Source organism: Nymphalis io, chromosome 12, assembly GCF_905147045.1.
Source record: "Nymphalis io chromosome 12, ilAglIoxx1.1, whole genome shotgun sequence".
Lineage (NCBI taxonomy): Eukaryota > Metazoa > Arthropoda > Insecta > Lepidoptera > Nymphalidae > Nymphalis > Nymphalis io.
Genome location: NC_065899.1, coordinates 7,147,501 through 7,201,655, shown reverse-complemented (window position 1 = coordinate 7,201,655; position 54,155 = coordinate 7,147,501). Strand labels below are relative to the sequence as shown.

The window sequence follows — 54,155 nt, the reverse complement described above, 5'->3', positions numbered from 1 at the left end:
ATTATAAGAGAAAACTAAAATAAAATAAAAACAAACTATACATTATAAATTTATAAAAAAGCACGCCGTCTAAAAGATTGTCCTGTTATTGACATGGATATAATATACATATCGAACTATACACGGATACCTATATTCCACCTATCTTACTTCAGATAAAATTTGAGAAATTGAAAAATTTTAGCAATTCCGCGTTATTTTATTATAATAAAACACAAGTTTATTCCTTTCGTTTAAATAAAATAACAGTTATTCTATTTCTTCTATCATTTCTTATTAATTAGTTGAGCTATTCCGCTATTGATGGTTCTCGTTTAGTTTTAAACAACACTATAAGTTTATGCCGATATTTATTTTTATCACATTAAGCATCTAGTCTCGATTATGTTTTACATATTTGTAGATATGCTGTCCCATATGGGAGGATATAATTATGGGAGAGCTTCTGTATTTGCGCACATACTTGTGCTCTATAATATGTCGCGTAGAAAATAACTATCTTTATAATTTCAGTAATACGCTTAATAAATATAAAGAAAAATATATATATTATCAAAAAACTGCATCCCCTGAACAAAGGTTCCTATTTATGTTGTTAGCGCTTAAAGACATTCACATTTAAAGGCGCGGTGCAAACTAATATTTTTTTTAAAGAAAAACTACTCTGACAAAACACTTAAGTAAAAAGTGACAAAATTATAAGCATTTGTTTTATACAAAAACTTGTAAGTATCTATATTACTTTTTGTGCATTGTACCTCTATAAAAAGTCATAACTAAGGTAGCTTGCATCTATATAAACAATATACATATACTCTAGTAGGTATAATATGTTTAAGAGTGGATAAAGTTTCGTTTACTCACTGAACTATATAGTACTTACTTTTCAAAACCTTGTAAATGTAAGTAAAAATTAAAAGAAAACTTGTTATGTAAGATTATACTGGCAGTTGAATTAAAAAAAAAACCTTTGACTCAGGTTTGTTGCACCCGTAATCGTAACATTAATGTCGCAGTTATGTTGTTATTTTTAAATTAAAATGTTATGGTGCCATTTATCATATTGATTTAGTACCTGGGCGCCCGAGCTTTTCTAGGTTTTATTTCGTGATTTTTATGAAAAATTACGTTTGTTCATAAAGACAAATATGTAGAAAAATCTTAAGAGCAAAATTTTACACTAAAAAAATTAAAAAAAAATTGAGACAAATCGTTAAGAGCCTTTTTCGAGATACACGAAATACATATATATGTACATATAAATACAAGAATTTCTCAATTAATATAAGATGAAACCTTTAATATGCGTTACATATACACTATATTTTTAATGACCCTTTTATCTGGAAAGTTTGGCTAAAACTTAAAAAGAAAAATGAATCTTTTTAGAAAAACTCGGCGGTAAAGGAATTACAGAAAGGGTAATCAGGATTATTTTTAAACTTACAAGTTTATTCATTATGAATCATTATTAACACGCTTGTTTTTATAATTAAAATATCGTATGTGAAATTAACCCGTGACTACTTTTGATGATAATTTCTGCCCGACCAACTAAGCTCGTGTGTATTTAAGTTAAATTATCTACCTAAATATATATACCTATCTAATTAAGATGTTTTTGCTAATTTAGCAATATGTTAGTAAATTCATTCGATTCTGATCTGTTATTAAACTGATTAATTTGGGTTTATTATCGTTTTAATATTAACCCTCACAGCCTTACACATATTTATAAGTAATCCAAAAATATATGACAATACATGTAACATTATATATAAATGTTAAATAATCGCTAGACATTTCTTAAGATAAAAGCTTTATAATGTAATATCGAATAACATGTAGGTATTTCTAATGAAATCCACCTCGCAAACGGCCCACATATTAATATGTATAAAATGTGAGCCGTTCGAGGATAAGACACGAGAATACTTTCTATATATCCTTTCAACTTTGCTTTGTTAATCAATAAGCTTGACCTATTTTTTATCGAATTTATATTTAGGATGAACATTTTAAAACTAATAAGCCATTATAATCACAAAGAAATGGGTAACGTAGCATTATTATCGATATGCCATTAGCTTTATATTACGTATTGTAATTATAAAACATTAAGAATGCAGTTTGATTACCTATTTGAAGAAAATAAATGAAAACTGATTTGTAGTCCAAGGCAATAAACATACCAAAACATAATTATTAACAATATTGTCTGTCTAGTCGATGTGTCGTCTGATGCGAAAACTATAGATGGATTATAAGGAAAATTGACTGAGTGGTTCAACAATGTCAACATTACAACAATCGAATAGTCAAAAAAAGAAAATTAAATTAAATAATTTGGTTCTTCATCTAAAAGATCAATACGTAAGGCATTCATTCATCGAAAATTTAATCTATAATTGTATATCGTATTGTCATAACAATAAATTGATATCTGAATAGATATATAGAATATCAATGTTCCACCTACCCAAAAATCTTCCGCCAAACGGCAGTGAACCCAACGGTAGTGTAAAATAAACAAATTGAGAACCTCGTCCTTTATTGAAGTCTATTAAAAAGAACCATATTAACAGCCAATAGCTCCATAGATCGCCTTGTCATTTAAGGCAAGGTGGATGGCACCAGACCACGTGGAAGGACTGTTGGCGGTCCTTTGCATGAGTGCACCAGTCTCACCGCTAATAGAGACATATGGTGAAGGCTCGTGAGGCGAATAACATCTGCGCCGAACAATTCATAATACTACATGGCGACCTTGACCGTTCTGACAAGAGTGTCACGTGAAGAAGAAGAACAGCAAATAAGGGACATCTTAGATCCCGTGATCGTCAGCGCATTGAAAGCGATACAAGTGGTTGTATATTTTTTAAGATACCATTGTTTACGGGATATTGACTATTTATCAACACATAACCCATTTGTTCGTCTGGCGAAAAAAAAATCTATAACGTTTCGTGTTGTGTTTTGGACTTTATTTATATTGTGTTTTTATCAGTCTAACTATTGTCGCCCTATTTATTTTTTTGTCTAATTTATATTGAATACGTCTGTATCAAAATAATGTATCAAAAAAAAAAAGTAATCTTATATTTATAATACAATGAATCAGTTTACCGGCCGAGATTATTTACAAATAAACAATAATTATTAAAATACAATAATGTATTATTACGTTGTATTGTCATTGATATAGATTAAAAAACACATCTTAAATATGTTAAGGTATGAAAAAATATAAAGAGCGTTGAAAAACTAAAGTTACTACAAACAAAAACTTTCAATAAAATGTTCGCAAAACGAAAACAGGTGGTTAAAATTCAAAATATATTTTAAATGAAACAAACTTACCTATTTCAGACTATCCTTGAATAAATGACCTTTTTTACCGTTTAAAAGTTACTTATTTATTACAGCGTTTAGAAAAAAAGATAACTGTCGAATGTATGTGTTCAATTTATAATAAAGTAGACGTGCGACTGGTAGCGCACTGAAACTCCGTCTGCGCCCTCTTGGCTATTTTATTGTAGCGTATACAGAAAGAGGCTGCTCTCATGAAAGCCTCTTTACCCTCTACGACTCTACGTTGCTACGATGTCACTACGAGTTTTGATTTAGTCTGTCGTAGGAAATATAAGTGACTAGCGTCCCAGTTTTCACACAGGTACAAAGGGGGCCTGTGGTCTATTCCAACCAATACAGGAGTAAACAAATAATAACATCTTTGATATTGAATTGACGCGATAGCATTGGTCGAGATCAAGAATATAATCTATTACATTCATTATGGATTCGCGAAAAAATGGTGTTTTGAATGTCGGTGAAGTTTTTTTTTTTCCATTAAAATCAAAGTGAATATAAGTAGTTGAGTGGAATAGTGTTGTATCATAAATATTTATATATAATCAAAAATTGTTTGCAATTTAGCAAAATGCATCTAATATGTAAAACTAAGGTTTGTTTATCTTCGCTCCTTCTTCGATTGAATTAGAATATACTTAAAACGTTTATATCTCAATATATATATGTAACTTTATTGGTTTACGATCATGATTTGTTACGATATTTTCAACAATCAACGTAATATTTCAGCCAATTTACACACTGAAACCTTCATGAATCACTATATCTATTGATGAGAACTGTTAGAAAATCCATTCGGTAGTTTTTGAGTCTATATAGGATTACGAGAGACAGACAGGCGCAAAATTATGTTTTATAATATGTAGTGATAATTTAACAAGTAAAATCGTTAAAGATCTCATCATGCATAATAATGTAGTATTTTATTTTCTTAAGTGTGTATATTACTGTAAATGAACTTATTTATTAGATACAAAGTATAAAAAAAACTTTGGTTGGTTAGGTGTTTTTATATTGGCACTAATTGACACTAATTATATTTTATTTTTTTTATTTTTAAATGCTACCATTTAGAACGTAAATCCTTTAAATTGTCAGGAATGTGCAAATTCTATAGAAGCGTCACAAATGTAAAAGATTGTATGACGTAATAAACTAATACAGCAGATAGATTATATATGATTTTAATGAAAGTATATAAGTTATGACAAAAAATAATCGTTTTCTATAAAACACCCCGACACTATCTATCAATGGATGTATAGATGGGCATGCGCGCTTCATCGCCCGCCATGACGCTTTATCAATGAGCCAGCCATCTTGTTGACGTCAGAGCCATGGCCGTCGTTTACTGGATGTTTGTTTTCCTTCGACCAATTTAGGGTAGAAGCCGGCTATTTCAAAGGTTTTGGAGTTTGTTTATGTTTGGTAACTGTAATTATTTGTTTTGTTTCGTGTTTGATTTCTACTCTGTGAATAGTTGTTTGACTTAAATTATTGTTAATCAAAAATAAATAATATTGTCATGTCTCTAAAAGCACTTTATTTAAAGTAATTTAACTACCGTTGAAATATATAATATCGATGTTTTGTTAATGTTAAATTAACTTTACTTCGTTTAGTATAGTCCTATGATTCTATAAGTTTTTTTACTAACCATTATATTTTTAACAAAATTTATGAAATTTATACGAAATGATTGTTTGCTTAGATTTGTTTATAAAACTTACTTAAAAAGTACATGAGTTCAAGGACTAAAGCAAACGACCAGTGACATCAAACTTTTATTAATATTGAAAATAAAGGCGTCCAATTTTTTTCTTTGAATTATAGAAAAGCATTTTTCACTTTTATATATAAATTTATTTCCTTTTTTTTCTATTATATTATTTTTTCATAGATAACATAGCGATTTAGTGTCGTGATTTCGTCGTACTTTTCACGTTTATTTTTTGTGGACAACATTTGGTTTTCTAATCTAATTTCCATGTTTTTTATTGATAACACGAAAGGTCGCCTGTCTAATTGTATTGAATATTGGTTTATACAATAGAATAAACCAATAGATAGAAACCAAACAAAAAAAATCGATGACAGGTAGAGAAAAGTTCTGAACTGTTTTGTCTATTTAATATATATATATGAAAATTTTATATGTTAACGGAATATAGTACAGGGGAGACGGTATTTATAACAAATATACCACTTACTTCCAATAATTTTCCGTTTCATTTGATAATTAACAAATCTCAGATGGAAATGCCGGTAATGTTGATCTAAGATCTAATTGTTTCTCGGACGTTCAACAATACTTCGCTTATTCTCGCAACACACCTGAAGTTATATATTTAAGCTAAAGAAGGAAAAACATCAATTATTGCTTAAAAAAAATTGTAGTGGTTTTTGCATGCTTTTTTTATGTTTTCACCACGCGGACAAATTTTTATCTGTAAATCTTTTTTATTTTTTTACAGAATAGGAAGGCGGATGAGCATATGAGCCACCTGATGGTAAGTGGTCACCAACGCCCATAGACATTGGCATTGTAAGAAATGTTAACCATCGCTTACATCACCAATGCGCCACCAACCTTGGGAGCTAAGATGTTATGTCCCTTGTGCCTGTACAACAATACCAAGTACTGTTGTTTTGCGGTAGAATATCTGATGAGTGGGTTGTACCTACCCAGACGAGCTTGCACAAAGCTTTACCTCCAGTATCTGTTCAAATTACATCCTACGTCACAGATGCTATCGTAGGCTTTAACCTTAATAAAAACGCAATGCTTGGAAATTGATTATGCACAACCAATTAGCAAGAAAGCGATCAGTATAAAAAATATTTATGGATTAAATCTGAAGAGGTACGGACGTACGTGTATGGTACACCGTCCGTCTCTGGTTTATTTCTTATTAGTAATCGCCCGTAGCATCTCTCGCGTATTACTTCAGGTCTTAGTTAATACAACAGCCTATGTCCTTCCTTGGGATTCAAACTAGCTTCATATAAAATTTAATATTTATAGGTTCAGTGGTTTAGCTGGAAAAGCATAACAGACAGATAGAGTTACTGTTCCATTTATAATATCAGTATAAATAGTTTATCGTTGAGATGATTAGATTCATACTCATGTCACATAAGCTTTGTGACAGATCATGCCACCTGCGAGTTGAATAACTTGAATATACGAGTATACTCATACTAAGTTATATTTAAATTTGACTCTTCTATGAGCTCCAGCCGCAAGCTATCCGTACAAAAAAGTGCCACTAAGTTTCTTTCATCAGTTTTTCTCAGGTCTGAGGTATTTATTTCCAAACCTGTGGTAGGTTTCTTGACGTCCAATAACTAAGTGTTATGTGTAAATGCATTTATTGCACTCGACGCTCTTACAAGAAGTAAACTTAATGAAAAAAAACAAAACGTGTGCAAAAGCGGAGTTATCCCAATAAGAGATCTCTTCCTGCCAACCTTTGAGGTACTGAGAGAAGAACATAACCTTATGGTAGATAAAAATAGTATGTAAGTGTAATGATTCTATATTAAAAAGATTTTGACTTTCACTTTGACGATAAAATTGTAACAATTATAAAATGAAAACGATTTTTATGTTATTAAAGATTCAATTTAATTTATTATTCAAGTCGTTACAGATTGTCTTCTTTTAGATACTCTTACTTACTTTTTCTCTATTCATCTTTAATTCTATTTAAGCCAGTTTTGTATGTACTATATTGATATTGACAAAATTTAAGATCCATTACGCAATCAATGCGTGGTTACTCTTCTTAAATTGTCAATTACATTAATGTTCCCATTTAATATGAAATATACTTTGTTTCTTTTCAACTCAAAAGCAACCCCTCGTGGGCGGAAAATATATTAGCTAACGACAGGTCTTCATATAATTACGAAATGAGTATAATAATATTGTATTTTTATATAATTTCATTAAATCAATTTCTCAACGTTAATTACGCTAGGTAAAAAGGAAATTTCGGAGATTTTACGTAATAACCCAAAAGAAAAAAAAACAAATATAACCACACATCTACAATTATTATCATACATAACTCTAATAAATCTAAAGTAATCCAATTGAGAGTTCGAAAGTCACTGGAAAGTAGAGTAGAAAATGCATTTCCTTTATGAAAAAGCCTTCACAAATGCGAGATGAAAGACGCGCAGACCTGCATAATGTTACAGAGGAAGCCTTACTTAATTAAATTCCTTTTAGCTGTATCTATTATTCTGGTTGTAGGACTTTTCATAATAATAGACAAAAATAACAAACGGAATTCATGGACTGTACTTATTTAAAGATTGCCTTTGAGACGAAAAAACATTAATGTATTCCGAGACAAAATAATAAAAGTAATACCAAAATATAAATGACATAAATAATGTTTAAAGGCCTATATTTTTAAAATAAGATATGTACTTCCATGAGAACACACTTATGTCTAAAAATCAAATATTATATGGAAATAATAAGCAAAATTAATTAAGTAAAAAGTTTAAAGTTTTTGTGCAAAAACACATGAAATAGATTATTTTTCATAATGGAAATACCAAATTTTACATATTTTGTACCAACTTTAATATTATTATCATTTTTACTTCATTATTATTATATAGTTAGGAAATTTCAACACAAGGCCGCTAAAAAAAATCGCGCTAATTTAAAACCGCCGTTTTGTTGCTGGACAGCGAGGTAAAGTTTTTAATTCATTATTGACGCGACTTGTTATTTGTCGAATGTGTAATTTGGATTTTTAAGAATAATTGAGTGCGTAATTTACATCAATTAATTAATAAAAATATGATTTGGTGATCTATTTTAAAAAAGAAATGATCAAGGTTTTTATAAATTAGTTTTCACTTTTGAATTCTAAATATATTTTATATTGCAATCAATGCATGACTGCACTGGGCCCTTTATCCATCTAGCTAAGCTACTGCCTAAAAGATACTAACGTGTAACTATATCTTATCAATTTAGAGTTATATTAAAAACTTTTATACTTATAATAAAAAAATATAGTGTGTGACTGATTACCAACCAATATCCTTCGCGTAACACTTAAACAAAACTATAATATAAATGTACTTACTCTATTTAACGTCGTTGCATAATATTATCTAACGCTTATGTAAAAAAGTAATTAATAAATAGTGATATTTTAATGTCACCTCTAATGAGGTCTGATAACGAAAGTGTGGTTAATGATAAACTATTTTAATAATTAATTATAGTTATAAATCAGTCCTATCAAAGCATAAACTATGTGATGATTTAACGTGTGTTTATATACATATAATTTTGCATTATAAAGTGTATATATATTTGAGGACAACACCTCAAAAAACCAAATGTTCGTTGTCTATGCTAGAAAAAAATAGAAACGCCTTCATGTTCTGAGTGCGAGCCATGTTTGGTATTGAATTATGAAGGATAAGTGTCTATATAGCACAAGGATAATAAAAACCATTTGTTTTTCATGGTTGCCATGGTTGCTGGGCAGCAGTGCTGACACTGGAGTAGAACAAAAGGAGCAGTCACACAAAGCCAGATCCAGCCAGAGGCGTCAAAATAGTAATGACAATTTCAAGCGAAAAATAAAATAGTGTAGACATGTATTAAGAATTACAGATATTTTAATGAGACTATAATGGCAGGACCATTGAATTATGAGTTTATTCTAGATAAGGTGATAAAAATACATGATTTTGACACATATGTTTGCTAGGGTCAAGGTTCTAATAATGGCCAAATTCGTACCATATTAGTGGCGCCCAAAAACCATATCACTTTATCCTGATGAAGGTCCGGTGCAGCTTGAAAATATATTTCAAATATAAAAAATGATATATTTAAGTTAACGTTCCTAATTTTCAATAATTATTAGTGACTTCAAACTTTATGCCATATTCTATATTTTGATTAGACATACGATGAATATTTAAACATAGGACTACATATACGTAGATTCTAATTCCTGTAACGTCGTTATCAAATCATTATAATATCTCAGCCCATATAAGAGAGTGCTGTGACATTACTTTGTATTCACATTAAACAACGTTATACGACAATTTACTAAATCGATGTAACCCTCTCTCAACTGTAGTATTTAAGAGCAATGAAAAGAGATGACAATAGTTACTTAACTCTTACTTCAAACCAATACATACCCCCTAGTATAAGGGTCGCAAAATCTGTTCCCGCGCTTGCGCGAATCAATAACTCGGACTATTCAATTCTATCACATGATAGTTAATACATTGCACACTGTACATTACCTCGTCCAGTAACTGCCTTAAAAATAGCGAATATTAAAAACCAGTAATGTATATCATCTTTATTTTAAAAGCCGTCATTGGATGTCTTATGTTTTTAGAGTAGAGGTTTAACTTTGCGCCTGCGTTTTACATCCATGGACCATTTTGGAAAAGTTTTACTAAATAACGACGATAGTGGTGCTTTTTTGAGAAAATCCTGAGAAAAGTCGAATGTAAGTTATTTTAATTATTCTAGTTACATAGTGTTCATTAAATTGACTTTTAATCGTATAAATATTTGATGATAGAAAATTCTACTTCCCCTTTTTATACATTTGCTTGACTTTGTTAGAGTTATCGATTCTTGTCCGACATTTTTTGTTAAGCGCGGTTTTTCAAGTTATATCAAAATTATTAATCAATATTTACCAAAAATCAACACAAACATATTTATGAAATACTTTAAAAGGTTTTTAAAGTATTGTATATACTTTCTTGATTTTTTTAAATGTTAACTATTCTTAATCTTACCTGAGACATTTTTGAGGTATATTAATTAATATTTTAAAAAAAAAAGTCATATTACCTAGACATAATTTTTTTCCTGCGAAAAGCGCCTGGAGAAAGGTTTTTTCGTTCCGTATATACGTACAGGTACTTACCACTTTTTTTCGAAATTAAATTTATCTTAACTATGATTATATATTTATAGTATAAGTATAAAGTTGCATTTCAATTAGAATATTCAATTTTGAATGAAACATTTATACAATAATTACTACCAATTTTATATGAACTTTATGTTTTATTTCCTCAAAAATTATTATTAATATTCATAAGAAGACGACACTTTATGTATAGTTGTAATTAAATTTTCGATAAATATAAAAAAAATACCAAACACCATATAATTACAAAGATAACTTTTATTGAAAACATCTTACTCTATCATATACGCGTACAGTAGCGTAACCTATACTACAGAAGTATCATAGTATATATGTAATGAGCATAAACTGACCGGCGTTTAATGCTGTTTCCAAATTAAAAAATGCGTATAAAATAAATAGTAATATATTTACCATTACTTTTGATCTTAATTTCCTTATTTGTTGGGTACCAATTAGTAATATGGATTGCTATCAGCTAATAAAAATAAATGATATGCTCTACAAAAATTTTAACATTTTAATTTCATTTAATAATAATAAATTCATTTAAAAAAATTAAGTGTTTTTGTTACATCATACTTAAAGTACTCAATAAAGTAACACATCGTAAATGTCCCACAACTTCCACTCCTCTTAAGGATGATCTGCAGATGATTCTACTGAAGCCTGTAACACCTGTAACATTTATTTTTTTTCGATACTTTGACCTACAGTCTCAGTCAGAATGTCGTGTGGGGCAGAATGTCTGTCCCTTGGTCCGCCGCCAGACTCCATCGTGCACATGCCACCGCCACCTTTACCAGCATTTCTGGCCAACATTGCTAACTTGACCCCGCCATGCCGAGCCTCCAAGTGCCCTCCATTTCAAAACCATGAAGACAACGCATTGTTTCCCGGAGTTGAATACCACGAATTGCCCCGACACGGTGAGTACCGTTGAGTACGTAGTAATGATTAGACTAAATCTTACTATTAATATAGGATTATAGGTTTTAATAGGATTATAAATCAATATAGGATTGATTCATTAAGTATACCTTCACTAAGCAGCAATTGCAAGACGCGGACAGAAAGACAAGATTATAAAAATTTAAAAGTAATTTATTTAAGAAGGCTTTTACAAGCAATTTTGAATCAACATTTCACAAGATTAAAGTAAATGTAAAGCTCCTTGAACAAGAGATTTAGCAAAAAAAATCAAGTGCAGGAGTGAGGACTCACTCACTCCTGCACTTGATTTTTTTTCATATTTCATTTACCTATGTATATATATATATATATATATATATATATATATATATATATATATATATATATATATAGGTATTGGTGTATATATGTGTATTTTTGCGTTATGCATTTAAATTAAAAATATTGTTATTTTCTATCTACAGAACCAGCTGGGACCGACGACACGTGGTTCCTGGTTCTCATCACCTGTTGTATTGCGGTCCTCTGCATTGCGGCATTGTTGGCGTTGTTTTTGCTCAAATGCCGAGAGTATATATCCATATACTTTATTACTATTATTATTTTATCCCTCTTAATACAAATATTGTTCATATTTTAATTTGACTAATTTAATTAAAATTAGATTAATAGTAATAACCAAATTTATGTACAATTTTGCAGAGCTCGTGGTGGAAGCAAATCTGGCACTGGTAAGGCAGGCGGCTCCAATGCCCTGTACGGAAGTGCAGCGCTGGACTCGCGCGTGCTGTGGGCCGCGCTCACCCCGCGCGGCACGCGACACTTCGTCGCGGACACCTATCCACACGACGAGACGGAGGACCACCACTACGAGTGCGTCGAGCCACCCCTCTACAAGCTCGGCCCACCTGAAGATTTAACCATAACGCGACACTTCAATGTTGAATACGAGGACCCAGCACCGTTAATCGAGAGCTACTCCGATAGAACAGAGGAGTACTTCAGAAGCGGAATGGAGACCCTCCGTCGTGGAAACCGACCTCTAGTCTCCTCTCCGACTAGAATCGAGAGACCTAACCTTCCACCGTTGAATCTGCAACCGAGAACTCTTAGACGTGCTCCTCATTCCCGCCGAGTGAGTGATGCGAACAATCCGGAAAAATCGGCCATCTGAACCGAAAATGGCGCGGTTTTTTCCGTCGCCGATTCAGCAGATATCGATTACGAATGGTCGATTACCGATTCCAATGTGGACCGACTCGTTTGAGGACCATTTCTTAAACAAAAATACAACCATTACGAAAAGATCTGTTTAAATATGAAGATATAAAGAAAAAGTTCATAATATTTGTGATGACTGTTAATGTGTTTTTTTTATTTAAGTTATTTATATTTATTTTAAGACAACATAGAAATAAAATTTTCATATTATAGGTACATAGAAAAATTGTTTAAAACGAATTAAATTTTCGTGATTTATATATGTATTACAAAGAATTATTTTCTGTAAATACAAACTAATATTATTATATTAAGAAATGTGCAATGTAAATGCTTATAACCGCCTAGCCATAGATCTAGTTCATAAAAATCACATTTTTTAACTAATCACAAAGCATAACTTAAATTAACTATTAACGTCTTAGCTATAACTACAATTTAAATCTATTTTAATTGTCGTTATCATTAGATTTTCCAAAACAATAGTCATAATAATATAACGAATAGTTCATGAAATAAACTATTTTGTACTAATAATAATAAAATAATATAACAAACTAGTATTTTATATATATTTAAAATGTTTACAATACAACACTATCTAAGCATAACATAAGTTATATGGTATAAAATTAGGTACAATAAAACTGGCTTCAAATTACATCTTTACTGACTTTTAAGCCTTTTGTATTTAGTATTTCTTTTTTAATTTTAAAGTAATTGATACAATGCTTGGCTTATAATACATAAGACGATTTTCGATGGTGTAACATAAAATAAAAGCCTATAAGCTTATCTTAAAACCCTTTACATTTTTAATAGGAGTGTTCAATTTTACAGTAAATAAAAAAACTATGGAATAAGTTGATTTATATTTTTTTATATTTAGCTAAGCTTGGTATAATAATTAATATAATATTAACATAAGCATGTTACTGCGCAATAGTAGTATCGTTTTTTTAAATTAAAGTATGCTTAAATAAAAAAAACAAAGTACTTAGCAGATTTTACTATTCACCAAAATTAATTTATGTGAGTAACTACGTAATTTTACAATTATATTTTCTTCTTTTCTAGTTTTTAAGATATATAAATATAACTTTAAAATTTATACGAAATGGTCACGACTATAACAGTCGTGGTCATAGTCGCAACCTTGGTCGTAGGAGTTGCAGTCAAGTTAATGGCCATCTAATACTAGAAGTTCCTAAATCGTACCTACAAAGTCTAGAAACCCACTCACTACCACATATTATCCCACCTACAGAAATAAGAGTAAAAAGAAAAAAAATCCAGCGTAACCATAATTAATCAATTTTTCTAGCGTAAACATAATTAATCTGTGCAAGTTTGCAATTGACAATTTGGTATATGACAGCTGACAAACAAGTAACTAACAACTAAAGTATCTAGATGAATGATGAGACGTGACGCCGTTTGAGCTTATTAATTCTTATATTTTTTAATTAAGTAAAGTTTAGAAATAAATTGAACATTATACTCATTGGTTTCAATACTATGAAATAGAGCAATTTAAAAAATCTTCAAAATGGCTGACGAGGTTATAAAACATTCAGTGCATACGCTTGTATTTAGATCTCTAAAGAGATCGCATGATATGTTTCTTTCTAACCAAAGTATGTTGCCGCCTATAGATGAAAAAGCGTAAGTATTATTGAACTTTACATTAAATAATGCTTATCATAAAATATGCTACTTACCATAGAGCTATAATTTTTATAATAAACAAATTTTCCCTCCAAATTTACCAAATATAAAAAAGTTAAATCGTTCGTAAATGTAACTATAATATAACAAATAACAAACTTTTTATTTTGTTATGAAGTAAAACTCTCCTATTCTAATTCTTGACATACATTTTCATTTATAGAAGTTGCAAGATACCTTTATATGATATGAGTAATATCACAGAATGTTTTTTTTAAATAATTATAGAGAGAAAATATTAAGATCTGTTAAGGCAAGAGATAGTTATGGACAAGTGATGTCTGCAGTACAGAAAGCACAAGCCATCAAGCAACAGGAAGCATTGAACAGACCAGATACTCCACATGATACTGGTAATTATATCACATTGTGTTGACATTACTTTAATATGAAGAAAATTAAATTTTCAATGTAGATTATTTAACCTAATCAAATAAATAATTGTTATGTTATTTCTAACACATTTTTTATAAAATTAATAATAAAAACTTTTTTAAAACAAGGTTTTTTTTATGCAAATAATATTTCTTTTCTATGCTGTTGACCAAGAAGAGTTTCTTCATCTGGAGCCAATCCTGGGTAATGTCCATTAATAAGGTCATGCTTACCATAAAAATGTTATGTCATTTGAACGAAACCAACATGTAAAATTTGAACTCTAGGATAAACAAATCAAGTTAAATAAAAGCTTAGAATAAATATGTAGAACATTTTTATACAAAAAAGTAGCTCATGCCTTAGTTTGTTTATTATTTATCAATGAACAGTATTATCATAGATCGACAATAAATAATAATTAACAAAAATAAAATCTATAATTTAATATAAATACTAAATAATTTTGTATGATTAATAGATATGGCAGAATCAGCAGCTTTAGGTTCAGACGGTGCTATGCTTCCATATAGCGCTCCCACAAATCCAGCCCCCACAGCCATCATCTCAGCACCCCGGAAAGCACCGACAATGCCACGACCCAAATGGCATGCACCCTGGAAACTGTTTAGAGTTATATCTGGACATCTTGGATGGGTGCGCTGTGTTGCAGTTGAACCTGGCAATGAGTGGTTTGCTACAGGTATTTGCTCCTACCTACTTACCTACTTGTTCATAAATTTATGCAATTAATGACTATTTAATATTCTTTTATGCTGAATGCTTTGAAGGTAATTTTCTTGTTCTCTTACAGGTGCTGCAGATAGAGTTATAAAAATATGGGACTTGGCAACGGGGAAATTAAAAGTGTCTCTCACGGGACATGTGAGCACCGTTAGAGGTATATTTAAGAAAAATTTATAAATGTATTACATAAAATTTTATGCAATATACTTCAAAATATGCATCATTATATGTCAGATAAGGCAGTAAATTTAAATACATTTTTATACATTTTTCATAGGTCTGGAAGTATCTTCTAGACATCCCTATTTATTCAGTTGCGGTGAAGATAGACAAGTAAAATGCTGGGATCTCGAATATAACAAGGTAAGCAAATAATACACCTGGAGATAGGGAAAGATGTCACTAGTCGGATAAGTTTAATGTTTTAAAGAATTTGTTATAAGTACAAAGATTATTGTATTTTTCATTAGTTAGTAAAAATAAACTCTTCTTTTCAACTCAAATAAATATAGCATTACACTAGTCAAATGCAATAATCGTCAAGGAGATCTATACATTATGGATTAAATAATAAATCATACTTTATTCAGGTTTCTGACATTTGCTTTAAATATTCGTAATAGCACAATGACTTGGAAACTTTCTTTACATGTATCAACTACTATATTCCCTACTAAAGTTGATCTGAATAAAGTTAATATATATAGTATAATTTAAATATATAATCCAATTAAAAATATAATGAAGTGAAGATTTCCCGTATATTAAAATAATAACGTTTCAGGTGATCCGGCACTACCACGGGCACCTGTCGGCGGTGTACACGCTGGCGCTGCACCCCACCATTGACGTGCTGGTGACGGCGGGGCGCGACGCCACGGCGCGCGTGTGGGACCTGCGCAGCAAGGCCAACGTGCACACGCTGGCCGGACACACCGACACCGTGGCCTCGCTGGCGTGCCAGTCGGCCGAGCCGCAGGTATTCTCAACGCATGTTGCTTTGCACTCACAAATTGTGGTAATTGACAACTCAAGTACCATCTCATAAAGTTGCAAAAATTGGTAAATGAAGAGTGAGAAGATTGGAAAAACCAATTTTTCCAATGAAATCACAAAATTATATTTCATATGTTCTGATTAGAAAAAGTTTGTAACTTAACTAAACTGTGGTTGGTAGTGATTGTTAGTAGTAAGCACTCCGAAAGAAAATAAAAATATTTTTAAACTTTGTAGATCATAACTGGCTCTCATGACTCCACTATCCGACTCTGGGATTTAGCAGCTGGCAAGTCAATGTGCACGCTCACCAATCATAAAAAGTCCGTTCGAAGCATCGTCATCCACCCATCACTCTACACCTTCGCGTCAGCTTCCCCTGACAACATCAAGCAGTGGAAATGTCCAGAAGGGAAATTTATCCAGAACCTATCAGGTCATAATGCTATAGTCAACTGTATGGCAGTCAACCCGGAGGGAGTGCTCGTTAGTGGAGGTGATAATGGAACCATGTACTGCTGGGATTGGAGGACAGGATACAACTTCCAAAGACTACAAGTAAGTATTTATAAATATGAATAGTGTAATGTGTGTATATACATCATACATATATTATACTAATATTATAAATGTAAAAGTACTTTGTCTGTCTGTTAAGATTTTCATGAAATTCGGTATGAAGAAAACTTGAACCTTGAGGATGGACATAGGCTACTTTTTTATACTTACTAATTTGTTTTGCTAAAGGATGATAAAATTGTCTACGAGGTGTAATTCTAATACTGTAAGAAACATTTCATACGTTTCAAAGTCACCTATATCGGCTAAAGTTCATATATGTATAACTTACATATATTCATATATGTAAGTTATACATATACTTTAGCCTTGTTACTCTTAACTCAAAAACTATCGGTTCCACTTGTTTTGTTCAAATTAGTTATTAACTTTATAATAAACGGCCTTAATTATAAAAGATGTTTAGTTATATTAGTAACAATGCTCTGTCTTCTTCTTTCAAATGTATGTCAATAATAACAGAAATAGATAAATCGGTGTTTAAACTAAAAATTTGTGGCCACATCCACAATTTAAATATTTTTTGTACTTAACCTGTGTCGCATTAAAATCGACACACCACATAAGGATCACGATTTACGAAGATTAAGTCTCATAAATGTTTTTGCTCTAGTCTGCAGTCCAGCCCGGCTCCATGGACAGCGAGGCCGGCATCTTCGCGATGACGTTCGACCACTCTGGCTCCAGGCTCATCACGGCGGAAGCCGACAAGACCATCAAGATCTATCGTGAAGACGACTCCGCCTCCGAGGAGACGCATCCAATCAACTGGCGACCAGAGATATTAAAGAGACGAAAATTCTAGACTGATTAAATAAATATTTTTGACAGCATTAATTTTTTTATTTAAAAATACGAAACTATATTTATATTGTAAAACTAATCTCAGGAAATATTAGACCACACATCATGTTATTATATACTGCGCGCAACAATACAAGTCGTACACGAACGCTGCGGTACATTCGAATAAAAATGAATTGTGTGCGGCTGTTTCCGAGGACAAAAGTATAAATTTTACATTTTTGCCGAAATTTGACAGCGACAAGGTCTTAATTTCTTTAAAAGACTTGAAGGATCAATTATTTATAAGTAGGGTTTATTTTGTTAAATTAAACAATAGATTTATATTTTTGTTATTTATTGTAAATTACAGAGTACTTTATAATTTCATTTTAATGAACAAAGTCTATTGAAATTTCGTTATAATCCTGTCACCTGTGGAATGTTAATTTGTTATGGCGTTATACACTCAATTAAAACGTTAACAGTCACATACAAGCGTTCCGAAACACGATATTTGTCCATGCGTGATTATATATTTTTTGGCCATTATTCGATGTCAACTTATCGTATATCTTTGTAAAGTATTGAGATATTTAAAAGTCGGGCCAGAGATATAGGAACCAGTAGAAAATATTGTTAGAGGTTCACCAAAGAAGCGTTCCAGATCAGGCCCAGATCATCAAATAGTCTTATTCGTGTCCATCTCGATGTACTCAAATGGAGGGTCAAAAGAGATGTTTGTTCCCAAAACTCAAGCCTCATATGATCCTAAGTAAAAAATAGCAACCTCCTATTCGAAAAACAATAACATGATATAAAAGGATTGCAACAGACTTACTAACGATAGCTGTAGTGAACTCTACGATAATATATATTGAGATGCATCCACATGCACATGAAGCTATTGTGAAAAAATTGTTACAGCCCGAATTTGCACACCGATCAAGTGAAATACGCTCTTTCTGCACAGTAAGAACACCGCAATCACATGCAGAGTTATAAAGGTCATTAGTATCAGGATTACCAGGGCCATCATCAGGAAGACTGCCTTCAAGTTCAAGTACACCGCTGAGAAACGCACATTGTTTGGAGTCTTTAGGCAAGAAAAGATTTCGTTCCATCCGAAGACGAGGCGTGGGCTACCAAAACCTAAAGGTGATGAAGATCGACTTGCTCCATACGCACAGGCCCAAGCCAGAAAGGTTTCAATGCAATGTAAAATTTGCAAAAAGCATACTGTATTGTTTATTTTTCTAAAGTCCCAGTTCACCAATAAAACCTCGTTTATTTTATATTAAGTTGTTTTATTTTGTGTAATTACAGCAACAGTAAAAAAAATTGACATGATTTTGAAATTTTCTATTTATAAGATCTTTGGCCACAAGTCCACAAAGAAAACGCTAACTATTTTGACAAGTCTCTGGTCCGAGGGCCTGTAGTAAACCACGGCTCGTGTGCCTCATAAGACACACGACCTCGGCGAAACCGCAGCCCGTGTACCAAAAACATTACACCGGAATGTGTTAAAATTATCGATATTTTAATTTTAGCAAATAAAAATATAATTTTGAAAACATGATTATGAAATATATAAGTAATGTTACCTCAAATTAAGCAGTAAAGTCATAATTATAATGAAAATTAGAAAAAAGCTTAATTTAGACGATAATTATACATTAACTAAATTTATGATTATGTTTAAGCACCTAGATAAATATTTTATAAAAATAATTGCATTTGATCAGTAGCATTGTAGACCAAAACTATTCACCAACATTTATCGTGATTTTGTGTATCCAATTATACATTATGTAATATTTAATTTTTATTAAATATGAAATATTAAAAAACAAAATGGTAAAATAATGTTACATAAATTACTTAAAAAACTTAGTAAAATGATTGGACACAAAAATCTAATTTTAAAATATTACATTACAAAATTCAATAAGAACTCATTTACATACTCAAGTCGATTTAAAGAATATTATTTTGAATGTATTAACCTTGATGCCACTGTTAAATAATTTAAAGCATTATCCTCTTTTCTTGATACACCTTGGTCAGTGTTCATATTTCATCTTCCAAATCAAACTCCTCCACTGGAAAGTCACCTACAGTGACATACATTGGTTTTACAAAACCTCCATATTTAGGTGGACATGTGAAATATCTTTTGCCATTGACCCTGAAATGAAGTTACTATATAATAAGTCAGTAAGTATAAGTCATGTAAATGTGGGATTTATTATGTATTCTTGTTCAAGAATTCACATAAGCTTTGACTTTTAATTTTATTTTTTTGATGGCAGATTAAAAATGAATTACTCGTTATACAAAAAAAAAAGCAAATAAAAGGGTCACATGACCCAAACAAGGTTAAAAACATTTTGTAAACTTTTTAGAGATTGTTTGGTATTGTTAATTTTATCTTTGGTTGTAATAATGTCGTAAGAAATATAAAATATGAAAAGGTGAACTATTGCTGAAATAACAATTTGTATAAAATATATTTTTTAGCAAATTCCGCTAAAATTTCACAAGGTCTGGTTCTATCTAGTCCCGATTAGTGAGACAATAGTGTATTCTGAAGCTTTTTTTTTATAGAATAGTAAGGCGGATGAGCATATGGGCCACGTCATGGTAAGTGGTCACCAACGCCCCTAGACATTGGCATTGTAAGAAATATTAACCATCGCTTACATCACCAATGCGCCACCAACCTTGGGAACTAAGATGTCCCTTGTGCCTGTAATTACACTGGCTCACTCACCCTTCAAACCGGAACACAACAATACCAAGTACTGCTATTTTTCAGTAGAATATCTGATGAGTGGGTGGTACCTACCCAGAGGAGCTTGCACAAAGCTCTACCACCAGTAAAATACTAAGCTATATATATAGCTAGTAGCAAAGCATGTTATACTCACGAGCCGTCGTTCTTCCCGCGCGGCTCATCATACTGCACGCCGATCCACAGTCCGCGCGCGTTGTCCAGCGGACCGTTGTACCGCACGGTGGCGCGGCGCGTACCCTGCGCCGGCACTCGCACCTCGCACCGCGCCCCCACCAGCACCGCTTCCGCTAGTCTGAGTTATAATTAAAAACACTGCTTTATAAAAATACAATTGCTTCGGTCTAGTAGCTAGCTAGCAAATCTTGAAATTTTGGTGTGGAATGGATGGGTCATGGGACAAATAAAACTTGTAGTTAGGAAAGTATCATTAACAGCCAGAGTAAGAAAGTTTTACATTCCTTCCCCAACAGCAGGCACATAAAGCAGCTGGCTTTCCACTTCTTAAGAGACAAGCCTTGCCTGGGGTATGGAGTGATATTTGATTAAGCACACATATAATAAAAAGTATAAAAGTTACATACTTAGCTTCTTCCTCAACTTCCTTTTGCTGTTGCTCTTTCATCTTGATCATTTCTTCTTCATTATATTTGCCAAGTTTGTTACGTTGGAGAAATGAACGTAGAGTATCACCTTTTTTTTCATATTCTTCTTCAGACAATCGAAATCTTCAAACAAAATGCATATATATTTATTTAACAAAAGTAGTTTGAGTTAGGATTGATATTAAATGCAAGTAGGGATAACTGATAATATAACGACAAAAAAATAAATAGAAGACAAAAATGCACTATGCAATAAAGGACAAGTGATTCTATATTACTTAATATTTGTAAAGTATTTACCTTTCTGCACTGTCAGCATCTGCAAAGTCTTTAAACAAAGTGAAATTATCTATTACATGTATCCGCATACCATCATCAATAGGGTAAGAACCAAGTAAGGCATCATCATTGTTTATGTCACACACAAAATTATTTTTGTTGTCAAAAACTTTTAGTTTCATTGTTGAAGCTGAGCCACCAGTTACGAGCTCCAATTTAGTCTAAAAACAGTTTGTGGTTTGTAATGAAAACAATTTATACTAAATGTTATTGTTATTACAGTGATAAGTTTATTTAATAACATACTTTAGTTGATTTTTATCAATATTACTATGTGTTATTGCTATCTCTGTTGTTAATCACTTATTGGTAGTATAGAAAGCTGTAGCTCCCAAAAGAAACGAAATAAATTGACTTATTTATAAATAAACGACCAATATATTTCTTAATGTAGTCCACACGATAGTCTCATGTTACATCGTAATTATGTTATTCAAGTACAAAATACTTTTAATCAAAATATTGTGAATCATAGTAACCTTAAATTCATGGATAGTAATTCCCTTTTTAAATCTACGTTCAACCGGAGCTGCATCTTCGCTATCAGACTTCGTTATATGTACATTTAAAAAATCTTGAGTTATAACCTGAATTCCTTCCATAATTTAAGAAAAATACTGATACCGACAAAACGATCTCTTTGTTCCGATACAATTTCAATAATTACAAAATGTCAAAAGGTACAGAAGACAAATAAATGACAATGACTTATGTCAGACACTGACACTATAGTTCCAAGAGATTTAAGAATAGGTACCCATTTATTAATAATAGCTACGTTTTAGCCAAAACTGTGAGTTGGTTTATTCGTAAGACGTATTCCATAGTGATCAGGGTCAATATAAATGATTATAACGAATAGAATAAAACAAAAGAGAAAAAATAAACAAGTAAATTACAATGTAAATTCTGCAAAGGAGGAGGGTTGATAAGGGTAATGTTGGTTCGGCACGGTAGCATGCGCAAACGATCCCGTGCCGCTCCTCGTTTCGACGGGAAGGGTACCGCTGGTTTTTAGCGGGTATTCCGATGTTCGAGGCGCACTCGGCGCCTAGGACACCGGCGAGCCCCACATACCCCCCCCCGCCACACTGTTCAAGTGGGTAATGCTTCAGTGGGTTTTTTCAAGACGCGTAATGCTTTTTTCCAGCGTTGAAAAAAGGTATTTTTCCGCCCACTGGCTACTTAATGTGATATCAACTTTATTTAGTAGCAGACATCAAAACATATGTGAAAAATAATTAATAAAAGCAAAAAGTCGGCAATTGAAGGAATTAATTTTATGAACATTTCTTCACTTAAACACTGTTGTAATTTGTTTTAGCACAAAAATCAATTATGATTAGTATTCTAAATGCAAGTTTAAGGTTAATAAAAAAATTTATTATGACTAAATTGAATGTTCCAAGAATTGGAAATAATCAACAATCGAAAATAATGAGTAAGTTTGAGATACTTTATAATATACTTGGTCTATCACCAACAAGTATATTAGGGTATTGGCAGTGTTGTCGCCAGTACTTGTTGAAGCAAAAATTCTGTTCAGGGAAGACGAGGCAGGAGTATTTTGATTTTGAGGCCGAGCAATACGAAATGCACATGATCTACATTTAGAACCACTCTGTGTCACAGTTCTTAGAACTTCTAAGTAGGTATCTATAAAATGTTTCTATTCGAACAGATGCGAAAATCACTATCTGTTATTCGGCATGATATTAATTATTAGGAATTTATAGATACGTGTTAAAATGGCGTTTAGAATGTTGGCAAAGTTGATGTCAAAATTTTGGAAGTAAAATTAAAGCAGATATAATAATGTTAATATAAATCAAATAATACTTTATTTTATATCTTTTATATATCTCCTTAATTCAAGTTCATAAGGGCACTTTTGAATCGACATGTTACAGTATTGAATTAAATATGCCTTTTATTTTAGAGTTTTAAACTCAGTAGTTACTCTTTTACATCCTTTTAATTATATACTCAATCGAATAATTTATGCATAACCTGCTTGGAAATTGACTAATTCTACCTACGATTTTTTTTATTTCATTATAATATGTCTTACTTATTAAATTTTTGCGACAAGAAATTTAAATTTATTGATAGGCAATGTTAAGAATAACTCTGGAATCTTATTATAGAAACGAATAAATTAACTTTGCACAGTCGGAAAGTAGAAGTTTTAAGTTTATTCCTTGTATTTATAGTTATTGTCAGTTTTCTTCAAAATAATCTATATTATTTTGAATTTTAATTACTGCCTCGTTGGTCTAGTGGCTTGATGTAAGGCCAGACTAGGTGGTGCTGGGTTCAATTCTCAGGTCGGGCCAATAAAAAGTTATTGGGTTTTTCTGTCAGAAAATTCTCAGTAGCAGTCCGGAGTCTGTACATTCCCGTGCCTCGGAAAGCACGATAAGCATTTGGTCCTGCACCTGAGCTCTTTCCGGTCGTGTCGGATTGCCGTCCCATCGGATTATGAGAGTAAGGGAATATAGAGTGCACCTGTGTTTGCGCATACACTTGTGTACAAAAAGTCGAGATGGCCCTGTGGTAAGAACGCGTGAATCTTAACCGATGATCGTGGGTTCAAACCCGGGCAAGCACCACTGAATTTTCATGTGCTTAATTTGTGATTATAATTCATCTCGTGCTTTACGGTGAAGGAAAACATCGTGAGGAAACCTGCATGTGTTTAATTTCACTGAAATTCTGCCACATGTGAATTCTACCAACCCGCATTGGAGCAGCGTGGTGGAATAAGCTCCAAACCTTCTCCTCAAAAAGAGGAGAGGAGGCCTTTAGCCCAGCAGTGGGACATTCACAGGCTGTTACGGTTACGGTTGTGCACTATAATATCTCAAGTGAGATATTATAGTGCGCAGGAGACTGCGCAGCTGGCTAATCTCACTTGAGATTGGCTGCCGTGGCCGAAATTGGTCTAGAGGACATTATAACATATCTATACTTTTTAAAATCATTGGCATATAAGTAGTTACGTGGAATAGTTTTTCATGATAAATAAATATATATTTTAATTAAGAACTATATGTAGAATATAATATAGCAAAGCTATTATCAAATAGCCTGGAATATGTAAATCTGAGGTATGCTTATACTCTACTCTTTTATTTAAAATTGGCTGTGAAGTCGATTATTGTTAATAACTCTCTAGGATTCTACCTTTTTTGTCTTAGTAAAATAATTCAGATGTAAATGCGAAAGATGTTATAGTATTAAAAAAAGATCATCATCAAATATAAGTTTAAAGTTGTAAATCAGCATGTACAGCATTAAGTAGGTCTACTGCTATAAAATACAGGCCAAATAGTTTTTTTAATTATAATTTTTCACTGCAAATTATACTAGTATTCAAATAATGCACTTATTTAATTGCTATCTTTAAAAAACTTAAATATTCGTTGATTTATAATTAAAAATACTACTTATATTATGATGTCATCTATAAATTAACTGTTGTAGTATTTCCACAGAAAATGTTTACATTTTATAGATTCCTTTTTTATAAGGATCCGCTAGATGTCAGTTTTTCATCTGTCGTTGTCGATACACCAACACATTTAATTATTTTAAAATGCTTATCACGAAATACAAATCCTTTTATTATTTGAATGTAATTGGGATATAAATAGCATAATATTTAAACATGGAGATTTTAAATGCTTTATGAAGGTAGGTACTGGTAATTGATTATTTCATATCTTAAGATACATTATTTAAAAATTAGTCAGGAATACCATTACTAATACAAAATTTACCCTTGATGTTATGGATATTTAAGAGATGGTAAAGGGCTTTTTTCGTGCTGTGCGATAAACTTTAATAAAGGTAATCTAATGGAATAAGTATTTAAAATTATGTAGTTAAAAGTAGAATCATTTAAAAAAAATGTAATATGTTTCGAATAACGCGTGATTACTATTTTTAAATTAGCTTTAAGATTTAGATATACTGTGGGACTAAAATTTAAACGTATCCGAGCAAAGGATTTATAAATAAACATTTCTATCTAACCTCATTACCTAACTACTAAAAGTTATTTTTAAGTATGAAATTCTAGCTTTGTGGTAATTTTATAAATAATGTTGCAAAACGGAGACATCTGTATATTTCGCTTCTAGTGCCTTTGTTGATTTCGTTATTGTAGATTTCACAGTCCCATACTGGACAAAGTGACGTGGTTCCACGAGCAGCTATATGCTGAAACTCAAACTAGAAAAACAAAAACAACTATACAATGCGTGCAAAATTGACCCCGACGAGATTATTAATTGTACGTGATCTCCGCAAATGTGTCCGTTAACAAAAATCCGCGATGAATTTTATAATTTTTTTTATTCAAGCACAAGTATGACAAACATTTAGCATGCATTATATTTGCACAAGTATATAATAAGCTACGATATTTAATGTGATTTCTCATATATTTTATTAAATCTTCTATGACCCCTATAAAACTATAATTAAAATATATACTTTACATATAATATAAACAGCTGAATGATATCAATTTAAAATGTAAAATATTGTTATATAAACACTCCCTAGTCTACAAAATATTCATTGCGAATATTAATAAAGATACATCTATAAATTTATTAAGTTGTTAGTTATCTACGATTTAGCTTATTAGACGAAAACTATCTTCCAATCGGGTCTACCTTCACCAAATAAGGAAATAAACATTAAAATAATTAAAATATTAATATCAATTCTTTGATATCATTGAATAAAAATAACCTAAGATATGTCGCTCTTCACATATAGAACGGTACAAGTTTGAAACTAAAAATAAAATCTACTTCACAGTGTCAAAATATACAAGTTATTTTTTGTTTATAGTATGCAGCGAAGAATAAAATGATTTAATAGGTTGTTCTGTTAAATCGCTCGTTATAATCTTCAATTCTTCTTTGTTTTTGTTCATGCGACGATTTCCAGATATTTCCAGTTGATTCGGGCGACGCGAACGTCATCGTCGAGGCCTTTGCACACATTGCTAGCGATATCAGTATCATGTCGGAATGAAAAATCGGAATAAGTATAGTTTAATCGCTAATTAATGAAATTGTTAGATATCAATTATTATAGAACTTCATTCCGACACAATGAAGTAAATATAAAAATGAGACGCCCGCCGAGTACAACAGTGCCAAGATTTAATCAATTTTATCAGAAAATGTTGCCATCTCAATAAAATATTATTGAATTTATTAAAATTGTAACAATTAATTTTGGTATTACAACATTTTCTGTACCCCTTTTCTGGTTTGATTTTTATTTTTAAAACATCTTAGAAAAGGAGTTCAACTCATATTCGATAATGCATCACATTGGGAATATAGTTTTAATATTCGCACAATGAGTTAAAGTATTACAAAAGTAGGATGCATTGTCAAAGAGAGGCTGTCAGTGCACTTGTTCTAGACGCGCGTACGTACCTGGCCCGGGTCGCTCCACTTGAGCGCCGAGGCGGGTTCCTCTTCCGCCGCCCGCCAACAAACAAAACACCTCGTAACAAGTAAGGCACTCGTATATTTCAACTTTGTATAAAATAAATCTTTGGCGTTATACGTCGGCGCGACGCGTCGGCTCGTCGCGTCTCCCGAATCATTTCCACTGGAAATATCGGCGCAGCCATTGCCGGGATCAAGCGGAGTCGTCCTTTGCGTCTTCAGTCTTCTCGGCCTCTTCCGTCCCATTGCGCGATGGACTCGCTTTTGGTTCTTGAACGAAAATATCTTCGGATTTCCTCGCATCCGCGTGTTCGTGATTTGATTTTTCATCAGAGTTTGGCTGCGGTGAGTTAATTTGTGGCGTCGTTATCCCGAAACTTGTGTCTATCGCTTCGTTCGCGTCATATAAATCTGTCGAAGCCTGATTTGTTTCGCTTTCCGCTTCTGGCTCATTTGGTACATCTAAACTGTTTTCTTCCATCTCCTTTTGACTCATTTCTTGTTCATTCTGATCCGACGTCCGATCCGATGATTCTGTTTCGATTTCCGCCGGATCATATTTATCGTTACTTTCAACATCCGGTTCCGGCACTTCATTATTACTTTCACTAGCTCTATTATCTTTTAAATTTTGTTCATCTTGACTAGGATTAATTCTATCATTAACTTCATTGTTCTGTGGTTGGTTACTATCACTAGATGGCTCGATAACTTTTTCCTCTGATACATGTTCTCTTTGCTCGTCACTCTGGGTTGGGCCTTCATCAGCCGCGCCCCATCTAGATTTTCTATCCTTGTCTCTTCTAGGATTTTTTTCAGGTTCTCGTGATTGTCTCGGTCTTTCTTCAAAGTTTCTTCTTCTTTCATTGCGGTCTCTAAACCTATCTTCGTGCTCCCTACTTCTGCGGTCTCGTCTTCTATCATCCCATTCATTTCTTCTATCCCAGTCCCTATCTCTGTCTCCAGTCCAACCTCTATCGTTATACTGATCCCTCTCATCAAATCTCCTATTGCCTCTTTCGTAATATTCCGGAGGACCTTCAAACCTTGGGCCGTCAAAGGATCTATCTCCATCAAAACCGTCATATTGCCTCGGTCCATCAAACGGTGGACGAGAACCATCAAACGGTGGTCGAGGTCCATCAAAGGGTGGTCTCGGCCCGTCGAAAGGTGGCCTGGGTCCGTCAAAGGGAGGCCTTGGGCCATCAAATGGCGGCCGTGATCCTTCGAACGGCGGTCGCGGTCCATCAAATGGAGGTCTCGGTCCATCAAACGGCGGCCTGGGCCCATCAAACGGTCTCGGACCATCAAAAGGCGGTCGAGGTCCATCAAATGGTGGACGGGGACCATCGAACGGTGGTCGATTACCATCAAACGGCATACGATTAAATGGCGGTCTCTCGAAGATATGCGGACCTCCTTCGAAGGGTGGTCTTTCAAATGGTGGTCGGTTGAATGGTGGTCCCATTCCATTAAATCTAAGTCCAAACGGCCCGGGTCCTGGACCTTGAACTTCCATCCAAGGACCTGGAAATTTTCCTTAATTTTAAAACAAATTTAGACAAAATTATGGAGAGTAGTAGATAAAATCATACCTCTCATTGGTTGCCTAGCTGGTGGCCCTCTCATTCTTAATTCTGTAAATTTAAAGATGTAATTTCAATTCGCAATTTTAAAAGTTTAAAAAGAGTCTTTTCGATTAAGACATCGATTTCTCTTTGATATGTATGTAAGGGATCTCAATGATATGTTAAGAATGTTCTTGGTTTTGGAACATTATTGCAAAATGTCTTTATATTGTAATTTATCAACAAAAAATTCTAAAATTTAACGACTTAACGCTGTTATCGAGTATGTAGTGTATATTCTTACCTGGAGCGAAAGGCGGTCGCGGCGTCGGCGATACTCCGACCGCGCCATCTGCGAAATAAATTCATACTATATTTGCCAAAAGTTGTTTGTTAAATGAAAATTTGTTATTATTTTTTTATCAAATAACACGATCTTTTCGATAGTCCTTTCATGTCCAATCAAACTTGAACCTCGTGCTAGAAGTGAATATATGCAGAACAGAGACGTCAAGACTTTTACTGCTTGGCCTATTATTAAATTGAACTATTAGTTGTTACCGGCTATGTAACTCACTGGCATCCAAAGGCACGCCGTCGAGACGTGGCGGGCGCTCCAGCAGCGCAGGCCTCTCCCGCACGTCGGGCTCCGGCGGTGGTTCGTCGGACACGTCCCCGGGCTTTCCATTGGCCATCTCCCACAACCGCTCCTGTAGACTCTTCTCTGGATTTTGGTCGTTTGTTTGGCTACGGGGTGATTTATCTCTACTTATTTCCCTGTTAAAAAATGTTTTCATTTTATTGGGATTGATTACAGCGTTTGACATCCGTTTACACCACTATATCTACACCAATGTTTCGTATTACAAACAAAAATATTCAAAAATCGTTTAAAAAACACAACATGGGTTTTTAAATGTTAGTATTTTTTTATAATCCATGAAACTCGGATTTAAGCTGTTTTGGCCGTCGGGAAATCTAGCGCCGCGCGCACTCCTCCTGCATAAATATTACTTTATTTTATTCGTTCTATAATCCTTTCCATGCTGGATCATTTTTTGATGTAGCCGAGAGACTTTTTATGAGGTAAATTCTGTAGTACAATTGACGAAATATTACGTCCCAACAAAGATGCTTCTTCAGTGCAGAGAGCGTATTATTACGCCTAATTAAACTCTGTCGCCAGACGCGGTTGTTTGTCTTCACCTGACTTACGTACAAGCGTCCTTCTAATAGATCGGTGATATATATAAATAATCTCCCTATTTCATTAAAATAAATTAGGTAACATAAATAGGTAAAATAATTTTATAAGACGTTCATAAGAAAAGCTTTTAAAATTTTCTTTTATTGTCATCACTTTAATTATTACTTTAATGCCTTCTTACACACGATTCCCAAAACCCAAACGAAATACGAATCGCAGGCTGATTAGGTTATAGGGATGGGACAGGAATGCGGCAGAGGAACGGGAGCATGTTCGGAAGAATAAGAGATATTGCGTCAATAAGTTATATGATAACTTTCATGCTTTCATTATGAGCGATATATAATATTTTTCTTAGTAATTAGTGTTATATAAATTATTGAAATAAGAAATTTCAGCTTTTTCATTGAAGTAAACGAAAAATCTGTCCGCAGATTTACTATGCCCTAGAGGGGATGGCTGTTTTAGTTATAAAGTCGTTTGTTGCTTTGTAAGTTTTGGTGTTTATTAAAATTTCATGTAAATGAATTTCTTATCTCTTCTACATAGCAGTTTTTATTATTTTGTTTGTGTATAAATAGTGTAAGTAAATTGCACACCTTTTAAGCATAAAAAGAACCGAAATATATACTAAAATTAAATGACTTATTAATCATAGTAGCCGTACAAACGCGATCAAATCTATTTTACTAGTTTTACTACCGAAACATTTAGAACATTACTTGAAATATGAATCACGAAGATAAAGTATAGCATATACTTATTTATATTCTTTAGTTAATTAATTTAATGCTATTTCGGAAAAAAAGACTGAGCAACCAAAAAAAAATATTATCGTCAACAATGAAATAGCTCACCGGTTGCCGTCCCGGGAGCCGAACCGGTCCCGCTCGCGGTCCCGGTCCCGGTCGCGGCGTTCCCGACCGCGGTCTCTGTCCCGGTCTCTGCGATCGTCCTTTTCCCTGATTGACAAAGTAATTCCGTGTATAACTATTTTTACTTGTTAAATTGATATCGGCCAAGACAAAATTAAAAAAAAAAAATTAACGTTTAACAATTCGTGTAGCATATTATGTTTAATTAATTCACAGTAATGCGAAAGTAACGAAATCAATATAAATTTATTTTTATGACTCTCCCTCAATCTTTAGAAATATGTATATTTAATTATTGATACCTGATTAGGTTTATTTTTCAATTTGAAAATTTATTTATGATTTTTTGCTTTTAATTTGAACCTGAAAGTACTATGTAAACTTGTAATGATATGCATATTAGATATATTTCTATTGTTTTATAAGTTCATTAGTAAATGCTTTGTATGTATGTTGTAAGCGTGCTTTTACAATTAAATAAATGACTGCAATATATTATTTTTGTTTTTAAATTGACCACTTTTTATTTGTATTTAAAATTATTTGCATAGATAAATTGTATTACTTCCAAAATCTTCAATTATAGGAAAATATAAGTACCTAATTATCATCGTGTGAGAAAACTTGTATCATATTACAAATAAAAAGTAAAAAAAAAAAATAAGACTTTCCGCACGTGCGAAAATTAAAAAAAAAATATAAAGAAACAAAAATTCTTCCTTTCATTATATCTTATCTGGATTTTTTAAAGCTATATTGATAGATTGTACGTGTGGTTGTCTTGTGTATATCGGTATACAGGCAAATAGATCATTCGAGAATTGATGGATAGGATTCATGGGTAGATTAGGTGATATGTGGACAATAGATAGTAATGGGAAAGCGTGGCATAAATGGTAGATCAATGCAAATTCATTATTATAGTTTTGTTTATTTAAAGTTAAATTTATTTAATATTCTTTTTTTAAGTATTTACGTATTTATTTAATTGTAATAACATAACGCTATGATGATTTATATGTTTATCGCAAGTGCTATTATAAACTTAGGATTGGCTGAATGTTTCGAACAAATTGCGGTTTATTTTATTAGGAAATAATATATATGAATTTTTATAGATATTTTTTCATTAAGAGTGTATCATTTGAGAATCTTGAATAATAATAATAATTTCAAAACCTTCTCCTCAAAAATAGGAGAGGAGGCCTTTAGCCGAGCAGTGGGACACTCACAGGCTGTTACGGACTACGGATTACGGATTTGAGAATCTCAAAAAATACGATTTTATTTTTCGGATAAACGCCATATTTATCGATCATTCAATTATAAGATAGAAGATCAATTGCGTTTAATTGCGTGTAAAAAAAACCAAGCACGTTTATTGAAACTATTATATCCCTTATATAATAAATTAATAGTCGGTCAGTTAATTAGGGGTTTCTTATTGTTTTGGAAACAATATAATAAATCTTACTAATATTATAAATAAGAAAATGATGTTTATTTGTTACGCTTTCACTTCTTATCTACTTAACCGATCATTTTGAAATTATGTACACATGTTCTGGAGTGCAGAAACTACGCACTAGCGGAAACTAATATATTAAAACAAACGCTCTTTTATTTAATACGAAAGCTTATACAATTAAACAATCGTTTTTAGAAATTTCGTCAGGCACGTATTTTTAAAGTTTACGCCGTGGGAAAATGTTTTTTACGCCTAATTACCGATCTAAGAATATAAAAATTCGATAATGGTAGATCCATTATTTCATCCATTGTAGACATAGACATAGTATATAGCTTATAATACAATACGTGACTATTATATATGGGCTGTATGGGTAACAATACATAGCATAAGCATTATTCTCGTATCTTACCCACGCATCTTATCTAAACAACGATACAATAATATATGCCTTAACTCTTATTGCTATAATTTCAATATAAAAAGGTTGATATTGTAAGCACAAATTCTCAACTAACCTGTCTCTATCCCGTCCTCGGTCTCGATCCCTCCTGTCCCGTTCGCGCGTGTCTCTTCTGTCTCTATCTCTCCTGTCCCGATCTCTATCTCTATCGCGGTCACGCCTTTCCTTCCCATCCCGATCTCGTCTATCGTCTTCCCGTTTTTCGTCTGGGGGAGGTTGTGTCGTGTCAAACGTTGGCTGCTCTTGAGGATTGAATCCAGGCGGCGGTTCCGATGAGTTGAACGTTGGTGGCGGTTTGGACAGCAATGCTTGTAGCTGAAAAAAAAATATCAAAATTATTTAAAAAACAAATACTTTGGAAGGGTTTGGTAGACTAGTTTTTGCATAAGTATATAAAATATCTGTATGATAAATATCTGGGTGGTAGTATGGTGGTGCGAATACCTGGTCCATGGCCAGCGGCTCGTCGTGCTCGTCGGGGTCGAGGTCCATGGCGTCGTCAGGCGCCGCCTGTGGAGTGAAAAATTACGATATTACATTAACATCAGGGCAACGTACCCGTCAACATACTTTCGGGTTTTCTTTTAATACGAAAGTAACTCTCTATTCGAGTCTTTTTTTTATAGTATAGGTAGGTGAATTAGCATATGGGCCACCTGATAGTGAGTGGTCACCAACGCCTATAGACATTGGCATTGTAAGAAATGTTAACCATGCCCTAAATCGCCAATGCGCCACCAACCTTGGGAACTAAGATGTTATGTCCCTTGTGCCTGTAATTACACTGCCTCACTCACCCTTCAACCTGGAACACAACAATACTGAGTACTGTTGTTTTGGGTGGGGGTGTACGTGGAGGTGTGGACCCGACTGTGTCGACAATAGCGTGTGCAGGTGTATACTCACAAATGTGTGCGACAGCGGGGCAGGCGGCACGTGCGTGTGTATACTCACGAATAGGTGTTAAAATAACTTGGCAGTGTGGGCGTGGAGGTGTGTGCCAGGCTGTGTGTAACGACAGTAGCACGTGCGGGTGTGTACTCACAATTGTGTGCGACAGCGGGGCAGGCGGCGCGTGCGTGTGTGTGTGTATACTCACGAATAGGTGTTAAAATAACTTGGCGGTGTGGGCGTGGAGGTCTGTGCCAGGCTGTGTGTAACGACAGTAGCACGTGCGGGTGTGTACTCACAATTGTGTGCGACAGCGGGGCAGGCGGCGCGTGCGTGTGTGTGTATATACTCACGAATAGGTGTTAAAATAACTTGGCGGTGTGGGCGTGGAGGTCTGTGCCAGGCTGTGTGTAACGACAGTAGCACGTGCGGGTGTGTACTCACAATTGTGTGCGACAGCGGGGCAGGCGGCGCGTGCGTGTGTGTGTGTATACTCACGAATAGGTGTTAAAATAACTTGGCAGTGTGGGCGTGGAGGTGTGTGCCAGGCTGTGTGTAACGACAGTAGCACGTGCGGGTGTGTACTCACAATTGTGTGCGACAGCGGGGCAGGCGGCGCGTGCGTGTGTGTGTGTATACTCACGAATAGGTGTTAAAATAACTTGGCGGTGTGGGCGTGGAGGTCTGTGCCAGGCTGTGTGTAACGACAGTAGCACGTGCGGGTGTGTACTCACAATTGTGTGCGACAGCGGGGCAGGCGGCGCGTGCGTGTGTGTGTGTATACTCACGAATAGGTGTTAAAATAACTTGGCGGTGTGGGCGTGGAGGTCTGTGCCAGGCTGTGTGTAACGACAGTAGCACGTGCGGGTGTGTACTCACAATTGTGTGCGACAGCGGGGCAGGCGGCGCGTGCGTGTGTGTGTGTATACTCACGAATAGGTGTTAAAATAACTTGGCGGTGTGGGCGTGGAGGTCTGTGCCAGGCTGTGTGTAACGACAGTAGCACGTGCGGGTGTCTACTCACAATTGTGTGCGACAGCGGGGCAGGCGGCGCGTGCGTGTGTGCGTGCAGTGGCAATACGAGCCCTCCCACGTTCATGCCAACTCCCATCAGACCGCTCAGAAACCCACCCACCATGCCTAAAGGGCAAAAAAATGATATATTTCATTTTACCGATATACATAAAATCGTAATTTTATCATATGTATCATAATTTTCAAAAAAATCAGAACCAATATTTGTACCATGGCGTAGTTTTACCGACCGTTTCGGGTTGTTCGAGAGAAAACCTTCCGCACTACCCTCAAAAATCGGTTAAAACAAACGGTCTGTGAATGGTTTATTTTCATCATTTTACCTTGCATTTACAAAGTAGCCTACATTATTGACCACAGTTCAGTAACTCTGATTCAATTAACATTTCAATTAGAACTATCGTATGTTTAATTAATTTTCTATAACACCATGAAATCTTTACTTTATATACTATATTAAGAAAAAGTCAAGTACCCATGTACATAGTCATATAGATATATAGAAGATAACAACTAAATCTTAATCAACAATGTAAGTATGCACTATGCTAATCACCTGTCTGCGGCGGGAAGCCTAGTAGCGCGCCAGCCGGCGGCAATCCACCCTCTCGCTGAAGCCCTACAGAGGAGAGCGGTTTAGTACTCAGAGTAAAAGCAATCATAATCTTATATATAAATACGGATGTTGGATAATCTGTTTGAGATTAATAGCTTGACTCCGTTAGATCAATTACAATGAAAGTTGATTAAGAGACATGAGTATACACAGACAAGTTTTATATCTTGTTTTAATTCCCCACCAGATAAATGGTCGCATCAATACCATTGCAACATTTTTTTTATCGTAATTTATATGCCTGTGCATGTTATCCATGTTTTAGGCTATCTAATAGTTTAAATTTTATTAAAGAGATTTAAAATATTATTGCGAAAATTTGACAACAGCATTAATGGAGGCAATAACAACTGCGTTTTAATTAAATTTATATCATTTGGTTAGTGTTGGACGCAATTTTTTTTAATTTGTTATGAGAGACTATGTGCTTACCTGGTACCGGCGGCCTGATCGATGGTACTCCCGCCGCTAGCCCCGGAGGAAGGCCACCCGTCATCCTGCGAAAAAAAAGACAATTAGGAAACTTTTGACATATTTTAAAACGTTTTATTCGTCTCCTCAAACTGAGAAAGAAAAACATTGGACTCACTCGTTCGGTCATTTAGCCAGGTTTTATATATAGGCGCTACAAATACTGACTGTCGCAACTTACCCTGGCGGCGGCATTCGCGGCACCGGCATCGGAAGACCGGCCGGCAGCGCGGGCGGCAGGGCCGGTGGCAGGGTTGGCGCAGACATCGGCATGCCGGCCGGCGGCGGCAGACCAGGCGGCAGGCCGGCCAGCATTGCACCCGGTCCGCCTGGCATCATCGCCATGCCATCCGGCAGCGCTTTCGGGATAATCTGCGTGCCAAGAAACGTTAGAGCGTGTGGAGAGCACTCGAATCGAATGAGGGTGGTGCTGATTGCGGCGGGGTACTCACCCGCGGTGGCAACCAAGGCGGCAACGTGTCCTCGTCGACGGCGCCGCCGTCCTCCAGCGCGTCGAGCGACAGCGCGCCCAGCAGCCAGCGCGCGTGCAGCGCCGCCCACGGCAGGTACGCCACGCCCAGCTCGGCTTCCCAGTGGTCCTTCCATTCGCGGCCCTTCACGCCCTTGCCGGCCGCCCACGCCACCTGCAGCGAGCGATCGGCGTTACTATTCATGGCCTTGCAAAGAGTACGGTCGTACCGCGCATGATGCGTGTAATACTCACCGTGATCTCCTTGGAGTGTAGCTTGTGCTTGTTGAGCTTGGCGAGGGCCTTGGCTGCGTCTCGTCGTCGCTCCATGACGACGAAGGCGCACCCGCGCGGCGCGACCACGTCGATCGAGACGACGCCCCCGAAGGCTCCGAACAGGTCCGACAGCTCCTCCTGCGTCGCCAGCTTGGACAGGTGTCCGACCCACAGCGTCGTACTGCACACTGAAAAATATGCAACAGTTCATGATTATACACATAAAACGCTATTTTTGTTCAAAGATAGACCAGTAGAGTTAATTAAACGGCACCGTGCTCCTACAAGAAGAAAAACCAGGTCAAGAAAAGCTGATCACGTAGCGATGCGGAATGGATAGGAGAAACTGGATGCACTAAATTTTATAAATAAAAAGTGAATAGGTATTGTTTTTTATGCCATGTGTATGTGTATATAGTATATAAGATCGTCCAGACCGATTTCGGCTACGGCGGCTAAACTCAAGAGAGATTAGCCAACTGCGCAGATATTATAGTGCATAAGTGTGTGCGCAAACACAGGTTCACTCTCTATTCCCTATCTCTCATAATCCGGTGGGACGGCAATCCGACACGATCGGAAGGAGTTCAAGCGCAGGACCAACGGCTTTACGTGCTTTGCGAGGCATACTACATATTATATTTAGGCATGATACCTAAATATAATATGTAGTAAGATAATGTTTATTTTATTCAAGATTATCAATTCATAATAAGCAAATATATTAAATTACTATGCTTTTAATAAGAAATAAATGTGGCAAATAGTTTTAGGTGCCTTTTTTTTCACGTAGTTTATAGGCGTATAGTATATGAATACTAAACAAGGTCCACAAACTCCTTCGTAACATACTACATAAGAACGAGAAAGTATACTGATTAAAATTCTTAGTAATATTGTTTTTTAATTTAATATTAGATATATCAATATACTATGTAAATTTTTCTTATTTCAGAACTAATTTTATTGACACTGACCACTAAGATTCTCCTTTTTAATAGGCGGGAGGCCTTTCTTCTCTCTTTCCCTTTGTTTTTCTTTTTCCGCCTCTCGTTCCTTGTAACTCTTCTCCCGGTCTCGATCCCTATCCCTGTCTCTGCAATGAACAATTATGCATATTAACTGAATCGCATGCTCAGACATTCATGCAAATTTTTTGTTCATAAAATGAGACTAATGAATCGCACAGACAACGGTGATAAAATGTAGGTGTAGGTGAGTGGGGACGGTACCTGTCGCGGTCGCGGTCGCGCCGTCGCCGCGGGGAGCGGCTGCGGCTGCGGCGGCGCCGGCGCGGCGACTTGGAGCGCGAGCGGTGCCGGCGCCGGGGCGACGGGCTCCTGCGCACACGGGACGGTACAGCGAGCGCGGCCAGGGGGATTCCACATGCATCATCGATCGTTTAGACTTTATCCCGTTTACCATGTGAGTGGGGAGTTAGCGGGAAGGATTTGGTAGACTTTTACGGACCTGCTTGCCGCGAAGCCCGAGGAACGTATTTATTGTTTTTGTTTATTTTGATTAGGTATGAAAGTTTATTTTATTGTCGAATAAGAGGAGGCGAGTCTAATGACAGTTTTTAAGAAGTATGTGCACTTTAATTGAGTCTTACTAAAAGAAACACAATAGACGCAGAGACCGACAGGGAAGAAGCAGAAAATTCAAGGCTGATAGCTCTTAAAATAATAGATTTGCTTCGATATTTCAGACTGTTTCGATTGTTTTATTTTTATTTTAGAAGCAATATAACGTAAATATGAGATAGAGAGAGACAGACTATAGTTCTTATCTGTTCTATGAAAGTATTTATACAGAAGGATAGTGCTGGTTCATACATTTTTAATTTATAAATGAGTATTAGGCAATAACCTTAAACGTAAACCAATCTGATAACTGTAGGTAAGGTGAATGTTCTAATGGTGTGTGAAACAGGCATTTATTATGAAAATTTGACGCAGACGAAACCGTGCGAAGGTTACAGCAAGCAATTAATTTAAAATAATCATCTAAAATGTATTAACTGATCTTTACCTGGAGTCATTAGCATCTGGTATTTCAATAACTTGTGGACCCGTTTCGACAAACTCTATATCGGATTCATTGGCCATGTCATCTTTTGATTCGTTTTGTTTCTGCTGTTCAGGTTGAGGATTCTAAAACATAGTTTGTATTTTATATTTTTTCTTACATAAGTTATTATTCGATTTTATAAAAATCAATTATCTTACTAAAAATGGAAGATTTTGGTTTTGATTTTGTTGCAATTGCATATCTGACATCATTGGCATTAAATTCTGAAACAAAACGTAAGTAACTAAAACAGACTGTGGATTAAATGGTAGATAATATTATAAATAACAACAAAAAAAACAATTGAGTATTTTTCTATTATAATTTTATAAAAAATGTTATAGCAATTGTTTTATAACATGCAGACACTTTGATATAAAACACTTTATACAAAGATATTCAAAATCTTAAGAGTTAGTTTAGTCACAACACACTCAAATACCTTCTAAATATAATATTAAAATACACTTCCAAATATTTTTTTTTTTTTTATAATCTAAAACAGATAACTTACAGGTATTTGCATTCCAGTCATTAGTTGCATCTGTGCTTGTAAACTTTGCAATTGTCTCATTATTTCTGGGTTTGTTAATATACTGAAACAAATCAATTTATAATAAAATTATTATTACTTTATAATCATATAAGTATATAATAAGTTAAGCAAGTAATAATTTGGATAGCTTAATACAAAATGAGTATGTAATGTGATAATACAAATTAACTTTGTAATCCACTTTGTTTACAAAGTATTAAAATGTAAGGTCTTTTTATTTTATAACTATAATAAAAATAAATAGTATTTTCTATGTAATTCAATCAATTGGCATCTCAAAAGTTTAGTAAAGTGTAATATGTGGCTCCTTGCTCCCAAATGTTATTCTTGTGCAGACAGAGAATCTGTTTACTCCTATAGATTTAATATTAAAAGTCAAGGTATTGTTTATGTTTAAAATTAATTATTGTATTACTAGTTTTACAATTATTTTAAAAAGTTGCCATTAACTATATAATGGAGTTATTACACTCTAGTGCATTAGATATGAGTAGATTTATCTAAATGTTCTTTTTATATTAATATAAATTTATAACATATATACCTGCCGAGGGCATCTGTGGGGTTATTATGAGTATTTTGGGAAGTGTGAGTGGTGTGCGTGGAGTGTGTGCTGTGCGTAGAATGAGCTGGATGAGGGTTGTGCTGCGGAGGAGGCTCTGATGTTTGTTCATCTTCACTCTCATATTCAAAGTCATTGAGCAATTTACGGTTAAACTTCGCCGGGGGCGGATTGGACGAGTCATCCTGGAACTGAGAAGGAAATACTATAAATATTGATATTAGAAGTGTTCATTATTTTTGACCAGCTTAAAAAAGGAAGAGGTCTCAATTCATTACTATAAATTTATTATATGTTTAAGCAAAACTTTTGTTTCAGAACTGATTTTTCTATTGGGGTTTAGTTTCAGTTCATTAATAAGCTTTAACTTTAATCATACATTTAGGCTAATATTTGAATTCTTTGTATTAGTGTTTATACTAATCATAAAAGATACAAAAGTAAATTTACCGCATCACCCATGGGAGAAGATGTGTGTGGTGAATCTTGACGAGGCATAGGTGACATTTTGCTGTCTGATGTATTGTGAGTTACATTTAAACTACTTCCTGTAAAATACAAAAGTAGCACTTTAACAACATAGTCTTTGAATTGAAATTTCCATGTTTTATTTCATACTACATACAACTGAATACAAGATCAGTTTTGATTTGACTGCAGTCATATAATACAGCAAAGTATACAAAGATAAGATAAAAAGTGCATTTTGCATGATTTTTGGAGTCATGTATGTGTTATCATTTTTACTTTTGTTATATATTTAAAAAAATTGTCTTTGACTTAAAACTAATATTAAATTATTGATAAATGTTGTATATACCATTGGCAGTGTTATTTTGTTGCTGCATAATTTCCAAGTGGAGTGGATGGTTGGGATCAGCCATATCTAGCAATGGTTGGATCACTTCTGGGCTGAATACATTGTTCTTTTGCCACAGATTTAAAACTCTTATTATATTACGCTGAAAAATGTAAAGAAGGATTTGACAGAAGACGTTTTTTAAAATTATTACATTTACAGATTAAAAATACTAAGAAAATTATTTAGTAATTGTATAGATTATTAATAATTAAATATTGAAGTGAATGTACTATTTAATTGTAGGAATTATTTTGGAGTTATAATGAATTTGGCTAATAAAAATGTAGTCTGCCAGTTCCAAAATATAAACAGCATTTAAAAGATTATAATTATGTTGTTCTAGATAAACAGAAAAACAATAAATGAGTGCAAAAGGTTATTGTTTACTTTTAAATTCTTTATTCTTAGACCAAGATTTTTGTTATATGTTTACAATCTCTAATTTTTCGTGAAAAACAAGAATTATTAACGTAAGTTTTATCATAGATATAACTTGAAGAGGATCAGGGTATAACCTAAAAGTAACTTTATATAATATACCTTATCATCATCAGGACATCTGAAGAGGTTGGCAAAAGTTTGTTGCATGTTTTTAGCAAACCTTGGCGCGAACACATCCTTGTCCTGTCCGAATTGGTGTCTGGACTGCCTTACTATAGAATCTATCACGTATAAACCAGGCACTTTGTATTCTGGTTTGCACTTTTGTATGAATTTTTCCACACTATGTACAACATGTTTATAGAATTTTATGGCCTTTATAGCACCTCTCGTTATAGCACTCATCTTCGCCTTAGAAATAGGAGGCCTGTTTTCGTACAACCCGGATAACTGAAAGTTAAACATTAGTTAGTACGATGCCACGGTTAACATAAACCGATACAATTATTTAACGGAAATACCTCCGCGTTGAACGATTTTACTTCCAGCATATCCATTTTGTTAATTACTTTACTAAAGCTTAAATACTAACAGACTACACTATTAAAAATAATTATTTGCGTTAAGAAAATCATCTTCGTGAGAGCAGATCAACATGCTCAGAATTACAAAATGGCGTGCTTGTAAAAGGGTTGCCAGTTCCCACTTGCTAGTTGCCAACTTGCCACTTGCATGAACTTAGTCTAGTGCACAGAACATTTATACTAGTCTAGTGTCCGATACATGAATTTAATTGCTTTAAAATTATTGTCAACAAGTGCTCAAGCTGAAAAAATATTGTCATTTAGAGAATTCGGAAATTGTTGTTTTATTTTATCAAAAATAAATATTTTGTAATTTGAAGCTATCTTTTGTGATTTTAGTAATAAGCGGAAAATTAATTAACTTGGATTTTGGAAATAAAAAAATAATATTATTAATCATCAGATTTTGTAATTGTCCACAAATTTAAATGGCAAAAAAGAATGTGACTTTAAATTAAAAAAATAATAAAATTTCATTTATTATAAATTTACTTTATAAACATTTAATTTACTCCTATGATATTGAAAGTAAAATAACATAGGAGTAAAAAAATGGTGAAAAACACTTAGTTGGTTACACTGATTTAGGTCATAGCCAAATGAATTAGTTTAATTTTTTATTCATTACTTACATTTACCATAGAGGAAGAAAGTATTATGTTTTTGCACTTCATACAATCATAGATAAACGGTTTGAGTTTCCGGCATTTACTACTTAATGCTTACAGAAATAAAGAAAAATGTATTTAAATTTATTTACGGCGTTTGTTTTGTATCTTCTAAAAATTTTGTGACAACATAATAATGAAATTCTCAATTTTTATTGTCTGTGACTTACGCTACTCTGTCTCTGAATAAGTATTCTGTGCTGACGGCTGTCAATGTTAGGAAGAAGTTTACATTCATTAAAAACACACAAATTACAATACACACATTGTAATTTGTAATATTGAATTAAATATGACTGATGAATATGCTGCTGTTAAACGTGGAAAGCTAATTCTTAAAGGTGATAAACCGAAGTAAGTATTTATTAAAATTTAAAAATTTAGTTTTTAGGTTCGTATCTATTTTTTATATAATAATAATTATATAGGTAGTTTTGGTTTTGACCTGGTGTGTTCATACTAATTAAAATAGTTGGTTTTATTTTAATGTAATATCTTTTTTTGCTTAAATCAGAATAAAAATTACTTACATACATCCATTTTATTTCGATTTTAGAATATTATTTAATCTCATTAATATAACAATACTTACAGAGCAAAGAAACGGAAACATAAAAAAAAGGAAAAATCAGAAGGTGATGGAATTGATGAAGATGCTGTAAAACACGCTGGTTGGTGGAAAGTAGAAAAAATTGATGACATTTCCGGATCAATCGCTATCGAGTTTGGAAATAACTCCTACGTATCAGCATTAGATAATGGCCTTTTTACGATAGGAGCCCCTCATGGCGACGGCGAAGGGCCATCGCCAGAAGAAATATTCACTGCTTTTCCAGCTGGTGAAAATAAGTTTGCTCTGAAATCAGGATATGGAAAATATCTTGGTGTGTCAAAAGTGGGTGTTGTTATTGGACGATCAGATGCTGTTGGACCAATGGAACAATGGGAGCCAGTTTGGCAAGATGGCAAGATAATTTTTTTACTTTTTTCGTTTTATAATAACAAATAACAAATACTTACAGCTAGAGTTAATATTGTATAACAGTTTTGTAAGAAAATTACGATTTTTAAAGACTTCCATATTTATATTGTTGTTAATTTAAAGTTATGAGAAAAAGTAGCTTTTTCTGTAATGTTGATCTGTTGGCATATTTAAATTAATTTCACAATATAAATATTATTGATGTATTGCCAGTTTTTATTTTGAATAGATATAGTAAAATATTTCTTAATCGGCACTAGTGCCCTTCTAGTTTTTATTTAAATCTCGGTAAAACATTGGTACCGTGAACATAAATTATAAATTCAATAAAATCCTCAGCTTACCTGTTTTAAATAGTACCATTAAGTTCTAAACAATTTACCTCATGAGTCTATTGTAAACCACCAGCGTTGTCAATTGTGCATGCTCTGACTTAAAATTTGTTAATTCTGGTGTTCCACAAAGCTGCATACTATCATTATAGTATAATATATGATGTTGTAAGATAAGAATATTATGAATTTCAAAAAAAGTTATTTTGATAATCACACAAGGTGGAAGTAGTTACTTCCCAAAAAAATCAATTGGAATCTAATAATTAATTTTTTCACAACTTCATGGACATAGAAAATGCCATTTCCTATTTTTTTATTTATACATAGTGAATATCATAGATTATTCAAGATTTCAACCAATTATATTACATCAATTGATATAGGTGACCAATGATATCGGCGTCAAAGTTGTTTATTTGGGTTTACTCTTCTTGTGGTTGGAATAAGCTATAGATCATGTAATTGTCTACATATATAAAAAATGTGTATTGCTTATAACTAAGTAAAATAAAATATAATGATTAAAATTCCAGGTAAAACAGCCATCTTAAGTTCACTAAATAAGTTTATGTCAGTTGATGAAGATGATTCAGTAGTTGCTCAAAGTCCTACAGCAAATGAAAATGTAATCTGTAACATACGCAGCAATAAAAGTCGGGAGATCAGCAAGTCTGTGGTGGTTGAGGAAGAGGGGGATCTCAACGAAGTAGAAGTCAATTATGTGTAAGTAAAATATAATAATTTCTGTTATGTGGAAGTTATTTTTTATAGTTTCATTGCTAATTTATGTATATACAGATAATTCTCCAGCTAGTTTAAAAAGAAATCACACTCCCTATTAAGACAAACCAAATTTTATTTAAACTTATACTATATTTTTTAAAATTAGTAAATGTAACATAACATAATTTCAAGACATTTTAAGTCAATAAAGTAAGTAAATAACTAATATAAGAGAACCCTGTTAATAGATGTTTCAATAGTAGTCTAAGATGTTTACGACTGCCTCATTGATTTAGTGGCTAGATGTAAGGCCGCAGACCCTGGTCCTGCTTTCAACTCCCAGGGTGGGCCAATAGATATTGCGTGTTTCTGTCAGAAAATTCTCAGTAGCAGCCCGGAATGTAGAAGTTGGAAGTGTGTACACTCCCATGCCTCGGAAAGCATGTAAAGCCTGTGTGCAAAGCAGCACCCAAACTTTATAAATGCTCTATATAATTTTCTTTAAATTAATTATATTACATATTCAAAACAAATAAACAAAATAATTTATTCATATATAATTTGATAGACAACCCGGCAGAACAAATTACATATATTATATACTTATTAATAGACTATTTCTTTATTATTAAATGTTATCAGATTAATGTTTAAGGGTTACTGTGTAATGAAAGTAATCAATAATGGAAAGTGGGCGACTGTGTCAAGTAAGAGCATTGGCGCGCGTTCTGTTCAGATTCAAATTTAATTTGTAATTGTGATTGATGATTACATGTTATGTTCATAATCATTAATCTGATTACATATCCAAGTCTGTCTTAGGCTATTTGCTAATTGACACTTAATCTTTATGTTATAAATATTCTAAAATCTTACCTGGACTATTTTATACCCTTGGTCTTTTGAATTAAACTTAATTTTTGTTTTGCCATAGAAAAAAGTTCCAGAAATTTCAAGATAAAAAATTACGACTCAATGACGGCGGTGTTGTAGAACTGAAACGTGCTAAAACTGAGGGAAATCTACATGAAACACTTTTGGATCGTAGAAGTAAAATGAAAGCGGATAGATATTGTAAATAATTTAAAATAAAATTAACTTTAAATCGCGATTTTCTTTAATTTGCCTTTAATTATTTAAGTAATTAAAAGGTATGCTAAGCGATATTTATTTATTTTTTCTTTTTTATTTAGTCCACAAAACTGACTACAATTATACAATCAACAATGACATATAATAATACATTTAACTGAAAATATTTACAATTGAGTCTTCTCGATGTGGACATTACATGCTTATATGAGGGCTTAAAAGCAAAATAAAAAAAATTACATTATTAAAGTACTTTTTTTTTTCAATTTTTGTTCGATTTATGGAAAAAAGCTCCTAGCGAAACAATTTGATAAGTCTTCACTAGCCGACTATGGAATTTTGATATCGAGTACGAAAGCCACATCCTTATGAAGAATCGAAACCAACCACCAGCAAAAGCAGTTAAGGAGGTATCTTGTCCACGCAGGCGGCCAGTCGTGTGTTGGATTATGTTGTAGGGTGAGGTTAATTAAAACACAGACAATTTTTGAATTATTTATTTCTCTTGCAATGACATTCGGTACAAGGGGCCTAAACGTTTGAGATAATTTTTGTATACACCGCTTTCTTACAGAAACACCGTATTCGTTACAATCATAAAGAATTTGAAAAATACTACCTACATGTCTTATAAAAAAACCATATCTACACCTAAACCTATGGTATTAGACTAGATGTTCTAGTCCATCGGAACTTGATTTAGAGCATTGTTTTATCTTTGAATAGTTCAGAAGCCTGTTATATCGCTTAAATTTGTTAAACACTATAATGAGTACAATTTTCTATAATTAATTTAACGTTGAAATTACAGTACCGTAGTTGAACGCCTTTTAAGAATGGCGCCAAAAATATTTTTTTACAGATAAATTCAACTGTCGCTCATAAAACAGGCTTTCGAACTAGACGAAATACAAAAATGCAAATTAGTCTCCGAAGTAAGCGACACTTAAAATAGAAAGCTTTCAGTCGAGTTCATATCGATCACATATCGATTACCTACAATTAATATTTTGATTATACTGGCATTTAATCTTTGACAACTTGACTTGTAACATTTATCCTTTACTATATTATAAGTGGAATGAGGTGAGAATTTATTATTGCTTTGTATATATAAAAACTATTATTATTACACATTCAGAATATTAATATTTGTTATTTCATTATAAAAATATTAAGGCGTGTATGGTGGGTATTTACAAAGCAAGTTGTCAAAATATGTAATATAATCCGGCACTTATGTTGACCAGTGCGCGTCGAGACTTGGCATAATGCAAAATTATCAATGTCCCATCATTCTTCCTTCATAAGTTAGAATTCATAGCTGTTAATATATCTCTGATCTTCTCAAAGTATATCTGTAATTGTTTAATTCGATAGATTCAATAATTTGAGAATGATATTGCAGAAAATTAAAAACTAGCATCAGTTAAAATAGAATATAAATATGGTGACAAATATATATATTTTAAATGTTTAGTCTAATTTTGAAGGTTATACATATAAGGGCAGGACCACACATATTAATAATTTGATTTATTTCTGTATATTAAGTACTACAACCCCTTTTTCTACTGCATATTTGGCCTACAATTGATGTTAACATATTTGTTCAGGTTGTCATAGTACTATTACTATAATATTTTGACACAATAAAATTATGAAAATGTTAATTAATTAATTATATTTTTCTCATAAATTTGCAATTTTGTTCATCTGTATCAAAGTCTTTGAAATCAATAGCATATATTTTTTAAAACAGCCTAAAATTAGTAAATCGGTTTTTAAATAACAGAGTCTACGCTTGCCACTTAAAAATTATACTCATTAATGCTTGTACTATTTTTTTATTGAAATAACATAACTGATTCGGTGGGAGAAAAAAAAATTAAATAAATTATCTTATACAAATATTTTCTCAACAGATATGAAATATATTTCAGAGTATTTGAGATTGCATACAATTTAAATGATAGCGACACAATAAAATATTGGAATACAATGGTGTGTATTAAGCAAATTATCTCTGAATCAGACAAATTACACTACAAAATCACATCAACTTTCTGCTATTATCGTTGATAACAATTAAAAGATTTTTTAAACCGACATAGCATATTACATGCAACTATACACATTACACATATTAATGTTTATAACAACAAATTTTACACAATGGTTTACTAAAGAAAATTGCAAAAATTATAACAAAACATATATGCACATGTCAAAACTTTTATTCACACAAGCTCACGTGTAATTCATTAGATCCAGAATTTATGAAGCGTGAATTAACGCTGAAATCATAATATACATAAATACAAATAAAATGAATCGTAACATTAATAATATACATGAGGACTTACAATTAAAGTGTAACGTGGCCACGTCGCCGGTCGAGCCGTCGGCAGACCGACCCTTTTGAGGCTGATGACAAATTGTGTGAATATATTTATCACATTGGATTTGTAACCACTTACATTTGTCAATTAAAGCTGACACAAGAAACATCGATGATTTATAACAAAAAAACATATTCAGAAGTTACTTTCTCACTGACTCAGTGTAGAGGTAAGAAGTGTAATTTATATCTTTCCAAAAAAAAAAAAAATTACCACCGAAATGTATGCAAATCGGGTTTCATATAACATATTTGCGCGTTACCTTAAATTTCACCCTCTAACTCGGTCAGTGCCACTGAATTTCATACACTTCGATGGAAACTTCTTACACAAAGAAAATTCTCCTTATCTCTACACTATGACTGTGTTAAATGATGAGTTTCATGTTAAATGTATGATGGAGCCCAAAATGATATTTTTTATTTGTCTATTATCTTTAAAAGGGATATTTGAATGGCAATTGGTAAACGCAGCACATGTTCTATTTATGATTTGAAATAAATTACATTATGATCTTCGAAATTTGACATTTTCTTGGAGAATGTTAGTTGATTTTGATTAGGTAATCCCCAGTTCATCTATGACCTTTTAACCACATATTTAATAAATGTGTGACATTGCCTGTAAAGACCAAATAAAAATAATTTATCAATATTACACTTGTTTTCATACAGTTATACCAATAAATTATTATTATTTATAAACGATTTTACCATTTTTTTTTGAGATGGTGTACAATGTACATGGTCTATTTTAAAATATACACATGTAATAAAATGTGGCTACTACAATAGTGCCCTTACACTATTGTTGTATGTCAGGATTGAAGCTGTAACTTCACATAACTATCGCATTGCATATACCTTATAGGTTCTAATAGCGAGAAAGCTGTAGTATTAATAATAATTCAAATATAATTAAACTAAATTTTGAATTTTGCAATATTATTTATGATATTATAACACTATGTGCTATGTTATTGATATTAATGATTAATATGCTATATTCAAACAATATTCACAGATAACACTCATAATAGTCTCCCATTTACAATATCAATTTAAATATATATTTTTTACCTTTGACAGGTGGACAGTCTCAGCTGGCCAGCATTGAGGACTCCCCGCCTCGCTCAGCTCGAAGCCATTCTACAAATTCGTCTAGCATTACTGGCCCTGTTAACAAAAATAAAAGATCTTTTTAAAATTTGATTTTAACAGAAATTTCAAATACATAATTGTTATGTGATATTTATACTAAGCATGTTCATTACAATTCTTACCAGATTCATGGAATGTTCATTCATATTGAAGGCACACTTTCTTTTAGAATGTATACTATTATACTATTGAACAGAGAAAGGCTGGTCAAGTGGCTATCAAATGTCTGAGGATCCCGATATTCCAGGTTCTTATATCAAGTCTGACCTCAAGAATTTATTGATTTTTTTCTATGAATCAAATAATTTTCAAGCTGTCTAGAGTAAGCAGTTATTTGTATTTCACTCCAAAGTGAGATTATAACTTTTAAAAACATTTTCTATCAATAAAACTAGGCGAACCTATGAATTTCTGAATGTGGTATAATAGAAATATATAATATAATACAAAATATTCTTGTGCGCCAATGAAATTATAAATATAAGAGAGAAATAGAATAGAAGATATGGCCTCAGGTATGTTGCCTCTCTCTAGTTACATAAATCATAACCGCCATGCGAAGAAACTCATGATTATTATAATATATAGCCTATTCCAATCATAGGAGTAAAGATAAACAATTCTTAGAATATAGAAATAGATTAACATAATCCATGTAATTAGCTCTGTTATTACTGTGCACTACAAACAGTTCCTTATTATATAATAATGCAAAACTATTCCACTAAACTACTTATATCGACTTTAATTGTGCTTCCGATAACAATTTTGTCAACCTTCAAAACGCATTTTTTCTTCAATCCATATTGAAACATCACATGATCATTCAAGATCTCGTCCAATGATATCGCGTCAATTGAAAATCAAAGTCGATTATTTTTCTTCTCTCAAGGATGGAACAGACTAACCCATTGATTAAATCTTTCGAGGTCAACTTTTCTAGGAGGCTATTTCTCACCAATTCGATCTATAATATTACTGTACTTGTTTCTATTGAACATACAGATTCGAAGTAAGCACAAATTGGTGTCGAAAGAATCGTCGTAACGTAATATTTGGTACAGATTATCTTATAGACCAGCGTTTGACCATTGACTTGGCTGATGTAAAGCATCGACATGGTCTAAGATGTAGCATGCTTGCTTCGAAGAAACCTTTTTACACTGGATTTGAAAAAACCAACGTTGTACCTATCAGGAAATACAGACCTAAGCAAAGTTGAAAACATTTGCAACTCACATGCTCCGTCCGCGTCGTAGGTGGTGAGCTGCGCGTCGACGGTGCGGCTGAACTCAAGGATGTTGCACCACTGGTCGCGGTTGACGACGCGGTAGCGACGCTCGCGCGCCAGGAAGTCGCCCAGCGCCGCCCGCAGCGCCCAGCGCGGCAGCAGCACGCCCAGCAGCGCGCGCGCCGTGCTCGTGTCCAACGAGCGCTGGTCCTTGTCCTGCAACGCGCACCGTTCACATTACAGTCCCCACAACACAGGACGAGCATCAGTTTTGTTACAATAGATTTGATCATTTGTACTCACTCTTGCGAAATCATATGAATATCTATATACTGCCTTAAATATGTAGGGGTCATTGAGTAAATTGCGTAAATATTCTAATTTGTTTTGTAGTTTGTGCACATTATCGCATTGAAGTTCTGTTAAACCTGAAAAGAGAATGTTTTTTTAATAAATTTTTTTTTGTATTTTATTTTACAGGCACTTATAAATTTTGACATTTACAAATGTAATTTTATCTTTCCACATACCAAAGTATTACAAAAGTGTGACCGGCAGAAAATTTATGTCTGCCTATCACCTTACTCACACCTTTTGTTAGTTGTTTCATTTAGTCAGTAGTTTAAATAATAAGTTCTACCAACCCGCATTGGAGCAGCGTGGTGGAATAAGCTCCACAACCTTCTCCTCAAAAGGGAGAGGAGGCCTTAGCCCAGCAGTGGGACATTAACAGGCTGTTACTTCTTAAATAATAAATATACTTTGTGTACTCATTTAAATGGGCTTCATATATACATAGCAAATGATAGTGGTTGACTGATCAGCTGACTACATAGTCACTTTACAGTTTTGACCTTTACCATTATAAAATGTATTATTAGAAATGTGAATGATATAATATTTGAACTTCATTACATACAAGCATGCCTGAGCTATGCTATTTTGGAATTTGTTTTACCTAATTCATGTCAAACTCTCTTTGCATTGCAATAAAACAAACAGATTATTTATTTTTATATTTTCATAAGCTACCCGTCCAAGCTTTATACAGATAAAATGTTTTCATGTTTCTAAATTCAAAAACTTACTTAGAAAGTTACCATTTCCTCCAATTTCCCTCGCCTAAAAGTTGAAATTTGAAAGATTTTTTTTATTGACCTTGAAATACTTTTATTTAATGGATGCTCATTATAAATAAACCTATGTTCCAGATTTCAGCTTTTTAAACACAGAATATTTTTGGCGGTATGATGATATAGAGTCAGGACAAGAAAATATAACCTTACCTTTTATCCATTCCTCCTGTGTGAAATAACCCATTTGTTTGGCACCCATTTTATATGCAATGACTAGCATCACAACATTCTCTGGATCAACACCCAGATCTTCACAAAATTTTTCCATGCCTTCTGGTCCTAAAAATAGTATGCAATTATATTATTTAAAAAAATAATTTTGTAAAGTATTCTGAAATAAATTACAAAACATTTTACCATAAAATAGAAATTTAATAAATAATCTCACCTAAAACATCTGGTTCTGAAACTGTTGTGTATTCTTTAAACCAAGTTAAGCATTTTTTTACACTGAAACTTGTGTCTTCTGATTTGGAATGTCTTCTGGAACTAATGTTTAAAATAAAAATTAAATAAGTGAATTTATAATTTACTTTAATGAAAATAAGAATGAAAAAAATAATGTCGAAATAAAAATAGGGCTAGCATTGTAATACGTTTTTATAAAATACTAGTAAATACTATTACTTTATAATAGTATACAAGAGAAACAAAGAAATAATTTTTTTTTTAACTTGGAGGTAGGATTTTGTGTAAGATTGCCTGGGTAAGTACCATCAAAGTTAGAAGGGTAAGATTCCAGTATAATTACAGGCACAAAAGACGTCTTAGTTTCCAAGCCAGGTAGACAACATTGTTGAAGCATTGAACGATTAATATTTTTTACATTTCCAATGTCTATGGGAAGTCATAGCCATTAACCATCCAGTGACCCATTTGCCAGTCTGTCTACTTATTTTAACCAAAAACTCATGACACAAAAATCTATTTATTTGGACAATGAGTTTAGAAACTCATTACGTCTAATATTATTATTTAAGGACTCATTTCTAATATTACCTAGTATTTCTGGAACGTTTGTGGTGATGGTGATCTTCAAGGGAGGTAGTGCCAGGTAATAGATCTGCAGCAGGAGCGCCGCTGCGCGTACGCTTGCTGCACCGCGGCATTGTTCTACCACCCTAATAATAATAGAGGAAAAATTATTAAATGTATATATAAAAAAATAATATTACAGATCATAACAGATTCTGTCTACTCTATTTTAAGTATATACAACTAAAGTATAAAGGTGTTAATAATTTAGAAATGTGAATCTAATACACATTAAACATAACATCAATTTTGCTAAAAGATTTCAAATAAACAAAGTTTATACAGTGGTAAAACATACCTCTTATTTTTATATTGTAAAGTGCACACTGACAAAACTAATACTGCTATATTGTTACAAATACCAATTAAATAACCTACATTTAATTATTAAATGCTGATACTTTAAACCTACTTAATGTGTAGAGAAAATTAACTTTATTCTGCATAATCCATAGAAGTTAAATGTTTATATTAATTCAATGAGTATATTCACTATCATGTTTTATATATTATAACTGTCATTTCAATTTATATTACTTTTTTACTTTGTGTAAATTAGTTGCCTGGTCTAATATAAAAAAAATATTAAGTACAATTCCTTACCTGTAACACAATCGCTTTTTTTACAATATTTAGCTCTCTGTCTCTATTATTTTATAAACAAATATTCTATACTTTTCTGTAGGTTATATCGAGCATGATCGTAAGTTTATACCCTCACACCTACGCGAGCAAAGTCACGAACAGTCGTTAGTTATATTTTTTCAAATTCATTCAAATAATTGACAAAGAACTATTTGTAATTTAACAATGTGAATTTTAAATGATTCATACTTACTATAGGTGGCAGATTCGTTATAAAACTAGAGAACTTGAAAGGATTTTCGTCTCCTATTTTGCGAATTTGCGGAGACAGCTTGACGAAAAAATGTCTACTTGACAGGTCGATAATAACCTGAAATAAAAAATCAATGTGAAGAAAATGGGAGAAGAGAACACATATAACAATCACATTACAAGGGCATTAAACAAGTACCTGAGATTAATATAACAAAAATATCATAAAAAAACATGCAGCGAAGTGATTTACAATCATAAGCAGTATTGATGTCTTGGATATAATTCGATGATAAAACTAATAATATCGAGATTATATGAAATAAAAGGATACAACCGATATTTTTAGTGCCCTAATATCACATAAAACATACCGTTCATAACAAATAATAATATTTTTTTACAAAATTAAAGTGCAAACACAGCGGCGGAGAGGAGAAAAACTCAAAACGAAACTTTTAGACAACAGATTATAACAAAATAAAACCTTGCGCCACGTTTAGATATTGCATAGTTATTGTGTGATAAGAAAATGTTGTCTAAATAGTTCTAAATTTAAGTATATCGTTAGCTTATATAACCTTAGCTTAATTATGCACTTAATAAACAAATGTAATACTGGGTGGAGGATTACACTGTGCTAGAGAAGATCAGACCAGTGGTCTAGTAACTGAATCTAGCAGCATCACATCGACAGCACGCTCGCATAAAAATAATCTTTGTGATTATTTTTATAACTAATTGAAGCCTGCTTTGTGGTAACTCAAGTATAGACTGCGAAATTTTATTAAATATGCGTATACCTAGTCCTAAAAACGATTGATTAACTTTATTAAGACGGAAGTTTCGAATGATTATTTTATTTTTATTTCTAGACTTAAATTGATGCACTGTCACTTTTCTTTGTGTAATGATTAATATTGTTACATCTATATAAAATATTTGCATAAATATACTGTGATGCAAATGTCATAATACCGATATTCCTAAACTCATCTCTGAGGGAAGCTCTAGCTCCTAAATTATAAATAGTCCGCATGGCCCTTAATACTGTGGAAGTAACTGAAATAAATGATCCTGGCAATTTCAGTATCTGTCAATTGCCTAACCTTCCTTATAGCATACTAACTGCTGAGCTGAGCCTATTTGCTAAAGATGACAAATGGGGGCTGCACTGGAGCTTTGAGTCTAAGATATGGTGGAGTCCAAGAATATGGTGAAGTTAACAATTTCAAGACCAATATTTCATTCATAAAAGCAAGCAATTATTTTTTACATTTGACATTGTAAAT

At 33.2% G+C, this 54,155-nt stretch overlaps 6 protein-coding genes across 11 annotated transcripts; 3 read left to right on the top strand and 3 right to left on the bottom strand.

Annotated features, from left to right (window-relative positions):
• Positions 1–9,828: 9,828 nt before the first annotated feature.
• On the top strand, positions 9,829–12,771 carry LOC126772393 (uncharacterized). Its single transcript, XM_050492756.1, has 4 exons — positions 9,829–9,887; positions 11,039–11,251; positions 11,720–11,825; positions 11,958–12,771. Exons 2-4 carry the CDS (start codon positions 11,050–11,052, stop codon positions 12,427–12,429), a joined length of 780 nt encoding a protein of 259 aa, XP_050348713.1. The 5' UTR covers positions 9,829–9,887; positions 11,039–11,049; the 3' UTR covers positions 12,430–12,771.
• A 1,100-nt stretch (positions 12,772–13,871) lies between these two features.
• On the top strand, positions 13,872–17,734 carry LOC126772358 (pleiotropic regulator 1). Its single transcript, XM_050492697.1, has 8 exons — positions 13,872–14,141; positions 14,433–14,557; positions 15,061–15,282; positions 15,394–15,480; positions 15,604–15,689; positions 16,111–16,305; positions 16,560–16,880; positions 17,515–17,734. Exons 1-8 carry the CDS (start codon positions 14,026–14,028, stop codon positions 17,704–17,706), a joined length of 1,344 nt encoding a protein of 447 aa, XP_050348654.1. The 5' UTR covers positions 13,872–14,025; the 3' UTR covers positions 17,707–17,734.
• Positions 17,735–18,052: 318 nt separating this feature from the next.
• LOC126772401 (tubulin-folding cofactor B) lies at positions 18,053–22,105 on the bottom strand. The gene is made up of 5 exons (XM_050492769.1): positions 21,905–22,105; positions 21,387–21,586; positions 21,066–21,209; positions 20,618–20,776; positions 18,053–19,875 (listed from the first exon to the last, which is right to left on the bottom strand). Exons 1-5 carry the CDS (start codon positions 22,025–22,027, stop codon positions 19,758–19,760), a joined length of 744 nt encoding a protein of 247 aa, XP_050348726.1. The 5' UTR covers positions 22,028–22,105; the 3' UTR covers positions 18,053–19,757.
• Positions 22,106–25,773: 3,668 nt separating this feature from the next.
• LOC126772305 (SR-related and CTD-associated factor 4) lies at positions 25,774–41,367 on the bottom strand. 3 transcript variants are annotated; one of them, XM_050492599.1, is made up of 23 exons: positions 41,200–41,366; positions 40,838–41,128; positions 40,256–40,397; positions 39,886–39,983; positions 39,418–39,626; positions 38,832–38,913; positions 38,476–38,541; positions 38,279–38,400; positions 37,480–37,587; positions 37,225–37,343; positions 36,227–36,435; positions 35,955–36,146; positions 35,684–35,874; positions 35,464–35,528; positions 34,972–35,034; positions 34,405–34,520; positions 32,934–32,999; positions 32,545–32,804; positions 30,538–30,642; positions 29,051–29,250; positions 28,778–28,825; positions 28,501–28,542; positions 25,774–28,432 (listed from the first exon to the last, which is right to left on the bottom strand). In XM_050492599.1, exons 1-23 carry the CDS (start codon positions 41,233–41,235, stop codon positions 27,099–27,101), a joined length of 4,164 nt encoding a protein of 1,387 aa, XP_050348556.1. In that variant the 5' UTR covers positions 41,236–41,366; the 3' UTR covers positions 25,774–27,098. The 3 variants fall into 3 exon arrangements, with proteins under 3 accessions (XP_050348556.1, XP_050348557.1, XP_050348558.1); XM_050492600.1 differs by lacking the exon at positions 30,538–30,642 and having other exon boundaries at positions 41,200–41,367; XM_050492601.1 differs by lacking the exon at positions 37,480–37,587.
• A 768-nt stretch (positions 41,368–42,135) lies between these two features.
• LOC126772394 (protein FRG1 homolog) lies at positions 42,136–45,079 on the top strand. Its single transcript, XM_050492757.1, has 4 exons — positions 42,136–42,284; positions 42,525–42,895; positions 43,781–43,970; positions 44,905–45,079. The coding sequence occupies exons 1-4, from the start codon at positions 42,223–42,225 to the stop codon at positions 45,050–45,052; spliced, it is 771 nt and encodes a 256-aa protein (XP_050348714.1). The 5' UTR covers positions 42,136–42,222; the 3' UTR covers positions 45,053–45,079.
• A 465-nt stretch (positions 45,080–45,544) lies between these two features.
• LOC126772398 (DCN1-like protein 5) lies at positions 45,545–53,332 on the bottom strand. Of its 4 annotated transcripts, XR_007669652.1 has the most exons (10): positions 53,063–53,303; positions 52,865–52,981; positions 51,991–52,112; positions 51,380–51,480; positions 51,142–51,270; positions 50,159–50,283; positions 49,864–50,071; positions 48,544–48,639; positions 47,429–47,489; positions 45,545–46,420 (listed from the first exon to the last, which is right to left on the bottom strand). XR_007669652.1 is itself a non-coding variant. In XM_050492762.1 (9 exons), the coding sequence occupies exons 3-8, from the start codon at positions 52,098–52,100 to the stop codon at positions 48,563–48,565; spliced, it is 750 nt and encodes a 249-aa protein (XP_050348719.1). In that variant the 5' UTR covers positions 52,101–52,112; positions 52,865–52,981; positions 53,238–53,332; the 3' UTR covers positions 45,545–47,489; positions 48,544–48,562. The 4 variants fall into 4 exon arrangements, 3 of the variants coding, with proteins under 3 accessions (XP_050348719.1, XP_050348720.1, XP_050348718.1); XM_050492762.1 differs by having other exon boundaries at positions 45,545–47,489; positions 53,238–53,332; XM_050492763.1 differs by having other exon boundaries at positions 45,545–48,085.
• Positions 53,333–54,155: the final 823 nt, after the last annotated feature.

What these genes read in the sequence shown, in the direction of transcription:
- LOC126772305 (XM_050492599.1), bottom strand. Translation starts at nt 41,235, where the DNA reads ATGGATATGCTGGAAGTAAAATCGTTCAACGCGGAG. An exon ending in AGGCTTCCCGCCGCAGACAG is followed by an intron (nt 34,521 to 34,971) that starts GTGATTAGCATA and finishes TTTGCCCTTTAG; the next exon opens with GCATGGTGGGTGGGTTTCTG. An exon ending in CCCCGCTGTCGCACACAATT is followed by an intron (nt 33,000 to 34,404) that starts GTGAGTAGACAC and finishes TTCACTCCACAG; the next exon opens with GCGGCGCCTGACGACGCCAT.
- LOC126772394 (XM_050492757.1), top strand. Translation starts at nt 42,223, where the DNA reads ATGACTGATGAATATGCTGCTGTTAAACGTGGAAAGCTAATTCTTAAA. An exon ending in GGAGCCAGTTTGGCAAGATG is followed by an intron (nt 42,896 to 43,780) that starts GCAAGATAATTT and finishes TTAAAATTCCAG; the next exon opens with GTAAAACAGCCATCTTAAGT. An exon ending in GAAGTAGAAGTCAATTATGT is followed by an intron (nt 43,971 to 44,904) that starts GTAAGTAAAATA and finishes GTTTTGCCATAG; the next exon opens with AAAAAAGTTCCAGAAATTTC.
- LOC126772401 (XM_050492769.1), bottom strand. Translation starts at nt 22,027, where the DNA reads ATGGAAGGAATTCAGGTTATAACTCAAGATTTTTTAAATGTACATATA. An exon ending in GATGCTGACAGTGCAGAAAG is followed by an intron (nt 21,210 to 21,386) that starts GTAAATACTTTA and finishes TTTTGTTTGAAG; the next exon opens with ATTTCGATTGTCTGAAGAAG. An exon ending in GAAGTTGAGGAAGAAGCTAA is followed by an intron (nt 20,777 to 21,065) that starts GTATGTAACTTT and finishes ATTATAACTCAG; the next exon opens with ACTAGCGGAAGCGGTGCTGG.
- LOC126772398 (XM_050492762.1), bottom strand. Translation starts at nt 52,100, where the DNA reads ATGCCGCGGTGCAGCAAGCGTACGCGCAGCGGCGCTCCTGCTGCAGAT. An exon ending in AAACGTTCCAGAAATACTAG is followed by an intron (nt 51,481 to 51,990) that starts GTAATATTAGAA and finishes TTTAAACATTAG; the next exon opens with TTCCAGAAGACATTCCAAAT. An exon ending in TTCAGAACCAGATGTTTTAG is followed by an intron (nt 51,271 to 51,379) that starts GTGAGATTATTT and finishes TACTATTTTTAG; the next exon opens with GACCAGAAGGCATGGAAAAA.
- LOC126772358 (XM_050492697.1), top strand. Translation starts at nt 14,026, where the DNA reads ATGGCTGACGAGGTTATAAAACATTCAGTGCATACGCTTGTATTTAGA. An exon ending in CAATGAGTGGTTTGCTACAG is followed by an intron (nt 15,283 to 15,393) that starts GTATTTGCTCCT and finishes GTTCTCTTACAG; the next exon opens with GTGCTGCAGATAGAGTTATA. An exon ending in ACATGTGAGCACCGTTAGAG is followed by an intron (nt 15,481 to 15,603) that starts GTATATTTAAGA and finishes CATTTTTCATAG; the next exon opens with GTCTGGAAGTATCTTCTAGA.
- LOC126772393 (XM_050492756.1), top strand. Translation starts at nt 11,050, where the DNA reads ATGTCGTGTGGGGCAGAATGTCTGTCCCTTGGTCCGCCGCCAGACTCC. An exon ending in CCACGAATTGCCCCGACACG is followed by an intron (nt 11,252 to 11,719) that starts GTGAGTACCGTT and finishes TTCTATCTACAG; the next exon opens with AACCAGCTGGGACCGACGAC. An exon ending in TTTTTGCTCAAATGCCGAGA is followed by an intron (nt 11,826 to 11,957) that starts GTATATATCCAT and finishes ACAATTTTGCAG; the next exon opens with AGCTCGTGGTGGAAGCAAAT.